Source organism: Astatotilapia calliptera, chromosome 7 (genome assembly GCF_900246225.1).
Source record: "Astatotilapia calliptera chromosome 7, fAstCal1.2, whole genome shotgun sequence".
NCBI lineage: Eukaryota > Metazoa > Chordata > Actinopteri > Cichliformes > Cichlidae > Astatotilapia > Astatotilapia calliptera.
The window spans coordinates 61,748,409-61,820,497 of record NC_039308.1 but is presented as its reverse complement, the minus strand read 5'-3'; the positions used below and the strand labels follow the sequence as shown (position 1 = coordinate 61,820,497).

Sequence of the window (72,089 nt, the reverse complement as noted above, 5' to 3'; positions counted from 1 at the left end):
AATTTGTCTCCAAATATGCATTAATCATAACATTAGCGGTTTTTCCCATGGTTAAAAAAAATAAATGGAGGGAAATAAAGTCTCTGATTTGTCAATCTGGAGAAATAGAGATGCCAGGATTTCAGCAGTTAGCAAAGCCGTGACAAATTTGCAATCTCTGGAGATTTGGTTTTATCCAAAAGAAGTTATTTTATGACTTCTTAAGTTTGTTATTATTGACTGCATCATCTAGAATCAAAGGAGAGGCATTTTACTAAGTTTTAACTATAGAAATAAGGCAACATGGGGAAAAAAAAGCATAATTTTATACCTTTGAGTCTGTATTGTTAACATCTGCTGTCTAATTTAAAACTAAAAAAAGGACTTGTGAACATTTTGTTCCTTCTTTGGAGTGTTTTTTAAGGATGGTATACATCACATCTTATTTTCCACTTGTCTCAATATATAATGATGAATGGCATTATTAAATTTGGAACCAAATACTTGGTATTTATACTGCGTAGTCCTGTTCACTCTACAGTTACCCCACAAAAGATGAATTTTCATGTCAGCACAGACGAGTTGAAGACAGGGAAGTAACAATCTCTTAACAAAAGAACAAGTGGAAAAAAGCAGCAACAAAATAGAACAATGCAGTGAAATTCCTTGAACACTGTTATGGTGCCATGCTGATATTTGTGCAGGAAATATTTGTATATAAAATTATAAAGACCACATGTTGTAATAGTGACATTAGGTAATGAGCAATCAAAGTCAGTGCTTATTTAATTGTTTCAATGACTGATCGGTAGACTACAAAGTGCACAACTACCAGTGTTGGAAGGAAAAAGTAATTAGTTATAGTTACTTCTTCAAAAAAGTAACTGAGTTACACTATTATAAAACTACCTAATTACTAGGAAAAGTAACTATTGTGTTACTTTAAAAAAAAAAGTTTAACCCTCTGGGGCCCAGGGTATAATTGGCTGTTTTTTTTTTCTCTATCATTGATTTTACCTCTGCATTTCACCTTTAAAAACTATTTATCTTGCCTTGTTTGGTATCATTCTTTTCAGCACAACCTCACACGTTTAAATTTGATGTTATTTTTTCATTTTGACATACTATATTAACACAATTCATATAAAATCAGACAAAAAAAACAGTAGAAAAAAAGTTACATTTTTTACTGTAACAACCACAAATATGTTTAACAAATCATTTTCATAACTTGAAATGCAAATATACACTGTAAATTTTAAAAACCTATGCAAAAGTTTTGCAAACAACAAAGTTATATGCAACTATTTACCTAAAGATGCAGCCAAGGCATTTTTTTATAACCATTTCAAACTATTTACAGAGCATTGAGGTGTTCTGCATCAAATAAGAAGTTTTACAAAGGATCTGTGCCACTCCAAAAAATTATTTATGTCCACTAAGACAGAGGAGCACATCACAAGCCTGATACCTGCAGGCCTGAATGCAAGAAGCGTATAACTCCTCCTGTTTTCCACCTGGAGACAGCGTTTACACTGCCTTTGGTGGCACTTAGACAGCCACTGTGACACTGAGTCGCTGCCTCATTGTTTTGACACACAAAACAAAACTATTGACTAGACTACACACTAACTACACAATCCAAACATGCCAAACGTCACAAATCTCTCACATCTCAAAACTCACTGTCTCTCTTGTCGACGTCACTCCTAAAACTTCACCCTCTTCCTAAACAACGGCACATGTTTCCATATAATTTTTTGATTGGTCGACATGGTACATTTTCCACCAATAGTAAAGGGGTGTTTTTTGTTTTCTTAAAATTGACTAAAGTATTTATGAAAAAACATTTTGTATATTTTTTTTATCATGACTCTGGTTTCACGTGACCTATCAACACAATTTAAAAACTGGTATATCTCAGTTCAGTTTAGTTAACTAAGCTCCATAAACACACCGGCGTGCTTATGGAGTGAACCCTAACCCAAAAGCAGACACGGGAGAAGTGAACTGATGCTCAAACAAAAAGCGAGCCATTTATTTCAGGCTGGTGTCCAAAAACAGAAAAACAAGGCAAGGTGGACAAGGGCATAACTAAACTAAAACCTAAACTGGGAAAGAACTAAACTAACTATGAAAACACTGACGAGAGACAAGAACATGAAACTGAACAGGAACATGCAAAACATAAACATGAAAAAGTCTAAACATGAGCATGCAAATGAAACTGAAACTTGGCAGTAGCAAAACAAAAGGAACAGCTAGAGACAGAGGACTTAAATACACAAGAGGGTAATGAGAGAAGTGGAAACACCTGGGGAGACACAGTTGACACAAATGATCATGACGCCAAAGGAAAAAGTAAAACAAAAAGAGAAACAAAACAGTTGCCGACATGTCTATTCCATCAGATTTGTAATCAAATTAAAGAGAAGCTTAAATGCAAAAAGATAAAATTGGTTCTGATTCTTTGATATATGTCTGCTGTTTATTGTCTTTAAGCTGCTTTGTTAAATGTCTCTTAGGTCTCTTTGCCAGTCAGTCCCCACTTTGTGTGGGATTAGCTTTGCTATTCAATATCAAGCCAATGCATGTTTGGTGGAACATGTTGAGAAACAGGCTAAAAATGCTTGTTTAAGTTCATCTGTCTGGGCCTGCAGAGCTCCCTCCCTTTGTCTCTGTCTAATTATATGAGATCTGCAAGCTGCCATTTGGTGGTATCGATTTGTGCTACCAGTTACACACAAGGCTCTGGCCCCTCTAGATAATGTCTGTGGAGTGTTTGCCCACACTGTGTAGTAATTATTGGCTTGCCAGCTCTGTTGTTCAGGATATGAATAAGTATCAACACTACAGGTAAGCCATTATCATCCATGATGTGTCTTTCTCCTGAGATTTTGCAACTCAGAGACAGAGCAGCAGAGAGAGAGAGACAAGTTTAGGAGCATGGCAAGCTCAAGGTGTTTATGTGTTTGGGAGAGACAGAGGCATATGAAAAGGCAGAGAGGGAGAAATCACAAAGTAATGTAGCATGTAATTCAGCCATATGTTAATATTCACCTGGGGGCAGAGGCAATACCAGAAGAACATATCTATGGAACTCTGATGCCATGATTTTCCATGGCAACAGGTGGAGCTAGAAATATTAATGCCTGTCATTGTGGACCATGACATTTATCTTAAAAACACATGAGAGGAGAGAGGAGTCAATAAGTTAACTCTATTACATTTTATTCAGCACGCTTGCCTCATTCATCATTTACCTGACTTGAATTTCCTTTAATGGATGATGATGATGATGATAAAGGAATCCTTCTGGAATCCTACCTTATATTATATTGATACTAATGTACTTTAAATGCACTTATACGGTTGTTACTTTTTCAGTTGTACGAGCTAAATGCAGGTGACAGCAACTGAATATGAAAATATGGCTCAAAAAGAGGGAGTGTTTACTCAGTCATAATAATTTTCATTTCCAGTTAGTGTTGATATGCTAGTTTACATGTAAAACTCTTTTTCAGCAGTCTTTAATGAGCAAATTTTTATCATCACATTATTTTCAACAACAAAAATTGTCGTGATGTGTGCTGTGGCAGGCAGGAGATTGGACCCAAAAGGACTCGCAGGACACAAAGGGATGAACTAAAAGAGGCAGCTTTTATTGCAGTGTGAAAAACTCAAATACAGAAAACAAAAACAAATAATAACTATAGCTAACAAACTAAGGACAAAAGGAACTGGAAAAAAAGAAACCAGAACTAGGAACTATGGAGACCAGGAACATGAAGGAAACGCACAGCACTGAGGAGATATGACGTGACAACGAGCAAGGGAAGACTGAGAACTAAAATACACAGGCAGAAACATGAGAGGACGGGGGATATGTGGAAACACAGCTGAGACAAATCAGACATAATGAGACAAAGGAAAGCAAAACTAGATACACTGACACTGGACAAGGACTATCAAAATAAAACAGGAAACACAGAGACCGAAACTCCGACTTAGGACACACAAGCTTAACACAGCAACTGGGGACAATTTGCAGTATCCACCACTCAGTGACAGAATTAACATTATGCACCAATTAAGGAAGAAATTTTCTCCCAATGTGACTGATCACTAAAAAAATGAAAAATTAAAGTTTGTTCCCTTATCTGCCTCTTTATGGAGATTTGTTTTTATTTCAATTCACCTAAAGGCACTTTATATTGTAGGGTAGAGACCATACAATAATAGAATAAGTGCATGTATTAGTGTAATTGACACTCTGAGAATTACTTTAATGTTTGCAGCGTTATTTTGCCCATAATACAAAGAATAATTGATGAATCCCAGATATTCCTACCACCACCATAGTATACGGGTGAAAGACATAGCATCTTAGATCTGTAGGTTCTCACTCATCCAGGTCATGGTAGTCTAAGGAGCTTGAAAAGAAGGCGATTGAACTTCTCTAAGTTGTTTATTTTTTGTTTTGTTTTGTTTTTTTAAGATGTTTCACCTCTTGTCCAATAGACTTGCCCTAACCCTAAAAAACACAGGATCATAATTTGTTTTTAACAGCGTTGCAAGTCTGCAATGTGGACACACTGAATCTGTGTTACGTTCTAGCAAGGGAAGGACCGCAGGGCTTCTGTTGCAAAGTGACTCAGCTTGTGACTTGGCAAGTGCAAGTACATGGCTTTGCTCTATAAAAAAGTCCTGCATGGTAGTCGTTGTGGCTCTGGGAAAACAGCTAGTATTAAACAAATCTGCTTTCTTAAGTGTGTGTGTACTTTGTTTGAGTGAATCCAGTGAGAGAAACAGAGCAAGCTATTTGTTTGACTCACCAATTGGCAAAGTAGAATATTGTGTTTATTAATGTGCCACATTTGAGGTTATATTTGAGCTGTGAAAATTACACCAGACTTGACTTTCTTGTCTTGATGGCCAAAATGTGCACTGTGAGACTTCGTCGTAGTAGTAAGACAACTATACTAAAAAAAAAACACTCATTCAAAGTTCCTAATAACAAATCTGAGACTTTTTCTTAATGTTTTTTTGTCTGTTTCTTTTTTGTTTGTTTTTAAGGGGCGATGCATTGGGTTGACCGGGGTCTTTGTTTGTAGTAATATTACTTTTATTATTATTATTTGTATATTTCTCTTTGCATGTTTGAGTTTCCTTTGAGGTGCTGCTGTTCCCTTCCACATTCTTTCTTTTTTTTTTTTTTAGATGGCTTCCATTTAATTAACCATAATTCCTGGGTTCATAATGCTGTCAATATGGTCTTCTGAAGTGTAAGTCCTTATTAAAGGTGCCTTTATTGACTAGCTAAAGTGATCTAACATCCACAGATACACCTATGGATCACATAACCACCACCAGTGTTGGTCAAGTTACTTGAAAAAAGTAATCAGTAACTAATTACTGATTACTCCCCCCAAAAAGTAATCCCGTTACTTTACTGATTACTTATTTTCAAAAGTAATTAATTACTTAGTTACTTAGTTACTTAGTTACTTTTTAAAAACACGATTTACAACCTGAAGAGGTGATAAAGCGATAGATCTTTCAGCCCAATTCTACTTTTTCTACATAATCCATCATACAAAATGTAATCAAATGGAAAAGTCTCTTTTTAAAACTTGTTTTATCAGTTTTAATCTTTTAACTTTATGCATCAAGCAAAACATTTAATTATATGCAACATTCTCTGACTTGAATAAATTAGTTTAACATTTAAACCTATTTTCTACACATTCCAGCACATAAAATAAAATATTTTTTGTGTTTTCACTCACTCTTTCAAACAGATGCAAGTAAAACACAGCAGAAAATAAATAAAGTCAAAGACTCAGCGGTCCTTTTGCTCTATTTTCACCTGTAAAGCAGGAGCAGGGTAGGCGGAGGGTTACCCTGGTGTAGGTGTGCTGCGGTCAGTTGAAGAATCCGCGCGAGTGTCTCTGTGAGTTTCCCATCACGTCGTAGCTACTCGGTGCTTGCTCGGAAGTTTAGGGGTTTTTTTCGCTGTAAAAAGAAGTTTTCTTCCCACGCACGATGGACGCTAATGTTTTTGTCACTTTTTATGGAATCAAACTCAAAGTAAGGTCAGTACTTCCACACTTTAAACGCTGCACGCTCATACTCTCTCCCGCACTCGATATATTATCCATTGTTGATCTGCACACAGCTGCTGTCACCAACGTCGCACTTGCTTACGTCACTGTCATGAGACATTCTCGCAAAAAAAATCACGGTTTTAGTAACGCAGTAACGCAGCGTTCCTACGGGAAAGTAACGGTAATCTAATTACCGATTTTGCAATAGTAATCCCTTACTTTACTCGTTACTTGAAAAAAGTAATCAGATTACAGTAACGCGTTACAAGTAACGCGTTACTGCCCATCTCTGACCACCACTATGGCCTTCATTTTAGATTAAGATCACGTGTACATGCTGCATGGTTGTGCTCTGGCAGAGGTGGGTCGAGTACCCAAAAATTGCACTCAAGTAAGAGTAGCATTACTTTAAAATATTATTACTCAAGTAAAAGTGAAAAATAGTTGTCAAAAAAGTTACTCAAGTAAGAGTAAAAAAGTACTTGGCGAAAAGCCTACTCAAGTAGTGAGTAACTGTTTGAAATGTCCGATTTATTTTATAAATAAATGCTATCAGACAAACAAAAATAAATAAATATACAAATTGTAGTATTTTCAAATAGAATATATGTAAAAACATCAAAAAATAAGGCACAAAAATCCTAATTTCCAGATTTCAGTTTTTCACAACAAAGCTTTTTTCAGCAATACCTACAGTAAATAATATAAATATATAAACAGTGCAAACAATATACAGCGACAAGATATGCTGTAAACTTTATATTCATTTTTGCTCCAAATGGCACAGCAGCCTCAGAGAAAACATTAGAACGAGGCAACTTCAACATACAAGGCAGCTCAGTTTACCATAAATTGTATAAGTGCGCATTTATTTCTGCATATTTAGCAAAAATGTGCCATTTCTTCACTCAGTGAAGTGATGGTTAAGCTTCAGCAGCAGTTTGCTGTCAAGGTTCTTGCTGTGAAGCTGTAACTGTTTAGCAGTTAACAGGAGTCCTGCATGACTGAGAAGTCCTTCACAAGCTCCAGATGCAGGAAGAGTTATACTGATTTTAATCGACAGCTTCCTGATGTGAGGAAAGCCATGCAATAGATCCACACCTCCAGTGAATGGACATGAAAGGTACCTCTCCAGCTCCCCTGCTTCTGGCTTTCCTGACCCCATGGATCCATCATCTTAGTCGGTTAGGCTGTTGTTTGCGCTGGCCTCATCCAGCTCTGAGTCTAGGTGATGTCTGATGAAGTTGAGACCTGTGGAAAGATGTATGGTTTTCAATAGAATTAGCTCTGGTCATTATAGTGCTGTACACTGGCAAACTGCAGATGTTTGGCAAGAAGATTTGATCACACTGGAGATGTTTTTTACTAACTCTTGTCCAAAAACAAAATCTTGTCATTCATATCCCACACAAACAGTTTGCAATTAATTCCGGACTGCTAGCCAATAGATCATCCTGTTTGGCTGTTACTCTGGGCATCACTGTGTTTCTCGTCTTTTCCCATAACGTGATATAGCTCTATTTTTCTTTTGCCTGGGTGGCAGCTCTACGCTTCCGTATCCGAGGCTTTTCAATGTGGCCTCACAAAATTATCACGACTACAACAACCATGAAAAGAGTTGGATGGACATTGCTGATCAATTGCACCTGTCTGGTCAATGTTTTTCATTAGTAATTTAGCAAAGTTGATGGTGGTGGTGTGTGTGTGTGCCTGTGTGAGTGAAAGACAGAGAGAGGGAGAGCGAGGGACAGATTTTGTATGATAAGCTTCATGTTATGGACACACAGTTTGAGCACTCAAGTCGCATCAGAGCACCAGGCCGTATAGTGTGAGACCCTGCATCGTGATCTATGAACTTCTAACCCCTGACATTCAATTGTACAGTTTGAGCAGGAGCTGAATAACGCGACTGAAAAAAAAATCGCAGTGTTTGTCCAGCTTAATGCAGACTGTTTAAACTAAACAAGCTGCTGTTTCACATAATAAATCATGTCTCAAGAGGGCACGCAGCATCCTACGGGACTGCACACACCCAGGACACCGGGTGTTTAAGCTGCTGCCGTCTGGCAGGAGGTTCAGGCTGCTGAGGTCCCGAACAAATAGACTCAAGGACAGCTTTTACAACAGGGCAATAGCCCTGATCAATGTAAATAGCTGACCTGACTGGATACCTCCCTGGACTTTTTAGGGGGAGGTAACAATGTTTAAAACGATAACAATAATATTTATATTTATAACAAGGTGCAATAATAATTAATGTGCAATAATAACAGTGTGCAATACACATACACTTATTCTTCTTTTTTATACTAAGTTAATATACTGTGTTGTGTTGTTTGTTACGTTGTGATGTGTCATATCGTGTCGTGTTGTGTTATATGTAGTGCCGACGTAGGACAGTTTTTCCAATTTCATTGTACTACTGTGCTATGTATGACTGTGCAATGACAATAAAGAGTTATCTTATCTTATCTTATCTTATCTTATGTCACCCGCAGTATTGCCTTCTGTTTTAACAGTTAAAGCAGTAGAGACGAGCTGTTTGCATGTGCGTGGGACTCTAGCGTCATTAACCAGGCTAGCTGTTAGCGAAACATTCTTTGTATCTGAGGCCAAGGGTGTTCATCCTCTTCAGCTCTAGTGTAGACAACTAGCTCTGCCATGTTTTCATATGTTTCTTCTTTCCGTGTGTCCGCTACTTTGAAACGCTTGGGCGGCCACAGTTTGGTAAAACAGTTACCGGAAACTCCACTGGCGGCATATTATCTAGTGTGTTAAACTTTTTTTTTTTTAAGTAACGAGTCGAATTTTGCAAATGTAGCGGAGTAAAAGTACAGTTTCTTCTTTACAAATGTACTCAAGTAAAAGTAAAAAGTAAAAGTAAATTTTTTTTCAAAAACTTACTCAAGTAAATGTAACTCTTTACTACCCACCTCTGTGCTCTGGACATGGTTGTATCTTTTTTATGATTAATTTTTCACTTTACACAGTGGAGTAACCAGGCCATCAATCTAAATGAAACGAAATAAGACCAGAAACATAAGCAAAATGAGACCCATATATCAATACATTTTTTTTTCTTCGTGATTTTCTGTTTTTGGCAACATTTCTAATTTTTCCATAGCTATTGGATTCATCTAATGCACCATTAGTTGAGCCCACTATAGTGAGGTTTGCATGATAGTAGATGTCCAGTTTTAGGCGACTGTGCCTCCAACCTTATGGCAATGTTGGAATAATCACATATGTAAAAAAAAAAATCAGAATAAAACTTTAAAGATGAAAGACTGTAATTTAGACTGCTATAAAGTTAAAGTCACTTGAAGCAACTCAAAGTTTGGATTTGCACTTCTGACTTTGCGTGGTCTATCCTCCATCCCACTTGTGAGTAATTTTTAATTTGTTTTGGCAGGGGGATCTACTATCCATCCCACTTTCTTCCTCTTCCAAGCAGAAATACAATATTTTAATATTGTTTTCTAGTCACATTGCAAGTGGCAGAGATCAAGTGACTGTTTGTGCCAACAGCTTTTTGTGGTATGGTGGAACAGAAGAGTAATACCTGCAAGCAATCTTTACATTTCATAAAGAACACTACAGTACATGCCCTTCACATTTTTTGGCAACAGCTGTTAGGTATTCACTCAAGTTCTTCATATTAATTGTCTATTTGCTGAAGTAGTCAGAATTGAAGGCATTCTTCCTTTGAAATGGAAGATTGTTTATTGTATAAATGCATAGATTGCATGTATTGCAGGAATCCTTGAATATGGAGAAAACTTCTGATTGGATATCACTGAGACGTCCTCCTTTACTTTACCCACAACCTGACATGAACATTTGTCTTGATAAAAGAACAACAAGCAGTACGTTTGAATTTTACCCAAATGTTTTTTTTTCCACAGAGAAAGTAATTGTACTTATTGTGTGTGTGTGTGTGTGTGTGTGTGTGTGTGTGTGTGTGTGTGTGTGTGTGTGTGTGTGTGTGTGTGTGTGTGTAGGTGAGTGAACCAAATACAATGCCTCAAGGTCTTTTCAAATTGAAAATGTAATGACCCCCAAAAACGTTGTCCTTCAGTGTGGTATAAAGTAACACTGGTTGAATATTTTTAACCATACTATAACATTTAAACCAGTCTAGGCTAGAGCTGATATAGATTTAACATATAGATTTAACAAACTTTATTTACATCATATTGCATATAACATATGATATTATCCACAAGGTTTTACAATTGCTACAAGTTTTTTTTTACCTGACAGCTGTTTTTGAACTGCTAATTTAAAACAAAAAAAAGGTATATTTCTGATCCAGACTTACTGGAATTGCTTAGAAGACATCATCTTACCCTTAGCTGATTTATTAGAGGGTTTAAAAAGGTTAAAAAGTAATCATGAAGTAGCCATTTAGTAACTAAGCCGAGTGCAGAGGTGGCAAATTATGTTCTGGTCATCCGCTGTTTAATGGTCAGAGTTTTTTATCCCGTGTCACATCTGGCTCCATATTCTATTCCTCTTCTTACTAATCACTTTAAAATATTGTTAGCCTGCCCATTAGGCATTAACACAAGCAGCTCTTTTGAATGCTATCATTTACCAGGCATTGATTCCCATTGTCTTACTTAACCAGGCTGTAAATGACCTTTCAAGGAGAAAGATGATTAAGGTGATCAAGAGGGAGCCTCATGGTGTTGAATTATTTTCAACCTCTCAAGGTTATACCTTATAGCAGCCAAATAAAGACTACCTAATAACACCTAATGTTGCATGTTTCCTTTCCACTTGTGCTTTTTTTAAGCTTACATTGGGATTTTGGCATGTAAGAAGTCAAAGGCATAGGATTGACTTTTAATGAGAGCCTTCTGAACAGTTTTCTCTGCATCCGTATGCTTTTTAGCTCCTTTCACATATACAATTATAGATTCTTTTGAGACAGATTTATTGATTGATTGAATCACCAACCAATGTGTAGTTTAGCCTTAATGTTATAATGATGATTTACACATTATTAAAGTCAAGTATGATTAATGGTTGGATTACTTACATCAGCTAGGTGTCAATGAGAGTCTTTACAGGGGGATTTTTACCTACTAAAGCTATTAAAATCATGTTACACAGACTACATGACATACTGGATAATGTTGATTGTATTCACCCATCACTGTTTACTGCAGATGTTACAAATGCAAATGCAGCTCACTAGCAATTCATAGTACCCCCCATGCCCTGTTTTTTCATACTTTTTTATATTGGCAATAATATATACAAACCTGGCAGGTCTTCATAGACCTATACTCAGTTTAATACATTTAATACATTTTGAAATCTATTAAAAATTAAAAAAAAAAAAAAGACTAAACGCAAGTATGTTAAAACTGCTATGGAAAGGTTCACACAATCTACACCTCAATCACTGCACTGAGTAAATGAATGAATCATTTTTCCAAAGTGAAACCACTGAAAAATGACATGGTCTTTATCTAACCTTAAATCTTGCTAAGTAAAAAAATGCAAACACAGATGTGCACTACTTATGTTTCTTTGGGGTTTAGTGGCCATTTACTGTTTTTTTCCCCTCTGTTTATCTGCCCTATGGCAGGCAGGTTGTGAATAGATGGCCCACTCGATCCCTTATGAGCCTGAGCAGAAATACAGCCACACAGAGGATTAGAGTGAGAGAGGATCGGCCGTCAGATCCAGATGCTGCAAATCTGCTCCCAGCCTCACATGTGAATAGGTATACCATTGTTTAGAACACTGCTTGTTTTGCAAGAACAGAGACATGGCCGTGGAGATAAATAAGCTGAAACTGAGGTTACACCAAATCTAAATCTGCTATGATACAGGATTACAAGGTTTATGTCATGCTTAAATCTTTATCCTCTGATTGTCACTCAAGATTTCCTCAGTAGCAAACTTACTAAGCCTTTAATGGTTGTGCATTAGCAGATAATTCTAACAGAAATATGGGAGCTGTGAAGAGATGTATAGCATGCTGATGATAACCAGAGATGGGCAGTAACGCATTACTGTAATCCGATTACTTTTTTCAAGTAACGAGTAAAGTAAGGGATTACTATTGCAAAAAAGGTAATTAGATTACTGTTACTTTCCCGTAAGCACGCTGCGTTACTAAAACCGTGATTTTTTTGCAAGAGTGTCTCATGACAATGATGTAAGCGAGTGAGACGTTCGTGACAACAGCTGTGTACAGATCAACAATGGATGATATAAGGAGTGCGGCAGAGAGTATGCCTGTGCAGTGTTTAAAGCGTGGAAGTACTGACCTTACTTTGAATTTGATTCTGTAAAAAGTGACAAAAACATTAGCGTCCGCTGCTCACTGCGTGGGAAGAAAACTTCTTTTTACAGCAAAAAAAATCCCCCTAAACTTCCAAGCAAGCACCGACAGTACACTGCCACGGGAATGTGAAACTCCCAGATCCTTCCACTAACCGCTACGACACACCTGCACCAGGGCAAACCTCCGCCTGCCCCACTCCTGCTATACAGGTGAAAATAGAGCAACAGGAGCGCTGACTCTTTGATTTTATTCATTTTCTGCTGTAAACACAAAAAACTATTTTATTTTATTTGCTGGAATATGCAGAAATTAGGTTTAAATGTTAAACAAATTTCTTCCAGTCAGAGAATGTTGCATATAATTTAATATTTGCTTGATGCGTAAAGTTAATGGATTAAAACTAATAAAACTAGTTTCAAAAATAGACTTTTTCATTTGATTACATTTTATATGATGGATTATGCAGAAAAAATAGAACTGGGCTGAAAGATCTATTGCTTTATTACCTATTCAGGTTGTAAATCATTTTTTAAAAAAAGTAACTAAGTAACTAAGTAACTAATTACTTTTGAAAATAAGTAATCAGTAAAGTAGCAGATTACTTTTCAGGGGAAGTAATCAGTAATTAGTTATTGATTACATTTTCAAGTAACTTGACCAACACTGATGATAACCTATTGTCATGTAACTGGTTTCATGGTTATGACTCAAATTGTGCTCGTTTTGGGTAATTTGATGAAGATTCTACATTGTACACTGTATTTTATTCCAAAGACACACTGTTGCACTAATGCAGCGATAGCTCTCTTACCATAATTACAACATGAAATGCCTTCAACACTCACATTAAGGTCTGTATGGAAAAATTATTGTTAATTTTTTTTCAGTGATCATCTTAATGTGACAGTCTACAGTGTCACTATTAACACTATTAACACTATCCGCTATTAAAAAAAAGTAATGTATGATTGTGCCAGAGGCACTTCACGTTTTGTGATGAGGGCATAAAAAATATTTATTCATCAGGGGATATCAAAATTATAATGGGTGATTGGGGAAACTGATGACTAATAAATTAAAGCTTAATTTCTGACATTAAAGTAGTGGGGATAGCTCAGGATTCAGCATGATAATCTGCCAAGTACAGTAAATAATATAGTTTTTATTTTAAGGATTTGAAAAACATTATTTGAAATAAATCAACACAACCAAACTTGCTAAAGAATGTGACTTTCAGATGCATAATTTGGATGGACTAAATCACATATCATCTATAACATAAATCTGTTTTTTTCCCTTATCACCTTTTTTTCCTTTCAAATTTTACACAGCATATTTCAGCTGCCTACATCATCTTTGCATCACTAAATTCTGATACTTAGCCATAATCCACAAAAGAAGTTACACACTGGCTAAAAGGAATACATAATTTCTTAATGCCCACGCATTCTGGCAACCAAACCTCACATAACCCTGAAAGTTTGTCAGACCATATTTGCTTGGGCTGTACTTTACTGCCCAAACAGTGGCAGAGAGTCAGTTGGCAATATGGTTGGAAACAACTCGTCTGCTGTCACTTATAAAATGGTCTCAAAGAGAAAACACTGAAAAAGTAAGAATGAATCTTTGATTTTGATAAGTTATTTGAGCCATAATCATGATGGGTATGGGGAGGTCAAAATGGCTAATTTTGTACATGAAAAATGATTTTGTTAATATTCACAAAAATGATGTTAGTTACTCATTTCCACTGTACATTATTTAAACTAAAAATAGAAGGTAGCTTAAGTTTACTTCTTTGCGAAAGGAGTTCATTGCTTATCAAAAAAACATATTGACTTCAATATATTCTGAACTTCTCAAACAAATTTTGGCACATGACAGTTTTATCCAGTATTTCAAAGGATGTAATATATGACTTTATTTTATTTTTTTTATGTAATTTTTGGCACTATAACATATGGCACTGCTTAAATTATTTATATAATATGTTGGTTAAAATCCCTTTCCTTTCTTTTCTTTGCAAGCCTCCCTGAAATCAAAGAGATAGTCTGAGGAAGCTCTGCGAAAACGTGTGCTGTCCTCACTGGAAGTATGGTTGAATAGATATGCAGTGTGCATGTAGTGTTTAGCATCTTTTAAAAGACAGAAGCGCTTAGAAATATTTAATAACTTTATGTAAAATGCTTTTTATTGGGATCTCATTACAGATTTCATTAACCTCAACTGACTCAGAATTTGTAGTGTCTCTGCAATGAGAATAAGGGCTCTCATTAATTTATTTAGCCATTCATTCATTCCATAAGTACTTCTGTTCAACCAATGTTCAAAGCACATCTTGAGCCATAATAGAGGCAGAAAGTTTAAATGGTTGTCTGCTGAAGTTCAAACCAAGGGCCAGAAAGTAAGAAATGTGACTTAAATCATGGTTGTAAGTCAGGCAGATGTTTCTTAAACTGCTGATCTACAGAGTGCTTCTTTCTTTCCAAAAAAAAAAAAGAGAGACAAAGAAAGCATGAAAGAAGGAATTGCTTCTTGCAAGGTAATAAAATGGACAGTGAGTGTATATAATTTGTGTGATAAATGTTCATGTTTTATCATTGTTAATATCAGTACACATGCTAACAGGTACCATTTGCACATGGCAACGCTCCAAGACATGATTTGTAATATATTGGTTATTTAATGATGAACTGATTTAATAACTAAGCCAGTTATTCAGTCCCTTCACTCTAGTATCACAGTTAGAACATTTTAGAGTTCATTATTTTAAACCATGGTTTTAATTTTTTTTGTTTTAATTCCAGATACATGAATGAATCAAAAACTGAGCAAAAACTGGTTAAAGATGGAAACTACAAATTCATTCTTCTAACATGAGCCTTATGGGCCAAAGGAAGCCACTGATAAGCGGTACAGTTAGAGATTAGTGAGGATCAAAGTGGACATTAAATAGGATGAGAAACACACTGATGCACTAATTATCAAGTCTGTGAAATATGATGAATTGCTTTGGATTTCAGAAACAACTTTACTGTGGCATTAGTAAAATATTTTCCATTGGCTCTACACGCTAACCCAATTCAAAACGATTTGTGACTGCAAAGGAGTAAATATGGATGTGGACAATTACACAAGTGATCAACTAGTGAAATATGCACAGGCCTGCAGTCTTGCCTTTCTGTCCTATCTCTCGCACACCTTAAAACATTATTTTATTGCTGCTGAGCCCTGCAGGAAATCACTTGTGATGTCTCGTACCCTCCAAAAACATCATGAATAATGAATGGAAGATCTCAAAATAAATAACACACATTATTAATGTATTCAGAGCCTCATTTAGAGGGGGCAGCTGTAGGTGCCACAGCACCCCTTTCTCACTAAATATGTGAGCATGTAGAATCACAAAGAACACTAAACAATGGGAAGGGTATTGTGCACTTCATCAAATCTGCAATGCAACTGAAAAATAACAAAACCAAATAATGGAGAAATGGGAATTTTAGAGCGAGGAGAAGTAGGGCGAACGTTGAGTGAAGAGTGTGTTGGAGTGGTCAAAAAACTCCTGGGCTTTCAATGGGCAGATGGCACACTCAACGTTTTAGGTCACACAAACACAATTTTCACCCACCATTTATTCTTTGTCTGTCCACAGAGGACAGATTTATAGTGCATGATCCTGTAAATATTCGCAAAAACGACAAGAATCTCACTGAAGATTTTTTTTGGGGGTTCTGAGTTGTACCCAGTTCTCATGACCAGTGATCATTCTAAATATGAAGGTTAGATCAGAAAAAGAAACTGAGGTTTGCTGTTTGTGCAACCGTGAAGTAGGTGGTCAAGAGGTGAATGAGGACGCAACTTAAAAAATTTAGTCAGTCAAATGATTTCTTGCTTTTGTTGCTAGAGCTGCAGAATTACACATGGCTACCAACCTCTGAGGGTGTTTTTAGTCATCTGGCCTCTGGTTGTGCAGCGTCTTTGGGTCCTCTGGGTTATTAGGAGAATTCTTGTTTCTTGTTCTGGTGCTTGTTTAGTTTAAATCTTGGAATTTGGGAGCAAAGTAAAAATTCTGGACTTTGTGTCAAGTTGTCCTTATGCACTTTTGGTGGTGAGGTACAGCACATTTTGTGCCTGGTCTGAAATTGTGTTTAGGTGGGCTATGGAATGAAGCCAACAGCTACAAAAATGCCAGGGCTCAGAGTGTCCCAGCAAAGCATTTTATTCTGATAAAATGTTGAAAAACTTTTGTCACCGGTCACTGGTTTTGATATTTTGGCTGCTGAGTGTATAATCTATATAAAATGATACAGCTGCCAACATATGCATAATGTTTGGGCAACATTATATTATAGTTACATATGTCTACATTTTGTCCAGCCTGAGAAAAAGTTCAGGATGTACAAACATTTTCTTTTGAGTGACTGAACGAGACACGAAGAAATACCCAACATGATTATAACATTATCTAATTGCATCCCAACACATGAATTATTCAGCTCCTGACAATGCAATATTGTCATGGAAAGGAAGAGATGTTTGTGTTAAGCTGCCACTGGCACTACTTTTTCCCTCTCTTCTTACAAAACAAAAACTTTTTTCCAAGGGCGTCATTGCAAAGCGATAATAAAAGGAAGAAAAATAAATAAAATAAAGGGCAATCATTTTGAAGCCTGCAACACCACTGTGTGTTTGTGTGTGTGTAATTCATATTGTTCTTGTTAGGCAATTATCATTTTTACAATGCCAATGGTGACCATTAGTCTGTAAGGGAGCATTCCTTGCCCTTGTCACTCTGAGAATGACTGGCCCCACATGTCTTACTCTGTACTAAAGCCACCTTCACCTCTTGCTTGATATGTGGTCTACCAGTGGTCAGCTTGAGAACAGCTGATTGGCTTGTCCAGCCATAGATATTCCAACTCAAGCAGCACTGGTGTCCTGCTGTATGATGAAACACTATAGCTAACTTTGACCACAGAGAATGTTCCTGCATACTTGTATTATAATAATAAAAAACGTTAGAAAGATCAAAAGGAGTGAAATGATATTCTCTACTTAAACAAAGAATTAATGGCAAATGCCTTTAGTTTTGTTTTTGCAATTCACATCAAATGTGCAAAAATTATATTTGCTAAATTATACTAAATTGATTGAATTTCCCACACCTTTCTGCTTTTAGACACTCGACATTTTCACGTGGTATCATTTTTAAAATTGAATGTGCCAAAGCAAAACTAAATAAATAAATTGTGTAACTGTGCAAATAGCTACAGTTCGTTGTGATGGTTTAGTTAAGAATATGTTAAATGGCGTGCTTGAATACTCAAGCGATTTTATACATTAAAAGGTTTAATTCATGCTCTGAGGCAAATATGTAGCAAGAAGATGTTACTGAAAAGGGGGGTTTACTTAATGATGTCTCCCTCAACTGGAAAGCAAAGAGGGCGGTGCTCTTTACTACCATATGCCAGACACACAGACAGGCAGGTCGACAGTTATGAAGACAGATGAATGATGCAACGCCTTCAGCACTGAGGGAAATGAGATCAGATGTTGACAGCTAGATCGACAGATCCCTGGTCTGGCATTCAAATGTTTTCTCACATCTCTTATTGCATGGTTCATGAATGGATACACTCTACAAGATAAGACATACTGTAACTGGCCTATCTGTAAATAAATGCTTTGCTTTTTTCCCTTTGCTCTATTATACATGCTGTATAATATACCTGAGTTTAGCATATGTGCAGTACAGCAGGTTGCCTAAGATAAACGCTTCACAAGCAATAATCTTCCTGAAGACCTGAAGTCTTTGGTGTCAGCCGCCATGTTAAAAAACTGCATCGTGTAGGCCTATTTCATAATTCATGTACAACTCAGCCAGCATTTATAAATAAGTTCTAAGGTGCTGAAGCCTGTGAGGGAATATAACACATATTAATCGACCTCCAGAATTGTCAAAGGTGTTTCTTCTCTTATCTTTCATTCTCATTTACTTTGTTTTATTTGCAGTATAGCATAGGCCCCTCTCTCCTGATGATTCTTACAGCATTTTAAAATACAAATAGACTTGATATAAATAACCCAATATAAACAAAATCTAGTCTGTCATGGGAGAGCAGTCCTATGCGACAATCTGCCCGAGGCCATCATCAGAATACCATACACCTAACAGCAGAAGCGAACCAGTAGGTGGCAGTGGCGTCCCATTTGCAAGATACACATGGGAGGAATCTGTCTGTCTCTGCACTTAAGCTAAATCACTCTCTCTCTTTCTTCCTCTCTGTCGCTTGCTTGCTTGCTCGCCTGCTGGATGTTTTCTGCCACGCACGCACACACTAATAAACAACTATTTGTGTTTGTTTCCCCCTTTTTTTAAACTGACCAGTGAATAAAAGGGGCGATGGTAAAGAATCGGTTAATGAATGCCAGTCTTCAGGACGACATGAACGCACACGGTGAAATTTTAGAAGCTGTAGAAGTTCAAAGAGAGCACCATGAAGACTGAAAGAGAGGGAAAACAATATCTCCTGCCCTCGCTGCTCCAGTCCTGCGGTTGACGGCAGAGTCGATCCACCAGCAGTGACTGGCGGAACAGTCTCAGTTGGAGAAAGCAGCTTGTCAGTGGGAGGTAACCTACATGATGCCCCCTCCTGAACTTATCAATTCATCGTCCGTCCGTGCTGCGCCCGGCGTTTTATTTTGGTACGAAAATGCTGAGCGCACTGAGGCACAGTAAAGCGCACCGATGGATACAGCCTGCTTGCACGTCTTGGAACGGGTTATTTTGTGAAGCAGCCTAAAACACACGGCAGTCTACAAGAGAGAGAGAGGAAGCCTGGACTTGGACAACCACCCATTTGTGGATAATAACCCTAAAAAAAATTAAACATTAAATAAAAAAAACCTTACCCCGGTGTGTGTCACATCAATGGAGAGGCGAGGGTCGAATATCCGAAATATACAGCGGGGGCGCAGAAGTGATGACAGCCTTTGATGAACCATAACTCCCGTCCAGACAAGGTGAGATCAAAGCTCCGTTCGGAAAACATGTAAGAATAGAGCTTTTGGTGTATAACGAAGGCTCTTCACACTTGGGAGCCGCTGCCTGAATTTGTGATGGGGTTTTAAAGGCTTCTGAAGGATACCGCCTGGAATTTTTTCTTCCGATGCTGCATCCCAGAATAACGAATTTCCCTCTTAAATATGGAGAACGGAGCAATCTGAAGAGAGAGATTATCTCTAATCGTGACAACTTTATCACTTCTCCAACCTACAGGATACCCTTTCAATCACTGTACTGCGGAACTTCTTTTTATCGGTAAAACCAGGAGGGGGAAGAGAAATAAGCATCTTGAAATCCGCACTGGGCTGTGCGGTGAAATTTAATCAGGGCTGATAGCTAAGAAGCAATAGGGACTTGATGAAAAGTTACATTTGACACGTAGGCGAGCAGTCGGGTTCTTAAAATAACCCCACCTTAACAGCTCAACGTGTGGATGATGGTCTACCGTAAGGTCTACATGAAAGGCTTTAAGAGCATATTATTGATATCAGAGAGAAAATAAAAAGTCGTCACTTGGAGAAAATCTTGGACCACAGTGGGCATCGCTTTGCCACGAGTTGTTTCAACAATGGCACTTGTGGGTGCCTTCTGAAATGTGCGTCTTGAAAAGGGAGGAAATATCGGATGCATTATCATCACTGTGAGAGTTAATTGCATTGCATCCGGACTAATGTTTGGATTACATACAAAGTCGTGTTGAGACGTGGAAGAAAATGAGTGTGAAAAGCAAAGGTAACAAAGGATTCTCCAAAACTGCCTGAGTATTGCGGATTTTTTTTTTTCGATGCAGTTTTTGCGGAGGCAGCGGAAGAAGAGCTGTTCTTCGCCGGCGGAGATCTTCCAGACCTTGGCATTTCTCTGTAAATAAGTAAGTTATTGTTTATAATGTACTGGGAGGGAAAGCATATTTCTAAATGTCTTACTATTCTCTATAGTATAACTATCCTATTCAGCCCTTTCGCTCTGTTGGATGTCAAAATGCGGAAGTTTATCTTCGCTGTTTGATGATTGATATGTACAAAATCAGCACGCAGCGCTCCCGAGGTTTTGCCATTTATATTACTTATACTGCGACCTCTAACGAAGAGATATTTAATTGTAGGGTGATTCAGAGCATCATGGAATGACGCGCGCTTTCGCATTGGTGTGCTTGTTTTAACTGCGCGTCTTCGAGTGCGCAGTATCAAGATTAGATGTCTTAAACTCTTAAAAGAAAAAGGGAGAGACCGATTTGAGCCTCTAAATTAAACAGGTAAAGAAGAATCTTTGTGAATGGAAGTGCACTTAAAGCATCTGATTTTGGTTTTTCACACTGTAACGTGACTAAACGGGGACACGCCACCTGCAATCCCTACACCCGCCTATCAATCCATCCAGTCTGTACTTCTGTGCGCTCAACCTACTTTCAGTATAGGAAAGTCTGCCATGTTTTAGCACGTGTTCTTGTACGCTACAGCAACCGCGAAAAATCCTTAACATGACCCAAAACATGTTCAAGTTAGATTTGAAAATCCAAGCTTTGGATGACCTAGCTGACGATTGATTAATGACCAAATATTGTGTTTTCTTCCTCTCCACCCTCCCCCTTCTTTTCTCGGGGTCACTTACACAAAAAGCACTTGTTCACCGCCCTCCGTGGTAGCCGGAGAGGGAGCTGTCCTTTCTCCTGGTGCTGAAATTAAAAGTGGCGGCAGTCACTCATCCTCTACTCAGCTGGAAAAGGCATAGATGTTATAGATAATGGCTCAAGAATCACAACCACTAAAAAGGCTGAAGAATATCCTTGACTGTGTGCAACTAAGCAACAGATGTGATATTGGCGAAGTTCATAGCATTTCATGTGGCACAACATGTTTTGTAAATCATTTTGTAATCTGACTCATTTTACCTGCTCCTCGAATTAAAGATTAAACATTTTATTAAAGTATCAACCCCAGCACATATACATACACCACACCCACAACTCATAAAATATGCAGATAAGTACATGAAGTGCCACTGGTTGTGTGTTATGTTGGTGGTGGGCTTAAAAATAGATGTTTGTCAAGAAGGTGACAAACCAGTGTTGGTGGTAAAAGCATAAATAGAGGTGGCTGTCACTCTTGAGACAAAGAATAAATTGCATCTCTCACCTGTGAAAGTGAGAAACATGGCAGACATTATTCACCCACTTGAAAGGAAAGCCCTCCATATGATGGAGTGGCATCACCTTGGGGAGACAAATTAGACTGCTGATTTTATGTTTTTGCCCTGTCAGAGGCTTATGCAAGATAAATCCCCCCTACATTTTCCCAAGTTTGCTGATGTTTGTTGGCAGCTGGTACAGAGTGATTCATAGTAATAAGCAGAGAGACTCTTCCTCCTCCCCATTTAACACTACTCAAACCTTTTTTTCATCCCCATGGAGATTTTCTTGGAGAGGGAAATGGGTTGTAGCTATGGGTTGTAAGGATCCAGCCAAAATAAGGAGCAAATGGGTTTGAAACTGACTGATTCACTGGGCCACTCTGGATTAGTGCTTGTTTATTTCACTACACTAGATGGACAACAACTGTATCTCCAGTGTGTCCCTATTAGTCCTTCTAAACAGTAGGAAATAGCCTTAGAGCAGGTGCAACTCAGGGACCAAGTGGGACTTTCCGCTGCTCACACAAATCCAGTCTTCGGCTGATGATGTTTCTACCATAGACATCTGTTTCATGTCCAATTTCTCTAGCCATTGTTGTCTGACTTATCTATTGAAAATCATTCCAAGCAGCCGCGTCAGAAAATTAATGAACTTGTCATCTGGGAAAGGGCACCATTGCAATAAGGTGCCAGGGTCTTGCAAAGCGACAGGCTGTATACCCATGTTCCCTCCCCACACTCCCTTTGTCATTTTTCCCCTCCTCAGCTTGTGACTCAGTTCAGATCAAGGCCAGCACTGTGTGCCTTATAATAAAATGTTCATTTTTCAAATCGGATTAATCTCTGTAAAGCCTGGCTTAGGACACCATTAGCATTCATTTCTTTCACTGCCGGGGACTTGTATCAATAATGGAACTACCCCTACATTTTTCATCTTCTCTGGGTATAAAATCTCTCAGGGGGTTTCATTCAGTGAGAAAGAGAACAGTTACAGTGATCCGTTATCTACTCCCTTTTGTATTGGAAACCAGCAGTGCAATGCTGGGGGTCTTGAGTGCTAGGCTAGATAGGAGCTGAAAGCCATAATGCTGGAGGTGAAAGGAGCCTTCATACGAAGATGATGTTGATAGATATGGTATAATTAATTATAATAATAATGGACTCAAGCTAAAACCATATACTTGCAGTAATAATTAATTGTGCTCTTAGCTTACGGTACATTTGGATTTTAGTATTGTGAATGTATTTTTATTAAACACCCCGTTGAGCATAACTATACATAGTGGCACAGGGTTTATGGCAATATTATATCCACATAGATATTATATTAGAGAAACTTGTAAGTGTGTGGAGCTCGAGAATAGGACAGAAGCAGCAAAAATATATTTTGAAGCTGTTGGAAGTGCATGTCTAAAATCCACAGTCATGGCTGATGACTGCAGATTTTAGACATGTGGGTGTGACATGTTGATTAATCATGCATAGCTGAAGAGGTAGGCGAGAAGAGAGTCACCTTAAAGGAAACATCTGAAAGATGCTTTCATAAGCCAGCGGTGGATTACTACTAATGTGATGGCTACTGACACAGTGTTGCAAATCTGCATCTTATGCAGCTATTGTGAGTGTGATAAAGAAGCTAACCTCAGTTTCTTCTTCTGGATGACGCATGTAATCTTTTGAAGAGAGTGCTGTGGTAAAATGTGGGAATTTGTCACAGTTTTGTCACTGTAAGTGCACTATATCAGTGGGTTCCTCATGTAGTTGTTACAGTACTCTACCACTGTGGAAGATCATCTGAACCTGAGATTTCTTTTTTATCAACTAGACACAAGCAAGCATCTTGGGCACAGCACAGCACACATGCACCATGAATGGTATCTGCAGCAGCCCTGCTCATTAGTCATCCTTTCCTGCATGTCTGTCTGAATGTTCTGTCCAAAAGAAAGAACAGCTGAGCAGGGGGACGGCCACAGCACATTCCACCATCCAATGGATTAATCAATTGGTGTTCCAGCTCAGCCCATCCAGCTCAGCCCATCCAGCTCAGCCCATCCATCTCAGCGAATAATCTGGGAGACATCATAAAAGTGCCATTCTATCATTCTAGAGGCCAGAGAGCATTGCTTCTTTTTTTCTGTCCCGGCTCCCACTCACATCGTGGGAACACTAGTAGACTGAATGAAATGTAGATAAGTGTACTCAGTGTGGCAACATTGTGCGGTGTTTGCTGGTGTTTTGAATCAACATAGATTCAAACATTTTTGCTACTGTGATTCATGGCTAATAAAGAATTCTTTCAACTACATCACAATTGCTCTGATTCGTTGCTTCCCTTGTAAAATTCAGCTAAGAGTACTGACCTGAATTCAGGATGCGTCATTACTCACCGCTTGCCTTACATCACCCACCTTACCAGTCATGATGATGGTGTCTTTTCGACTTAGTAATCCTCACCTTCCTCTTCACTGCCAGTTTCTCTTTTCTTGACCTCACTGGAATGTCACATGCTACTAAAATGAGAGTGACAGCACCCGAGGTAGGAATGATGTGATGACTCGGTTAATAATATCTTGCTTAATAAGTACAGGGCAAACACAGACACATTCTTTCCCTCTTTCTTTCGCTGTCACACACATGCATGTGCACATGCACAGATACACACACTTCCACAGCAAATTAATATGTATGCACCACAGAGGAGTCATTCTTCCTGTCTTCAGGGCAACTGGGCAGTGTCTGTTTAAAGTGATACTGGCCCTGGCCTCCACATTAATTCTTGCTCTTAAATTAAAAGGTTAAATGAGGTGGGAATGGGTGCCAGGCTATCTCTTTCTCCCTCATTTTACTTTTCTCCAGAATCTGCCTTATGGAGGTATGGATATCTAAGTATTGTTTAAAAAAAAAGACAAAAATTAAATTGACAGCAGGTTACAAAAGAAGACATTTCCCCTCAAGTGCTGTTTCCTCAATCTTTTGCTGTTGACAGTGGAATTTAAGAGTGAGCTTTGTGTGCTGGGGGCTTCATACCCTGTGCTCTAAACACTCAAAGTTAAAAACATTTGAACTGGAGATATGCCCTTCAAACAGGTTTTTAGTGGTCGCATAGCAACAGATCCATGACTAGCACATCCCAAGGCAGCTTCTAAGCTGTTAACTAAAACACAGGTTGTCAGTGGACACCAGCCTTCAGTGACAAAACTAAAATCTAAATTTGATACGGTCGGATGTTTTAAAATTAAACACCACAATTCTGTCTTTCTTCACTTTCTTAACAAGGTTTTGTAATATGCAGCCTGAATCCTGTTAGCATAATCAATCTGAAAGAGGATGATGAATGGTGGAAAAGCCATGTCTATATGGTTGCAAGTGTTTAGCTTTAAACATATACTGTTTTTGAGATTAAAAAATATATATTTATTTGACGGCTCTCTGCGGATAGGATGATTTTTTTGTCTGGATAGTGTTGTGTCCTTAGAAATAGCAAGCTTTATCTGCTGGGTAGATGCACAGATTTTGTATCTCACTCTCCAAGACAGCAAAAATAGCACTTAACTAGGGGCCCCTTATTTTTACCCTTATTGTAGTTTTTGGAGTCCCCAGGTGAAAGCATCAAAGCATAGGAAACCTGGAAAAAGAAAGCAATGACACAATAAAAGAAAAAAAAGATTCAGCTGTTGGAACATAAATGACTTATATGGAAGAGAAAAAAAATCTACAACAAAAAAGTACAACACGGTGCCCAAACAAGCAACAACATATTCTGGCCACTGAACATAAGCCTGTTGATTCACTGACTGATAAAAGGTTATATTTTTAACATTTAATAAGCTCTTTGAAGCATAAGCTGTTTGCACATGATTACATGCAAAATCTAAACTGGTTGATTTGTCCTCAATGGCCATGCATGTGAATTTTGATTATCAAATGGATTCTCTGTAGATTTTTGCTTAGCATATGTATGTGTGTGAAACCACATGCAGGTGCCTTTCAAAACTAGTGTCTTCTGCAGACCCAGGAGTGCAGAAAGAGTGCCTGGGATCTGGACATCTGGGTCTAGCTTTGCCGTCTGTCTCTCAGATCAGCTTTTTAACTCATAAGCTCAGTCGGGCTGGCAATCACATGGTAGCTCAACTGAGATCCGCAGCAGGAGTCTGGTCATCAGTCAAAGCCCCACAATACAACACAGCATGGTCACACACCAGTTAGTCGTCTCATTGTTAGACTTTCAAGTTATACAGACATTGCATCTTTGATCATTCAAAAACAAGCTATATATATAACATGTGTTGCTGACAACTCAAATTCAAATTCAAATTTTATTTGTCACGTACACAGTCATACACAGTACGATATGTAGTGAAATGCTTGGACAACTGCTCGTGACCTAAAGAAAACAAAAAAAGGAAAAGGCTATGAATAAGATAGGAAATAAATATGAAAAATTAAAAAGGGTAAATTTAACTAGGAAGGAATAAAATATAAATTAAGGTTAAAAATGAAATAACTGTACAACACAAATTAGAACGAAGGGTAAATTTAACTGGGAAGAATAAGATAAAGATAAATATATAAATTAAAGTTGAAAATAAAATAACTGTACAACAAAATACACAATACACAATATAGAACTATATAAGAATGTATGAAGAAATCTAAATATAAATAAATATATACACAATAACAGCAGCTGTACAAGTATTAACCGGAAATGAAGAATATAGTGACCAGTGTTGTGCAAAACCAAAGTCCAGAAAGTCCAGTGTGTGTGTAAGAACTGTATGTGTGGGTCAGTACTGTGTGGTGGTGTGATTGAGAGACCGTATCGCCTGCGGGAAGAAGCTCCTCCTCAGTCTCTCTGTGTTGGTCTTCAGGGAGCGGAATCGCTTTCCTGACCTCAACAGAGAGAACAGTCTGTTGTTGGGATGGCTGAGGTCCTTCACGATCTTCTGGTTGGGAAACGTTGTGATAGTCTTTGTCTCCACGGTATCATCCGCTAGTTGTCTTTGTCTTTGTCTTTGTCTCCACGGTATCAACTCTAGCACCTTTAAAGATACTCTTATACTCTTATCATGCGTTTTCATTCAGGTACATGTGCATGCACGCAGAATCGTGTTTTTATTTTTTAAATAAATGATATATTTTTGATTTGTGCATCAGTGTATCAGTGAGTCTCAGTATCTTTTTTTTGTTGCTTTTCTCTCACTACCCACTCACCCTGTTAGACTCTGACCTTAATGTGTCACTCATCCTAGCACCTGCATGTAGGCAAGGCTGCCCTACTATGATAGTTTTGATCTGACAAGAATTGACTTACACTTGATTTAATCCAAGTTGTCTCTATAGAGTCTGCTGTGGTACCAGTCTGTTTCGCCGCTTAGGTCAAGGCCTTGTGACAGCGGCTGTCAGTCCGCTCTGCAACTGCATGTGTGAAAAGAAATAAAAGCTGCCGAAAATGCTGGATGGAAATAAGAGAACTCATGCATGCCTGGCTAATGGCTCATCTCCCTCATAGACAACAATGGGGCTCAAGAGTTGCGAGTTCGCTTTGTAATTGGAAGGTTGCCGGTTCGAGCCCCGGCTCGAACAGTCTCGGTCGTTTTGTCTTTGGGCAAGACACTTCACCTGTTGCCAGTGTTGGGAAGGTTACTTTTAAAATGTATTCCATTACAGATTACAGAATACATGCCCCAAAATGTATTCTGTAACGTATTCCGTTACGTTACTCAATGAGAGTAACGTATTCTGAATACTTTGGATTACTTAATATATTATCATGCTTTTTACAACAACTACATGAATGTGCTATTGTTGTGATTTATTATGGTTACTGAAGGTCCACGGCTCCGAACCGTAGTAAAGGGACCTCTGGCTAATACGGTGGGTTCTGTGTCGGGCTCGTAGCCGAAAAATAGCTTTACTTTGTTGTCTGGGTCAACTTTTCTTGCGAGAGACAGAGAGAGGCGTTGAAAGGCTGCTCCAACTTAACTTATTGTTTTTGGAGGAAAATACGAACACGGTGTACAGTCGAGTCTTAATAGCTTACTTACAACTGGGCTCGTCAGGCACTCTTCTTGGCTGCAGTGGTTATTATTATATTTACATGCTTCCAGCTCCCGTTTTTGCTTGATGACAGCTCGTACTTTTCCTTTTTCTCCCTCCCTCGCTCACAGACACATAACGGGTATGGCAGTCCATTCTCCCTGCAGCACGGACTACACTGCCTATGATGCTACATTCTTTAGAGCTATACCTGTAGCATTCTGCCTATTAGCTTAGCACAACAACAACAAAAAGGCCTCTCTCACCCAGGAAACACGCAGAGAGAGAGCGTCACCCTGTAACCATGGCAACCGTAACGCTGCCACCTGGAACAACAGAACGTAGCTGTCAAACAAAACCGAAACAGTCCTGACCCGCCACAATATGAAACAGGAAAGTACCGCAGTGTAATCCATTTATTTCAACAAAGTAACTGTATTCTAAATATCACCTTTTTAAACGGTAACTGTAACGGAATACAGTTACTCATATTTTGTCATTTAAATACGTAACGGCGGTACATGTATTCCGTTACTCCCCAACACTGCCCGTTGCCTACTGGTGGTGGTCAGAGGGTCTGGTGGCACCAGTGTCCGGCAGCCTCGCCTCTGTCAGATGTGGATGTGTAAAGCGCAGTGTTGGGGAGTAACGGAATACATGTACCGCCGTTACATATTAAAATACAAAATATGAGTAACTGTATTCCGTTACAGTTACCGTTTAAAAAGGTGATATTTAGAATATAGTTACTTTGTTGAAATAAATGGATTACACTGCGGTACTTTCCTGTTTCATTTTGTCGCGGGTCAGGACTGTTTGGGTTTTGTTTGACAGCTACGTTCTGTTGTTCCAGGCGGCAGCGTTACGGTTGCCATGGTTACAGGGCGACGCTCTCTCTCTCTCTCTCTCTCTGCGACTGTGTGTTTCCTGGGTGAGAGAGCGCCTTTTCGTTGTTGATGTTGTTGTGCTAAGCTAACAGGCAGAATGCTACAAGCATAGCTCTAAAGAATGTAGCATCATGGGCAGTGTAGTCCATGTTGCAGGGAGAATGGACTGCCATACACGTTATGGGTCTGTGAGCGCGAGGAGGGAGAAAAAGGGGAGTGGAAAGGTACGAGTTGTCATCGAGCAAAAACGAGAGCTGGAAGCATGTAAATATAATAATAACCACTGCAGCCAAGAAGAGTGCCTGACGAGCCCAGTTGTAAGTAAGCTATTAAGACTCGACTGTACACCGTGTTCGTGTTTTCCTCCGAAAACAATAAGTTCCGTTGGAGCAGCCTTTCAACGCCTCTCTCTGTCTCTCGCAAGAAAAGTTGACCCAGACAACAAAGTAAAGCTATTTTTCGGCTACGAGCCAACAGGGACCCCGCCGTATTAGTCAGAGGTCCCTTTATTACAGTTCAGAGTCGCGGACCTTCAGTAATAGTAATAAATCACACAGCAATAGTACATTCACGTTGTTGTAAAAAGCATGATAATATATTAAGTAATCCAAAGTATTCAGAATACGTTACTGTCATTGAGTAACGTAACGGAATACGTTACAGAATACATTTTGGGGCATGTATTCTGTATTCTGTAATGGAATACATTTTAAAAGTAACCTTCCCAACACTGGTAAAGCGCTATACAAATACAGGCCATTTACCATTTACAAGTAGTATGTTTAATTCTAAACATATGAAATGAAACCCTTAAACATTCAAACTGTCAGTTTGTCAGGAATTAAGACTGGGAGACAATTATTTTCTTCCTGGTTACAACTCATCAATAAAGATAATTGGAGAGCTGTAAAAAACAAACAAACCAAAAAGCAACACATAACAACAACAAAGTTCTCTATGAATGACTCATGTTTATCTGTACATCAGGGTGTAATTCTAATGGATAAAAACACAAAATTAAACTGATTGGTCTAAGCAGTCATAGAGAGAAAAGCCAAAAGCAAAACTCCTTGCACAGAGTTTTTCTTTGAGCTGTTTTTAAAAAAAAGAAATGTTTGTTAAAGAGCCATTTGGCAGCTGCCAATCTGAAAAAAATATCTGCCAGTTTTAAATGCATCACGTGAGGTGGTTATAGACAGGTTGATAAATCACATTGCTACAGCGAAATCTGGAAATATTAGGGAATGTAATTTTCCTTTTGGGCACTCAGACTGAAAAATTGTACTTGTGTCCACATAACAGAAACTAAGACATAATTCCCAGCAGTAATACACCCAACTGTTTTGTGTCAGTGCTTGCAGATGGGAAGCCTATTAGGAATCACATAACAGAAGACAACAAAGTTCTTGTTAAGTGTTTGTCATATTTTTATTGCTACTGAATTGCCACTTAGCATAACTGCACAAAAGTGGGTTGGATCTCAGGAATTTTGTCTCAGATCTCTGTGAAATAGCTTAAGGAATATATTTCTTCCTTTAAACTTTAGATTTTTCTTTACACTTCTAAGCTACTAACTCCCACACTGGGCTGAATCATAAGTAATCTACTGTCAAACATCATCACGTTTTAATGGTGATACTCATTTTACAGCATACGATGTTGCATAATATGTGATATTATTTATAATGGAGGATTTTGTGTCATGTGGAACTCAGGTGTAATATTTCTAGTTTTCTAGTTTGTTTGAATATTATGAAACAGCTGTGACCTCCTCATCGAGTCGCGCTATCCATAGAAGAGTCTCTGATATTCCTTGTATGTGACTGTGGTTTGATCCTTCCCTGCTCCGAGTCTGTCGCAGTGATATAGTGATTATGTATAGTAACAGGGGAACGTTCCAGGCTCTATGTTGACTGCTAATTGGGCTCCAGTGTAACGACTGTGTCATATTAATGACCCAGATCCAGCTCATTGTAATATTCATTAGGTGTGAGGATTGCCTTTTCTCTCTGGGGCTGCATAGTACAGAGGTTTATGAGTGTGTGTCTGTTTGTGTGTGTAAACGATGGTGTTTGTATGTCTGTGTTGATGCAAGCGTGGGTGTTGGAAACAAAGGTCGATCACTGCGTACGGCTCTTCTTCACTTGATCCTTTTGTGTTTCTGGAAAGCACTATCCTTGCTTCACTGATTTGGGTTTCCTCCTTTGCAACTTTATTTTTAGGAAAAAGTGATAGGGATTCAAATCTCCACCTGACTTGCAAACAAATATTGAGCCACAAGTATGTCTCTTTGTGCAAAATTACTGAAAAAGATGATGGAAAAACAGACTTGAAATCAGGTGGACTATGCTAAACCATGCGTTTCAAAACAAAATCCAGAATAAACCTTTTTTTTTTAGCAGAGGCTCACAAAACCCTTCGGGAGACTTACTGTTTTTAGGACAGTGTGGACAGGTTAAAAGAATATTCTGTGCTTGATGAAACAGGTGGGACGCCTATGGTCACTGGCATGCAATCATTCCTCTTCCCCACCCCCACTGATATGGTCTGGATTTGCATAACACTAAGCATGCATGAGCATAAAAGCGAGTCAGTTTCTTTCTGTTTTCATTAGCTTCATCTCTACCTCTTTCTTTAATCTATAAAGGCCCTATCATGTCCAAGCCATCATATTGCATTTTTTTTTTTGCTCCAAGGCACAGTTCTGCTATTCCATTTCATTTTGCAATGCTTGAATTGGAATGTGGAGTTTTGTAGTTAAAAGAGGTCATATGAATGTTAGGTGCCCCTTACAGCGAAAAAGGTTAAAACCCTTCAGTAAGGAAGTGGAATAGAAACAAGCTCTTCCTATTGTACTCTGGATAAGATCACAGCAGACATGCCTGGTTGACTGCTATAACAGGACAAGGTCTTTTGAAGGACAAAGCAGTTCCGTAAATGCAGAATGTATAAGTCACGAACTGCTGTCTTGCTATTTCCTTATCACTGTCTGTACTGTGGACAATCAACCTCAAACTTCACAGCACCCTGCCCTACGTGACTCTCTCTTAATTTGAATTCTTTCTTTAGTTTCATTTCAGTGTTCATTTTTGAATGATGAACCTTAATGGCAAATTGTGTTTCCTTGTACTGACTAAAGTGATGCATAAAAACAGGGGGTGTTAAAAAGGCTTCTGTCTTCTAATGACAAATTAGGTTTTAATGAAGAATGAAAGTGGCTCTGTGGAGTCTCTGGCATAAAGTCAGAGCACAGTAACTTTTGTGCAGTGATGAGGTATTCATTATATCCAGTTAAGAATGGCAGCTATCAATCTGTAAATGAGCTGTATAAGTCACATCAATTATACTGCAAGTGTTGGAAGGACACCCATAAATGTCAAAAATGCAAATAGTCTTCAATGGATGGCTGGGCAAACAGGAGAAAGTCTTTTTTCAACCCAAAAAGCTCGGATACTCGATCCTCTCATTTAACGTGACAATGGAGGATTTCATCATGCTGAAGAAAACGAGATTCATTGACTTAGGGGAGATACAGTGTTCTCACTAGTGAAATAGGAGAACAAATCTTCATAACACTGTTCTGCCATTTTTGTACTCATTTGTAACAACATCAAAGGATCAGCTGCATTGTGATTACAGCCTCTGTGAAGTGGACCTTAATCCAAATTAACCGACGGAAAAATGCTGGAATATGGTAACAAGGACTATATTGTTTTGAATGCTTCAATAAGAAAGTTCTGCATAAACTTTTAGAATTAAATTAAGCATTTTTTATCCAGTGTTGTCAAGCGACTGTATGTCAGGAACATTTTAATTTCTTTCTTCATATCAAGTGTCTTGTTTTCACCCTTTTTAGTGCTACAGAGGTACAGTAACATGAAGTGGGACACTGGGTCTCTCCTTATGAATTCAATGTATAACAAAAATAAAATATAGTTTGATAACGACTGAAAACACATATCAGTATGTATATTTACTGGTAGATTTATTATTGCTAATTCCAAGTGGGCATTTGCTTGCTTGTTCATCGATGGCAAACAGTAGTGTGCAGCAGTGGAAACAGCTGTTTGGTAAAACCTCATCATCAGACCATTTTCTACTGCTTATCCGGGTCTGAATCACAGGGACACCCTAAGCAAGGAAGCCTAGACCTCACTCTCCCTAGCCACTTCCTCCAGCTCACCCGGGGTACACATAATCTCTCCACCGTGTCCTGAGAGAAAACTCATTTTAGCCACTTGTACCCATGGTCTTTTTCTTTCACTTGTGACCATAGGTGGGTAAATCGACAACTACAAACTACAACTGCAGAATGATAAAGAGTCCCCATTGATACAGGTGCTATACCAATCCATGTTTCAATATCATGCTTTCCTCTCCCCACACTCATAAAGGCCCCTATACTTAAACTCTTCCACTTGGGACAGCCACTCATCCCTGATCTGGGCTCAGACTTGGAGAGACTAATTTTGAAGTAATGCTTCCACTCCATGAACATATCCTCAGTGAAGTCAGAAGCACCCCACCCACACTGTAAACCGGGTGTGTCGAGTACCACTTTCACCTGATAGTTTGCCAGAATCACTTTGAGGCTGACTGAAAGTCTTGTTCCATCAAACCCCTCCCACATTTGAGTTTTTGCCTCACCTACTCCCAGAGCTACCTGCTAGTACCTGTCAGCTGCCTACGGAGTCCCACAAGCTAACCAAGCCCAGTGGGACTCCTTCTTTGGCTCGGTGGATCCCTTCCCCATCTGGATGATGGGGCTAAGACCTGGTACCTAGTGGTAAAGGTTTATAATAACCTTAACCTAAAAAACAAAACAAAAAAATACTACACATAATAACAGTTTCATTGATTGTTGAAATTTCAACCTTGCTTCTCAGATGACAGATTTTGACTAGATTTTGAGGATCTGAATTTTATAGATCCAGTGGAAATATTATCACATTTTCTTTTGAATTTACACTATAAATGACAAGTTCACTGGGAAGAACACTCCATAAGAGTGTTAGTGTCATTGTGGGAAATATGTAATTCCATATTTATATTATAAATTTAACCCATGAAGTTACAAAGGTTGAACACGTATATCTAATGGTATATTACAGTATATGAGGTCCATTATTATGGGAATGTTCAACCTGCACTCACACAAATAATTTAATTTAAAAAAATGTTGTTGCTTTTTTCTAATTGGTTAGAATTTGGCTTTAGGCACTAAAACTGCTTGACTGGATATAGGAAAATATGTTTACGTAGAACCCAATCAGTAGTGATTGAATGCATACTTTAATACAAATTGGTCAGTATATTGTACTTTGGCATAATGTCTGGATAAAATGTCCACAGGACAAAGCATTATCTATTTTATTTGACCGTAAAATATATCACACATTTAGTTTAATGCCTCACCTTGAAAATGGGTAACTGGCCAAGAAGACTGCTGTTCACTCCACATGTCATGTGTGCTGAGTGTGGTTGCTGTAGCTTTTGGTGTGTCAGACCTGCTTGTGAACTCAGACAGCAAGTTAATTCCACTCACCAGATGCCTGGCTAACTTGGTGTTGTGTTTGACATTGCTGTCCCTCCTTCTCTAGCTGTGTCTTTGGTTGTCATTCAATTTAGCAAGATCAGGCAAACCTTCTCTCCTTCTCTACCCAATCAAGGAAGTCACAGAAATAATGATGCTTCTGGATTATGCAGTAAATTTGCATTAAAATGACAGTTTAATTGCAATTTCTAAAAGAAATATACATAAGGCCATACATCTCACACATTAGTTGATATTATGTCTATGAAAACCCTAAAGATGTGGGAAAAGGAAATACAAATGGAAAAAAGAAAGAAAGAAAGCTTCAGAGAGTGTGTTAAAATGGAGAACTGCACTTTGATATACCACGGTAAAGCTCTTGCCTTTTCAGTGCAGCTAGGGTCCACAGTGATTTACCATGTTTCAAACTCAATGCCCAGAGCTGTTACAGGATTAAAGTCTTTATGAAATGTGGTGGACCACATATGCTTACATATGAAAGATTACTGAGTGTTTGAGAGGGGCATATCCTGGTTAGCATAAATATACAGTAATTGTCCTAATTAGAGAAGGTAAATAAAGAGGTGTCCCACAAAGACATTAAACTGCAGATATAAATATCAGGGAAACACATTATTAGGTTATAGTATATAGTTAGTATTCAACCGAGTTGCTGCTATAAGTAACAGCACACTGTATTTCGTATAAAATGGAAATAATACTGCAAGATTTGCAAGGCCTAATCCTACTAAGGCATCGTTATGTTATGCAGTAGTAGTAGCTTGGATTTACAGGAGGATCCCAGACTGATGTGTGAGGACAAAGAAAGTCACTGAAGGTCTATTTAAACCAGTCACCCTCTTTTAGAAAACCAGGTTACTTATAGTGAATTGTCAATTAAAGTATGCTTTAGGCAGTATTTCTATTACCCTGTAGTGAGGCTTCTCAGGCAGATAGCTGAGCATTGTCTCACTGTATGAACAAGAATGTGAACATGACAAACTTCTACTGAAATATGAAGTGAACAACCAATGAGAGCAGGTACATGTCTGTCTCTCAGTGAAAACATCAAAAAGAATCTGTGCTTTTGACTTCATATACTTGACAAACAGCCATGCGATGTATGATCGGTATAATTCAATTCAAAATGTCCCAGTATGTTTTTTTTTACTTTATAGATTTATTATTTTGGAATGTGCTTCTTTCATTTCGTCTAAGGGAATCTATTCATTTCCACTCTTGTTGAACTCTTCCAAACTCTCTTCTTCTATTGCCAGTCTAAATACCCTAAACACTAAGTGTTATATCTTCCCCTCTTATCGTCGCTATCCTGCTCCACATTTTCTCTTTCACTAATCTCATTGTGCTTTATGCAAAGGAGCTGGTTTTGAGAACTGTTTATCCACATTTTCCTCATTTCCTGGTGCCTGTGATGGCAGATCCAGTAACCTGTGTGCCTTCAATCACACAGCTATTCCAGGAGAGCAACAATACCCGAGCTGATTTCAGCTCTACTGTTCCCTTGGTAATGGGAAAGTTAAAGATGGTTGGTTGCTGGAGCATCGTGCAAACAAGGCAGACTTGTGGGGTGCACTGTTCCTCCATAAAGCAAGCACATCAGTGCTATTGTTAGCACTTAGCAGGAGATTAGCACTGATGGCTGTATGGGAGCTAGCAGGCTTGGCTGGTGTTCTGAGTCGGATGCTAACCCAGCCCACCCCTGCTGCTTTTGCCACCATGTCAAAATTAGTCTAAAAAGCTGCAGACATGATTTCTTGCCCTGATGGCAATGCAGTCAATCCATCTCCAGTGACTGTGATACCACCACTCTGGAGATCACTATCAGCATAATGAATAGTGCACCCAATCCCATCTAGTAGATGATAAAACTCCAGAATCAAAGATTTACTTGGCCATTGTTCACTGGTCTGATTTCTTTAAGTCTAACAAACTCACAGTACATCATCAAAAGACAACTCATAGGTGCCAAGCAAAAAGTGAAGTCTGCACTGTATTTTTGCAACTTGAACCTAGCTAAGTAAATGCCAAAGCCTGATTTCATTAACATTGCAATTATAGATGAGATTACTGAAACAGCAAATGGCATTCAGTCTGTATCTTTTATTCTGTGTACCTGTTTCCTAATACATATGAACACAGACTATTTTTCACTACCTATCTGACTGATTACAGTGCATGATTAATTAGCAGACAGATTGCTAAACGGTGGTGAACATGGTATGATGTGCAGAGGTAAAGAGTAGACTCTCCAAGGAATTCAGTAATGTCCTCTTTGCCCTGCTCACTCTCTCACTCTTTCCCTCTCATCCTTCTATCCCATCTATTTCTTCCTCTCCTTCTATATTAAGCTCTTCTGGGTTAATCATTCCTAGAGGACGACAGTACCACAGTGCTGCAAAAAGTGATACACAGCTGTGTGGAGTGGGGTCTTGTGCAACTACTTCCAGTGATTACAGACCCTTTCAGGGATAACTAGATATCTTACAGCCACACTGTGCTTAGCACTATACACTTCAAAAGACGTGATGGGTTTTAATGCTGTCTTTGCTTTGTCACAGAGCCAATTTAATTGACCTTATTTGTCATTTATTCTTATATTTGCCTGAACTTTTACTCTAGCATCACAAGAGGGTTTTCTAATCTCCATCTTATTATAGGGCATTTCTTCACCTCACCTAACACCCTTACACCCTATTCTGCTCATGGATCCGGTGGGAGGGCACGTGCTCTGATTCATTTGCTTGCATATGGAGGATACGTCCAGCTCTGATGGATGGCTTTGGCTCTTGTAATCCCTCAGCAGTTCACAGTTTACATAGAATTTGTTTTCAGTGTCCCAAAGGGCCACATCCTCAAATAAAGTGAAACAAATAAAAGCTCCACATGCATGCAGTGGTACAAAACATGCCGACAAGCAATTCCACGGCTATAACTAGATCTATGTACACACATACACACAATAGCTGTTTCTTTATTTAAAAAATTACATGTGCTTATAATCCATTATTCACTAATGCCTAGACATATGACTAAAAAAGTAAAAATAAAAGCTGCACAGAAAGGGGAAAAAAAAATATTTATGGTGATGTGAGATAATTAAAGTGTTCTAATGTCCTCACATAAAATCAGAGGTTGCCAGTAACCGTTTAGTCTGCTCCATGTCCAAATTAGTCTGCATGGTAACTCTCTTAATCAATGTGGTTGCAAACTGTGATGTGATGTGACTGCTAACATGAAGTCTCTCTCTCTTCTTTACGCACACACACATACATAAACACACACAGACACACATACACACACTCGGGGGTTCTCCAGCTAAAGTTAAATGTCTGCCAGCTGAGCGTGTCCCTCAGTTGGGCTTTTGTTCATTTCCAGCTGAAGCTCTGTAATTTGTCCGCCAGTAATTTGTCAGGAACGAAGGCCTAGGGATGCCAAGTTTGTCAGAAGTTATATAAAATATAAAAATACACAGCTGAGATTTTCAATTAATATTTTTTGCTTTTTAACATAGAGAGTGAGCCTGTGTGTGTGCAAGCATCTGCTCTTACAGGCTTCACTTCTAAACACTGTCTACTTTATGGGTGTATAGGTGTGTACGCTGTCTGTGTGCAATGATTTCTGTCATTTCTTTAGTTCATGCATTGCTAAATTGCCCTCCCAAGCATTATTGTCATAGTAAGATGTTTGTTGGGGTAATTTTGGGAAGGAACTGGGTTTAATTAATTCCACTGTAAAAACCTTGAACCACAGATCCACTGAGATTCTTATCCAGATGGCCATTTGTCATTCTAAGGTTTAGAAAACAAAAGCACTTTTGGGGATTATAGATAGACTGTGAGTTTGGTTTAATGTAAATATACACATCACATCTAGATCATGATTCTTAGCAGCAGCATAACCAAAATTAATCCTGTAGTAGCAAACGGCAGAAAAACTGGGAATTGAAATATTCTGTAGGGGAAAATGTGTTGTCAATTAACAATATTATGTTCATTGTTAACATACACACAAGTGATAAGTTAAGAGAAATTGACATTAAGTCCCTTAGTAAGGTGTGTGCTCCCAGAGTGCCTTGAATTTTGTACCTTATACTTGTATCTCATCATTCATTCCTCAAGCTTCCATAACTTTATTGGAAATATGGAACATCCCCCTTTAAAAAGATATTCCCTGATTTGGTATTTTGAAGATGATGGAGGAAAGTAACACTTCAGCCAATAACAGCCCCCACAGCAAATGCCCTGGAATGTGATTGACATCATTTTCATCAAACCATTTTGTGAGCTTTATAACCCCTTGGATGTGAGCATTCTCATCCTGGAAGAAAATACTCCCATCACAGAAATGTTTTATCGCTAGATGAACGTGATCGCTCAGAACAAAGTGATTGTTCTGAGCGATCGGTGATTTTCTGTGATCCTGTGAACGGGCCAGTAAAATACCCCCAGCTGTCAACAAGAATCACCGGATCCCCTCACTGTGAGGGTCAAGCATTCAGGTTCTCCATTAATTTGTTCCTCTTTTGTATTCATGGCTTGTTAGACAGTTGGGTTAATAACTGACAATAATTGAAAATGAAGTCTTTGTTTAAAATACTTGCTGATACGTTCATTCCCTATAATTAGTGTGAATGCTTGAAAAGCATTCACAGTATTGTTCTTCTAATCTTTATTATTCCATTTTATTATTATCTATTCCGTACGTTTTTTGAAAGCCTACTCCTTCAAAACCGTTCAACTTAGAAAAACCATTCAAACACCATTAGATTCCTATTCTTTTGGACATGATTGCTTGTATTTTTCTCATTTTTAACATTTATATTTTTAATTTTATTCAACTTTATTCAACAAAAATTTCCCATGTATTTCAATGGGGAGACCCTTCAAATTCTCATTCAACTTACTCATTTTTAAACTCTTACTACTTCAACATACGTTCACATAGAGCCACCATTCAAACTTTAAAACGAAGACAAGACATTCAACTATTCAACTTGTATTTATCTTTTCAATATCTATTATACTTTTTCTTCAGTTCCAGTTTAAGTTTCATGATGTTTTTTCACCCGTTTCAGAGTTTATAATGGGTGTGTATGGGACGGAATGTTGGGGCTAGAGTGAGGCAGCTCAACTGCTAGAGTGAGAGGAGCAAAAAAAATAATCTTAAAATCTTTTTTAAAACTGCTGCTGTGTCCGCAGCGTTTGCTCTACAGGTATGATTTTACCCTCAAAACGTAGCCATGGCTGTCCTCTTTCATCCAATGTGTTTACTATTGTACTAGGTGTTATGGTTCTTTCATAAATGTCACCAATGCACAGCCTCCTCCCTCCAACTCTTCCATAGACTCTAATGTTAAAATGGCTCAGAAGGTTCGTTTGAAAATCAGAAGAGCATGGTGTCTTTCCACTGTCACCACGTCCATATAATAAACTCCACAGGCATGAAAACTGAGAATTCAGTAGACTAGAAGCTGCTGTCGCTCACGGTGAAAGAATTTTGTCAATACGACTTTTACTTTTCATTTGGGAACGATTTGTTTCGGCCTGACTTTTCTGTTCATTTTAAGCAGCAAAAGTGAGGCGCATGTCTGTGTACGTGTGTATGGAGCCATTGGGTGCGGTCACTATAGCAACCAGGCTCACACCTGCCTGCTTAACGAGCTCTGCCTGCCACTGTACCAAGATTCATCTTAAGCACTTCTCTTTCAACTGCTGCTGTGTCCACAGTGTTACAGCCATCATTTTACCCTCAAATTGTCGCCATTATTGTTCTCTTTCCAACACCGTATCTTTCAAAGCTCAGGCATTTAAACTTTTTAAACTGTGTGTATCAAAGTGGAGGGATCACATTTGAGTCATTCAGTGATTCAAAGAATATGACCTTTTAATATTCATTCAGATGTTTTCTGACTCTAAATGTTCTTTTCTCATTTCTTAGGGTTTTCTAATTTACATTTAAAACATTTTCAGTTTTTTTCCAACTCCTTCTTCTGTGTAACCTTCAGCTTTTAGCAGTTCAGCACCTTTGTTTTCAGGTTAAATTCGTTTTTTTTTTTGTTTTTTTTTAATCTCATTCAATATTTTTAACTCAAAATTCAGCAATTAATTCATTTCAGTGCATACATTCAGATTCAAGCATTCACACTGCAGTTTCTTCAGAAAATGCACTTTCTAGTTCCTCTTGCTGTGATACGAGGATATATTTCAGTCATGTAATATGAAAAACAAAAGAAAAAAGAAAAACAGGCTAAAGATTGTTTGGTTCTGAATTTTGTGTACAGCATACTTTTTCAGTATCTACTGAAAGGGTTCACCTTGTCTTGTTTGCAGATCTGAAACAAACTGTATACGCTCTTGTTTTGATCCATGCTTTTTGATGCCAAATTGAATGCACAAGCCCTTGAAAGATTTCTACATCTGTAAAACCTCAGTGACCAAAATGCCTGAGACTCTGCAGGGTAAAAGGAAGGCATGTGGCAGGAGCCATGTACTTCTTCGGTTCATTTCATCTCTCTATGCTCTCTCTTTCTCTCATTCTGTATTTCTACAGGTCTCTGCCTGACTCAGAATAGCTCTACAAACCCAAGTACTGCTTCTTAGACAAGGAGCAGCAGTAGTATTGTGGGAGAGCATTCACACACTTGTTTTATTATTAAATCCTGGTTATGTAAACCATGAACAGACATCACTAACGCATAATGATTCACCACAGTTCAATTGTGTAACGGGCCTAATTCAAGGAATCATGAGCAATGTATGTGAGGGAGAATATGTAAGGAGGTGGCTGCGTCATTTGATTGATTTCTAGTTTTACTTCAACTGTTTCTGTCAGGACTTTGATCTTCATGTGTAATTAAGTGCCTAGAAGTGGTTGGTGGTTGAACTGTATCTGACGAACTCAAAATTGTGTCATACATTCTTTGGCAAAAAAAAGGTTTTCAGTTTGTATTATATAGCACTAGTTCTTAAGTACTGGCTATTACAATTAGTTTGTAAGAGCCAATCAAAATCTGGTTAATACTGTAAAGCAGTGGTTGATAATATCTCTTCAAAGCCAGATTATTTAACTTTTGATAGACAAATGTGCCAGTCTATTATTTTATAAACTGAAAAAGTTTGAATTCATCAAAACTAAAACTTCCTTTTGTAAAGAAGTGGTTTATAGCTAGACCTACCTATGTTAGCAAATCTGTAATAAAAATATTTCTGAATTACCACAGTGCTTTTATTTATTAATCTAATTTAATTTTTTGTATTATTTTAATTTTAATAAAGAGAATCTTAGTTTTATTTATTTTTACAAATGAGCTCGAGTCATTTATCAATCAAGTAAAAATGCCACAGGCAGTCATCCTGTTTAGCACGATGTTTGACTTATTCCTGTAATTAATAAATACTCTGTTGATGCATCTTGCAAATGGTTACCATATCAAAACAAGAAATAACCGATCAACCGGTTCCCAAAAGACAAAATGAACATTAAAATACAAGACTTTGAACACTACTTTTAACCTCAGGAAAATTAGCCTTTAGCATCCTAATCACAATTGAAGACCCACCTTTTGTGTATCTTACAGCCACTACTACTAGTAGATGACATTTATTTTGTTGCTACATTCTCAAATCAAGCATGACCTAGCCATTTGGGTTATAGCTCAGACCGTAGTTTAGTAAATCATAATGGCATACCTCCTCTGACAGACAATGGGTGGAATATTTATGAAAGAAAAAATATCAACTATTACAAAACCTGTAAGAACAAACTGCATGAACAAAAATGAAAGGTATTGGAACAGCCAATAACTCCCTGACACACAAATACACCGAGCTATACACAGCTGCCAGACACAACAGGATCAACTTTAGTTAAAATACATCTCAGTAAATATGCAACATACAAATTCAAGTTCAATTCAAGTTTATTTATATAAAGCAAAAGCACAACAGTTCCCCCAAGGCATTTTATACAGTAATATTCTACAAAAATATTAGAGAGAAAATCCCAGCAGTCAGACAATCCCCTATGAGCAAACATTAGGTGATGGTGGGAAGAATAAAATCCCTTTTGACAGGAAGATCCAGGCTCTGGAGAGAGAAGACAAAATTAAATGATATGCAGCAAGGAGTGAAAAAGGGTGAGAGACTTAGTGTATCATCTTAGTGTAGACGTTCCCTAGCAACTTAAACCTAAATACTGAGGGATGGTTCAGGGTCACCTGATCTAACCGTAACTATGAGCTTCATCAAAAAAACACTAATTTTAAGTATAATCTTTAAAGTATAGTCTCACTCTCTCTTAATAAATTACAATTATTAATCAAAAATGTTGATGATTACAAAGAGGTCTATTCATATGTATTCAATTATTTATTTATTTTTTGAAGAATGTAAGGGCAACCATTTGGCTAATCATTGTTTTGCCAAGTAGAAGTGCCTTATTTTGGAATAATTATGGACAAAGGTGAATGAAGCACCATTAAGATCGGCGGCAACATCTTCAGAGAAAACAACTTTTGTGCTGAAAATTCAACACTTCCTTCTGAAATCCTCCCTAAAATACTGGAAATAGGAAAGTTTGTCAACCAGTTGTAAAAAAGCATAGTTTTAAAAGAAATGGTGTAATCAAGTAGTTTTTGCCACTTTTTTGTCATATATTCTTAATAAATAATGTGTAATAGCCAAATGAAGACTTGTGTTCAGGGACATAATATACAAAGTTTGTGTTGAGGAACATAGTAAAAAAACAGTTCCAAAAAATTGTAAATTCATGTCCAGCAACAAAAATGAATAGATTTAAAGTTATGACAATATCACGAACTGTTGGGAGGCTGGGCTGAACCGACACAATGCACTAAAAGGATTTATCGAAAAACACATAATAAAAGATAAGACTTTTAACAGACATGACAACTGAGACAGTGGAATACTGGAGGAAGATGATCCTGAAGCTAAAAAAAAAAGACCAAGACCTCAAAACTAGGCATAGAATAGTAAACCATCTTCAAATAGTTATTATATCCTACAAAAAAACTGAGTCTGAGCATTGCTAGAACACAAGGAGACTGCAACAGGATGGTTCCCGTTGTAGTCTCCTTTTAAACTTAACCTGCAAAACATATGAATCAAAACCAACTCAGATACACATCAACATTAAATGTCAAATATCAGGGACAGCACACAGTCCTTGGGCCATGACAATATCATCATTTTAATGGTTTTTCAGATTTGAATAGACAGCTTTATTTTACCTTTCAAGTCATATTATATCTATTCATTAAAAAATAATATGAAAATAACCCTTACTGATTCTCAGGCATTTTGGTCCTTACTGAAAAAATAACTGGAATGAAATGGCTCCTCTCATCTTATCTGTTGACGTGCAACACTGATGGCCTATTTTATCCTTTCATCTTACTCTTACCTTAATTCTCTTGCTCTTATTTGGTTGATGTCCTTGATATCCTCAAGGGCTCCATAGTGATGAAGCCAAATTACTTTAATAATGGAGTATCTAGATTAATAATCTAAAATCCCGCATCATTACCTTGATATTTGGTGCACAAGCCTGTTATTTAGCAGCCATTTTGAAATGAATTATACTTAATTAAATACTTTTTAAAAAAATCAGAATATGACTGGTGAACGTTCATTTTCTTTTTTCTGATGACTTGACAAGCTGCCATTTTTAGATTATTAAATTAGATTATTCCTGATATTTTACCACAGCAAAGAATCCGCTTAAATATAAATGAAAAGCTGACTTTCCATCGAGGTCATATGTTGATGGTACACAATCAACAATGCTCACTTAAAAAGATAAAGATAAAACATTGGCAGGTCTTGCTGTGCAGTGCCATCTGACCTGGCACCCCTCCCAAAACTGAAATAGAGGGGAATCACAGCTGCTGTCTCGCACGTTCTCTCCACTCTCTGTGTCTTGCTCCCCCACAGACACACATTACCCCATCCATCCAAGCCACGTTGTGGAAAGCACCATTTTAGTTATGTTTAATTTGTTTTCCTCTGCATTCCCAGCGTTCCTGAATGAATTATCATAGTGATCTCATGTCTTGACACAGTAGGTAAGAAGATTAAGTCATGTATATAATATAAGTAGAAGATTATTTAAAAAAAATAATGCCATGGGGTTTTCAGTGTAACATTTTAATATTATTATTATTATTATTATTATTATTATTATTATTATTATTATTATTATTATTATTATACCTATTATTTCATACATTTTAATGTAACTTACCTGTTAATTACATATGACTTCTTTCATGAATAGTGTGAACAATTAAAGGTTGTCTGGAGCAACATGGACATAGAATATCATCCGGCCAGTTCATTGGTCACACCTTGCTAGTACCGGGTTGCACCTGCTTTTGCCTACAGAACTCTCTTTTTTTATGTTATTTTTATGCTGTCAGACCCTCCCATCATAATCTCAGAGCTGATATTGAAACTGATCAGTCCGAAACTTTGCTTTCCAATTTTGGTGAGCCAGAGTGAATTGTAGCCTCAGTTTCTTTTTGCAGCTGACAGGAGTGGCACCCAATCTTTGGACACTGTAGTCCATCTGCTTCAAGGGTTGATGTGTTGTATGCAAGGCATGCAAAGATGCTCTCCTGCTTACTGTAGAAGCAAAGAGTGGTTATTTGAGAGTGCTTCCTATCAGCTCAAAGCAGTTTGGCTATTCTCCTCTGACCTTTGGAATTAACAAGGTATTTTTACCCAGAGGACTGCTGATTACTGGATATTTTAGCTTTTTTGGCCCATTCTCTGTAAACCCTAGAGATAGTTTTATTAGAAAGTTTCAGCAGATCAGCAATTTCTGAAATACTCAGCCCGCTGGCACTCAAAGTCACTTAAATCATCTTTATTCCCTGTTTTGATGCAGGGTTTAGACTTTAGCAGGTTTTCTTGACCTTGTCTACACACCAAAATGACTTGTTGTCATGTTAATAGCTGGTTATATTTTTGAATTAATGGAAAGACAGTATATGATGGACTAGCAGTGATATGTGACCAAGCGGGTTTGATTATAAAATAAGACTCATTTTGCAGAATTTACATCCCTGAGAAGATCCAAACAGTGGCTCTAAGCCAGAACGTGTGTAGTGTAGGAGCACACAGTTATGTGGAGTGTAGTGAGCAATGACCCATGCTGAGGTTCTGCTTCGATAATTAAAGTTCATTGCTTTTCCATTGCGCTTTTTTTATTTATAGTGTAATTTAATTTGGCATACGGGGACAAAAAATAAAGTGCACTTTAGAGTCTAATTGATGCTCGTTTCTTCTTAGTCTTGCCTTCTCAGCATTCTTCCTCCTCGACCAATGAAGTTAACTAGGCAGAGGATGGAGTGCAGGGGAGAGTTACAGGAGAAGGAGGAAGTCATAGAGAAGGCTAGACGAGGAAAGAAATAAGAAAATAAGAAGGTTAACAGGTGGGGGTGGGTGGTTGGGGGGTGCAAATTTGATTTCTTCTACACCCATTGTTAGCTTGTGGCTTTGAGAGGCAGTGAAAGCAGAGTCCATTTTCTTGTTACAGTCGTGAGGGAGATTAGCAGAGACTGGGCTTGTTTCTATTTGAGGAATAATGAACAGTCTCTCTTTCTATACAAGCCCCACTCTTGCAGCAGGTCCCTTATTCATCTCCCCCGTCCCTCACACCCGTCGTCTCTCTCTCCATAGAAATGTAGAAGCATTTGATGGTTCGTCATTCCTCATCATGTTTTCATCCAGCTTATGAAATCTGACAGTAGATGGGGATTGTGTTGTGCCACGACAGAGAGAAAAGCATCACACGGAAATAGCAAACTCCTGGGGTCACACACCAGTGCCAGGTGAGAATTCCTACAGGGGAGCGTCACTGCTAAGGAGCACTTTGCTGTAGCAACAATGTCAACTTAATTATGTAGTTGCTCAAAACTTGCACTGTATAAAGGCTGAAACCTTCCCTGGATGATAGAAAGGGGAAGGGGTTGTCTCAAATCACTCTCAAAGTATAAGCTGCCATGCATACTTTCTGCTGCACTTGTATTTTTAGCATCCTGACTTCTTGCAGCTATGGAGAACCTCCCAAATGACCTGAATATGAGATCGCATTTGACACCTTTGTTCATTAAGAGAAATTGGGAACAAAAAAGCATCTTTTCATTGCCTCCCATGGTAACACCAGAATGTCTGGAACGGGTCATGGAGAGGTAGCTTTATGATGCTTATGTAACCGCAGTTCTCTGCCTCCCAATAATTCACTCTGGTCCTGGTGGAGTAAAGGTGTCAGCCATTCACACTACTAGTTCATCCAAACAGAAATTGAATGATGAAAGGAGAATATCAAGGGGGATGGAGGAGGACAAGTGGCTCTTTTAATGACTGTGGTGTGTGATGGGAATGCTGTTAATGAGGAGGGCTGGGATAAGAAGCTATGCTTCCCACGTAGAGGGAGACAAACCTGGGAGGAGCCTTAAGAACAACTCAGCTCAGCTTTCTTGGTGCTTCTAGAGCAAAGCAAAGCCAAGCAAAGCTCTGCAGACCACAGGCGTGTGGGATGAATAGAGTTTGACTGTGAGGCAGGAAAAGATGGCATTGAGAATGAGCAATTTCCCTTTTTCTTCTTCTCTTCCCCCTTCTCCCAGAGAGACAGTGGCAGCTCTCTGGTGAAGATCAGAAAGGTGGGAGATGGAAAGTGAGCAGGAGTGGGAGAAAGAGGGAGAAGAGAGAGACTGTAGCCCTGGGAGGGTATATCTCCAGTCAGTAATTCCACTGGGGGGTCTCCCCTCTGCTCTTCAGCTTCCATCTCCAGATGAAACATAAATAACCTCAGACGGCCTCCCTCTCTGCTGAGAGAGAGAGAGAGAGGGTTCCCAAGAACTGTGTTCACTTTCCATACAGTTATCGCCCTGTCACCCCTCTTTAACTCAGTCTTTTTTTTTCACACACACTACCAGACATGCATGTCAGTGATTTCAGTCTAACATAGTTTTACATGACCACAGCATAGGTATGGAAAACTTTGATAAAATATTTACAATAAGACATCAAAACACACACATGGACATGGCATGATGTACCAAGTCACCCAATCTGTGGACACACAGTAAGAAACCATAGTTATTTTTATTTTTTAGTCTTAGTCTTAGTTTAGGAATTATGTTACATTATGGTTGTATGTTGTGTATGCAAATACAGTAACTACAATGATTTTTGTGTTGGCTTTGTGCACTTCCAAAAGATGGAGGAATCACAACACACTCCAGCTGTGTTGGAAAACCTCTTCTGGAGACCTAACATGCTGTTCATACCATGTCGATTCTTTGTGGGCAGAAACAGTTCCCCATTACAAATCAATGCAATAATGCACCAGATGTTAAATAATCTCACTTATAAGTTTGTTCATCACCCAAAAGTAACTTGTATTACTAACAAAGTGACCACATTTAATTTTTGCCTTCATTTCTTGCCACTTAAGCACTCTCTCAAGTATTACATGCATAATAAAACTCCACAATCCAGTTTCATGGCATGTGTTAAGGTGCAACTCTAATTCTGAAAATGCTGTGGCACTATGTAAAATTGTTAATACAAATAGAATGCAATGATTTGCAAGGGTCCTAAACCTATACTTTGATCATAATTTTTGAATTTTCTCCAAATTCTCTGACTCTCTTGACAATGTTAGCGAACATTATTCTGGAAGTGTTCCACAATATGTAGACACACAGATTTTTTTTATTTTGTTTTTGTTCTTTGCAGACTGCTGAACTTCTTCCCATCTATATTTCTGCAAAACTGCCTTTTAAAGACATTCTTTTCATATTACGTTATGTTACTGACCTGTAATATAAGTAATTAGCAGCATGTCAGTAACATAACCAATTATAACCTAATTGGTTATAACATTTTTCTCCAGGCGTTTCTTTTCTTTACCATTTACTTACATAGTATGATGCGGATTTTGTAAATAATATTTTGTGGTAAATTTCATTTACATATTGTATGGACACTTATATTGCATATACATACATTTACAACATAATACCATATTCTGGTGATTCATGCACTCACTTTACTTGGCTTCAGGAAGACACAAATTAAGTCATATTCTAATCTATAGATCCTCACTTCTTCTCTTATTCCTCTTTCACCGCCTCCGTCTACAATGAAAATGTTCAACATCATAATCTGGCACTCATATTACATCCTTTCTTTGATACTATGTCAGCATTTCCTTTCTTAACTGTATTATCAACTTCAACTCTTGATACCTGTAATGAATGCTCTGCTTGGTGTAGATATTGTACTGTAAATCCGCTTAGCATGCCTAGCGCTGAGCCCACCAGGGAAGGGTAGCTACACTTCTGCATCCTCACTCTGTTGCATGGGTTATAGCTGTAGTCTAATATCAAGTCTTTTGTGTGAAAATGTGTCCACGTGGATTTTCAGACAGGTGGGTGAAAAATTGTCTTAGTATGTGGAAACAGAGATGCATGCATTTATAGATTGTTATACTAACCTGTGGACCGGAATCTGGGATCTTTCTTACATGGCTGAAAAGTCAAGGGAAATACAAAATTCTGCACATGGACACATACCAAAGCCTTCACACTTCTCTAGAGAAGTCCACAACACCACGCAGCTTTAAAGTACTTGATGATGAAAACAGTAGCTTAATGTAAAGGTTGTTTTGAGAGTAACATAACAGAAAATATCATTGGGGTGGTTAAATTAAATGGACTTGTCTCCCTGGAAACAACAATATATTTAACAAAATACAGTGCAATATGCCTCACAGATTATGGTTTCTTGTTAGGAGAAATATGCATAAAAAGCTGCAAGGTCAGTAAAAAACTATGCTAACTAATTGGTGATGGAGTCTGATTATTTGAAATTAATATTTCCTGTGTGGAGGTAGAAATGGTTGTCTCACCGCAGCAGAAAACACCAGCTAAACAACTTCAATGTGTGCAATCATAGTCAGATCAGTCAATAAAAGAGACCCAAGAACAGAACTCATACTCTAGGGACCTTGATCATATAAACAAGATTACATTAGACAAGTCAGTGCCTTTGGAAATTTAAAACTCAGAGTTTCATATCTTCAGTGTAACGAAAATGATAGAGCAAGCAGGATCATTCTATCATAAAATAGCTTAATTAGACTGTACCGATAAGTCTGTTTTTCTACCAAATGAGACACCAATTGAAGTCCACTTTTTAATTTCTGAAAAAGAACAGATGGAGGAAATTACTCCAACTTGTCAGTTTGCCACGGAGCATGTTATTCACTTCAACAACTGCTCAAGTTTAGTTCTCAAAAAGTATGGTGTACATTTCACATGCGGTGAATTACCATCACATGTGCCACGAGTAAAGTTTGCTTTCAGGGTTTTCTGCCAAGTAGACTCACTAAGATGTGATTTATGTTGCTGAAAATTTGGATTTTAACATTGACTCTTTTCTGGCACGATGCCCGTAGGAGCAGTGGTTACGCTGTCACAGCAAGAGAATTCCTGGTTTAAACCCACTGACTGGAAATATACTGAAACAAACATGTCCATTAACCTGCTTGGGCCTTTTTGTGTGGCGTTTGCATGTTCTCTCTGGGTACTCTGGCTTCTTCCCACAGACATGCATGCTAGGCTGATTGGTGATGCTAAATTGCCCAGGTGTTCATGTGAGCACGAACGGTTGTCTCTATGTGTTAGATGTGCAATAAACTGGTGCACACCACCTTTCCCCCTATGACAGCTCGGACGGGCTCCGGCATACCTTTACCCTTAGCTGGACAAGCAGTTTAAGACAATGGGTGGATATTATTCTTCCCTACACCTAACCAGAGTTTTGTTGACTAAACCTATTCAAACTGTAAGAGAAAACTGAATCGAATATAAAAGAATTGAAAGCTTTCTTTTAGAAAGCCTTTCTGGTGCAAAGTCATGAAAGCAAACTTCTCTCAACAGCCATCACACCACAAAATGAAATAAATAATAAGAATTCTACTGCTCTCCACTCTTCTCTTTCCCCATGTGTCTCTCACCCTCTTTGCTCATATATCACTCATTTGCCCAAAGTAATCCACATACCACTTTGCCTTTTCTTCTTAATTTGTATTCACCTTTTCTCCTGCTCGAAGGTTTTCATTTCTCTGTCTTACCTTGCATTTTATTCCTTGGCTGCACTTTTTACCTTGATTGCTTCACTCTGTTCTTTTAAGAGTAATCTTGTCCTCTTTTTATTCTCTTTCACTTTTGCTCTCTTTTTTTTTTTTGTTAATTAAGAGGGACCGCGCACAGATTCAATTTCAGTGTCAGATCAAATAGATTTGCATTGCATATGCTGTTTTGCTTACTGTTCTGTGCCTCCTCTGTTAATCAAGACGTCATCTGTTCTCATGCCTTTTTCTCCGGCTTTCACCAGAATTTCAAGTTAGACATTTTAAGGAAGAAACACCATATTGATAACTTATTTCTCTCTCTCTCCGAGGGGCGAGTCATGTTTCCTCTTTCATCTTCCATTCATCTCCTCGTACTACTTTTTCCCTCTGTTTTTCATCACCTTTTTTTTTCATAAGTGTTGGTATTGTGTCCTTATTTGCCTGTCTCTAAATACTTGTCACATTTTTTAATTCTTAATGTCTTTGTTCTCTAAGTATAACCATCTCCATGTAGTCATTCAGTTCCTAATTACTGGGTCTACATGAAAACAGATCATAGTGTCTTTGAAGGCACTAACTTTTTTGATGGGGCCAAACCAATTACCTCTCACATCATGAACAACTGACAGCTGCTTTCTGTATTGGTGAAAATCTAAGATAAGGCAACGAGTGTGAATCCATTCCGCAAGCAGATCAGGAGAAAACAAAATTCTGTTGTTGTTTTTTTATTTTTTAAAATTATTTAACGACTGATCTGAGTAAAACCAAGAGTCATAACTGTTCCTTCTATCATTTCCCTCCGTCTTGTTGTTTTAGCTACTCTATTATCCTCTATAGTGCAATCTGTCAGCCTTTCTTCTTCTCAGAACATATCTCATCCCTCCCCTCGTGTTTGAAATCTCTTTGGACTCCAAATGCTAATTTAGTCAGGCACTTAATCAGACATATTAATTCCATATCTCCCCTGATTGCACTAATTCCACTCTGCAACGAGTTCCTGTGCGGCATCCTCGGTTCAGCAGCATTTCAAACTGTTGTGCTAACCAAGGTCTGTAAAAGTGTTTCTTTTAAACAGCAAATTATAATGCTTTTACAGTGAATCTTTTGTAGGGATAATATGTTGAGGACAATGCTACATGCTGTAGTCTGTGATGTATCCCATTTTTCTCTTAGCCTTCAGCCCTGCAGGGCTTCCAATTCTATTGGACTTGAAAATAGCTATGTTTTGCATCACTCTAAAACACTACAGATGAAACTATTCTGTTACAATAGACAGACCTCATCCTGCACCGGTTTCTGAATTGCAGATAAGAAGATCTGGCAGTATGACATCATACCATCAGACACCATATTTCAAGCAAGTCTGGTTGTCAGTAGGCGTGATGATCAACTGTACTAGCACATACAGGCATTCAAACATACACAGGCACGCACACACACACTGACACACACACACATGGAGAAAAAAATCAGAATTTTCCAGAAAAGCCTGTAAGCCCTTATATTGTCTACCAACAAACTGTGCACATAGCTGAGGCATGTATTAATTAATAACATAGATTTGGTCACATTCTAATTTAATTAAGTCCCAGATCATGTAATTGAGAGAATTATGAAATGGCTTTCTTTGTTCCAGATAATTGTATTCTATCTAAATGCCTACTTTTAAGTCTGTTAATTTGTTTTATCTCGTCATCATTATCTTCCTCATTCTGTTGTTTTTAGTAGAAAATATAGCTTGGAATCCATGTGTGCTTGTACAACACATCAAAGCAAAGTTGAGAGATTTCATGGATCTTTTAAAGCTCTTGATATAATCATACCGCTTTTAGTAGTAAAATACAATATAAAAGAGGAACAGTATGCACACATTTGCTCTAACATGTCTATAGACATTAAATTTTTAACAAAGGTGTTTATTGTGTATACAACGTGTTTCTTTCTTTTTTTCCTTTTTTTCTCTTAGTGTCACTTACTGGTTGGTGAGAGCCTTCTACTAGACACACATGGATTTACCATTAGATAATGACAAATGGAAGGCTCAGCTGAGCTGATTTCAGCACTTACTGCTCCTTTGGGAGATGCATTTACCACACTGCAAACCACACGGGCCAGCCCCACCAAAGACCTTAATTGAACGAGTGGATGTGTAGTCAGTTGAATCATCCTGACATGCCTTTCTGGTCTTTTCTAGTGGGTAATGTAGTGTGACCTGCTGGTCAAAATATGCTGAGATCCTGGACAGAAAACAGTGAAGTAAGACTTTGTTAGGCTACATGGCTTGTTTTCTTTTTTTTTAAGGCTGAGTATGGGTTTAATCTGGTACAAATAAGTGTTGTTCCTTTTAATTTAACTACAACACCTTAGTGCTGCTTGTCTGTATTAGACTACATTTTTATCTTGTTTTTTTTTTCTTATTAGCTATTTTTTATTTGCAAACTGTCACTATCCTTACCTGTTTAGACCATTTTTTAAAATAACACACTGCATAACGATGTTTAGAAAATAACAATGTATAATTTTGATAACATTGGGGATACATTTTCAAGGCTTGGCATTTATTCTATTATTCTAGATCATCCATGGGTTGCTATTTCTTACCTTGTAGTTAAATTACAAAATATAGCATACTGACTGAAGAAACACATCATACTTTCTTATCCTACAAATGTCCAAACACCATCAAAGTCGCAGCTGTCTCTGACAGACCAGACTTTTTTCTTAATTAGAAAAAAACACATACGTCTTTTAAAATACAGGATCGAAACATGCTTTTTAAAAATGTAATAATGTAGATCTTTGTCAGAGGAAGAGGAAAGTCAGAAGGCGTTTTCTGTGCTCTCTTTGGAGGATAGAAGGTGGGGGTGGAAGGGTGGTTACAATATTGATGTTGTTGATAATAACAACAGTGATAATGATTATAGCACATAGTCCATATCCATCATCTCTATCATCTACTTTGTCGACATAATTGGTCATTTTTAGCAAAGTTTAAGACAGATAGCACTGAATACTTCTCCCTCAACTAATTGTGTTACAATATTTATTGATAAACTTACTTATTCCAGTAAGGGATCTTGTCATTGCTTACCAATTTTAAACACGTATGTGTTATTTACAGCTATAGACTTGGATTGAGGTATACTTTTATTATTGATGATAAATGATATTCTATTTATATTCCTACATATCATCAAGATTCATGACATGTTCATGAGTGCTAAACTATTCAGGTTCCTTTTTTCTTCCGTGAGCTACACTGTTGTGCAAAGTCACCTCTCCCCTCCTTTCGATGAGTTTATTTTGAGTCAACTACATCTGCTATAAATAGACCAACTCACCAAAGATCACCAAATCTGTGCCAATTGCCAGTTGTCAAAAAGCTCTGGGGCTAGTGGGGGAAATTATTATTATTATTGCTGTTATAATTATTAAATGTATTCAATTGTATTAAACTGTATATAACTCATTGATGTCCATTCTATTCCGCTCTAGTCTTTTCAGTTTAACTTTGCATTAAATATGAGAAAGACATATCTATGTTTGCAGTGTTTTGTGGCTATTAACTGGTATGTCTTTGGATTCAATGTAACCGTAATACAGAGACCATACTTACTGGCAATTTTGTGTAAATGAGAAATCTTTAATCAGGAATGGCTGTTATGATTGCCTGTTACTGTAGTAACAACCCACTTGATCAAACATACACTTATTTAGATTCAGGGTTCCTGCACTATACTAATGGATGCCATGCAGGATGGAGAGCTTTATCTCCATTTGCTTTTGTCCCCCATAATTTATTCAACAGGGTCTGTCCTCTGTGTGTCCGTGTTTGTGTGTTCAGGCTCTGAGTGTTTTTGTGTGTGCTGTGTGCATATGTGTTTTGCAGTGTGTTTGTGAAGTTTTATGGCTTTGACTGTCCCGTCGTCCCTGAGGAATGAGCTCTTCCGACATACAGTAGCATACTATAAAGTCCCTCTTGTTAGATGGAGGGTCTCAGAGGTACTAAAATATCAGCATCAGCAGAGAGTGCTGAGGAAGTAGTTGAAAGGAAAACTAACAAGATGACTCAATGATTATTTAGAAACAGTAAAGAGAATTTTGAATTAGGTGTACTCTATCCTGGGGGTTTAAAAAAATTGCATTTTTGGTAGCTGAGTAGATGCATCATGATCTTTCCAAAAATGTGCATTATTCATAGACTCTATTCCATGGAGCCCGGGGAATGGAGTGGACAGAAACTGTATTGCTACAAATCTATTTTAAAGGTTGCTTACATTTATCCTCTTTTATTTGCAGGTCCAGCATTTTGGTGGATTGAAAGCTAATATGTGGATGATTAAAACCCCTTGGATCTTGACTGAGCTGGCAGGTAAGACTTAGGCAGAGCTTGGCTCAACCTTGGTGATTTTCTTTCCTGGTCAAAGAGATATGCATGGTTTGTCTGATGCTTTCAGAGAAAAAGATGCACACATAGAAATGTGTAAAAAATTATTTGTTTTGCTTGTCATGCATATTTCATTGATATGAAATAATGTATAATTTCACACCTATGTCTAAACCGCTAAACCCATTGAAAACAAGGACATTATCAAGAAAACATCTTTTTGGTTCAGAGAAAATTCTGATAATTTGCCTGGTTTTTTTTTTTTTGGTTTTTTTTTAAATCAAAGAACACTTTTGATAAATTTTTCAAGGTTTGGCATCAGAACACATCTAAATGTGTGGAATTAGGTCCAGTTAACACATTGGCAAATAAACTGGTCAGTTAATAACCTCATTGATGGAGATGGACAGAGAGAAACTTGATACTCCTGTAGACTTTACCCCATCACAGTGAAATGAGAAATGACTTGATTTTAGGCTGTGGATATAGTTGAAAAAGGAGCTAGAACTATTGAAGTGTAAAACTAAAAAGAAGCTTATGACTCTCAGTAGTTATTCTATGCTGGTGCCTATGTTCACAAAAAGTCTATTTTCACTAGACGTTTTACCTTTGTGTCAGGCGTTTTTTTTTTTTTTTTTTTCCTTTTTTCTTTTTGTATCTAAGAGCGTTGTTGGACTGCACACAGATATATGCCTCTGGAGTGAACAGCTCAACTCATGCATGTAACTTCTACTACATGTCTGTTCTACATTTGGTGTGAACTGCTGTCGCAGTGTCAGAAAGCTTTTACTGGCAAACACTATTCCTCTAGGCTGATGATACTGTTTCCCTGCATTGGCAATATGTTGTCATAATTTAATACGTCTATTATCCCTGTCACAATAAATCATCCTGGAGTTGTTGGGTTTTTTTTGACCAATGCAACCATGAACCCGGCGCTGACTCTTTGGCATCTTTGAAACTTTGAAACCCTAGTGATGTCTTAAAAGCTCACTAATAAAAGTGCTGTCTGTCAGACCTTTTTAAAAGCTACATGGCATTCAACTTATTTGATATGACTTGCATGAATAGTTGCTTTTGTGATTCACTTACTTCAAAGCTTCTTTTCATGTGGTATTTCTCTTATTTTCTCTTATTTTATCCACCCTTTATATCCATCCCTGTGGGGTAGGAGATTGAAAGTCTTCATGGAAATGATATTGAATTTGTGCAATGGAATCAATTGACATGTTTTTATTTCCTCTAAAATGCACCCTTTGCCTTTGGTGCCAAGTATCAGAAAAACAGCAGGTTACATACATGTTCCCAAACGTGTGCAGTCACAAGTGATTTTGTGTTATTGAATGAAAAATATTGTAATTAGTCTCATTACAGAACAAGTGCAAATGTACAATATGCCTTTCCAAAGAAGCCCTCTGTGTTTTCAGAATCTGTCTCTGGTGTCATTTAATTAGCAAACAACCCGATGGATCGCAACAAATTAGGATAAAGGCAGCTTAATTTTAAAAGTGCATGCTTTTATATTACTCCAGAAAGTGAGGATGTTGTCACTTTGTGAATATTTACAAAACCACATGTGAGGAAAAGGTTGAAAGCTACTTAAAGTAAAAAAAAAAATCATGAATTGTTCTTTTGAATTTACTTTCAAACCATTAGAGGTTCTTCCTCAGTGTAACTATTCTAAAAACAGTTTAATCTGTGCCACATTGCCTTTATTTGACATCTGTACCTTCTAGCTAAGCTTCTTTTAGCTGATTCTTTGCCTAACTGACCTTCAGACTAGCTGATGTTAAAAAGGTAGTGACACATCAATCAAGGGGACATTACAAGACTGTGCCCTTGGACATGTTAACACTGAAATGATATTAAAGTAAGTCACATGTTCAGGAGTGTGTGTGTGTGTGTGTTCAAGCATTTTAGACTGCCTACAACACTTTTTATTTTGTCAGTGGATAATCATACATAATGATCTTAGTCCAACTGGATTATAAGTGTGTAACGATTAATCCGAAAGCTCAATAGATTAATTCTCAAATTCCGGTCTTATTTGAATATATTTTCTGACATTGCAGCTTCTAGCACTGTCTTCTGTTTTTAGATACCATCAGTGTGCTCCCGCTTATCTCTCATGTTCTCTCCATCCCAAACTCAATTACAGGGAGACCATACTGCCTGCATCACCAGGTTCACAGCCTCAGTACGACCTCTCCACAGCTCGGACAGACTCAAAGTGATGCATGCTCACCCTGACCTCAACCAGACACTAGAGTGACAGCAGTATACAGACTGACTCCTTCATTCGACATCCTTGAAAACTAGTTAGCAGCTATTTTCTGCCCACAGCCTCTCTGAAATGTTCACAGGGTGACAAATGATTTTATCAATATCTCTTGTCACCCGTGAGCCCCTACTGCCGACACAGCCCTTACTGTGAAACAAGAAAGCTGTCACCCAGTTTGTGAAAATCTGCAAATGCTAAGAGCACACATTAAAGACCCACAGTTGCACACGTACACAGCTTGTGTGTGAAAATATGCAGAGGTTTTTTATGTTTTAATTTGAGTCAAAATGTGCACATCTTTACTTGAGTGTGCATTAGTTATGAGTGAGTGCAATAGTTGTGTATGTATGCGTTTTCAATGCCAGCAGACCTAAATGAGGCCCTTGGCACTTGTAGCCAATGAGGCTAGAAAATGAGTGTGTTTCATTCATCAGGAAACAGTCCAAGGGTCATCCTCTGACAGAGAGGGATGCTGGTGCCTTTGCATTTGCTCTGCATTTATGTTAAGCTGACCCACACCTGCATGTCCAACTATGATGTAATAATGCCACATCACACACCACGCTTTGGTGTTGAGTGGACTTTAAGAAGTACCTGACCTCTAAAAAGTCACAAGTGGGGAATGTTTACCTTACAATAACGTTTGCCTTTAACAATGTAAAAGGGGAGAAAATGTAATGCTTTCCATGATGTGAAGCTTATTTCCAAGAGTCCACAGCTCCTGGCTGTGAACACAGCTGCAGCTACTCTGCCTGACTGATCCATGTGAAGATGGGGCGGGATACAGTTGTTGTTATTATGACTTCACCTGCGTCTGTGGTTAAATCCATTTTAATATGAATATGTCCAGGTGTCCTACTAGTTGAACCTGGACTGAATCTATCAGCTATATATTACCAACACACCACTGGTGTTTTGATACAGAGCCAGCAGAACAATGACTGCACCCACACGACCGCATGAAGTCAATATTTATGTGTTACAACAAGAATCCAATAACCAAAGCACGGCCATGGCCACAGCCAGAATCACAGTGGGAGCTGTATCATTGCAAGGCTGCAATTTTTGACTTAAGCGAGGCAACCGTCTGTTTCTTCAGCACCAATTTTTGCAAGACCCGATGAACCAAATTCTACAGTTGGCTTTTTCAATGCAGCAATAAAGACCTTTGTCTGAACATTAGACAGACACAACATTCAAAATTGTCTAGAAAAGAAAAAAAAAACATCTTCTGTGACCTTTTTAATAGTTTTTGTAAGATACAAACTGACAGATAAGCTGTTACTTTAGATAGAATCAGACAGAAGAATGTCTGAACTCTGTGGTACATTATCCATCTTTAATCGCAAAAAAAAAAAAAAAAGTTCCCTCAGATGTTCAATTTTCATTGTGCACAATCTCATAAAGAATGTGGAAAATTTGAAGCTGAAGTATGCAACTAACGTGAGACAGCCTATTATGTGAAACCAACAGTGCATGTACAATTGTCTTTTCAACAGAAGACATCTTTTGCCTAGTAGTTAAACTGTGGAAATGAACAATATTAGCATATTTATAGACCCAGGTTTTTTTTAGTAAAGAAAGAAGTAAGTTTTTGACAAGTTAACTTATATGTCTTAAGAAATGTCTGGAAGGGATCCCATTTATTAACATCTGAGGTCCCCAGTTGCCTATATACTTAAAATGTCAAAATGTCACTTCTTTTTCTCTGCTGTCAAATCTTGGAAAAGAGAAGTCTTTACTCTCCATCTTTCTCTCTTGTTCTATATATGTGTGTGTGTGTGTGTGTGTGTCTGTGACACTCAAAATACTGTTGAGGTAATGTTAATATTCATATGATCACACATACAGCTCTCCTCAGACGGGCAGCAACCTCTTTGCCCTCTCCATTTCTATTTAAACATGTTTTGGTGTCGTCAGAAAGAAAAATCATGGAAACATGTACATTTTTAATGTAAATTCTTTGTTATATCAAACTATTTCTAAAGTCTTTCTCAATGCACATGTGGTTTTATGATAAGAACTGCATAGTGTGTTTAAAAAGGTTTGCTCGTGGTTAAGGTTAAAATTTTATAATTGCAATACATAAGCATTATTTTTGGTCTTAGTAATAGTCTTAGTATGATGGAATTATCTTTTTTAGCGTATCTTAGATCATTTTCATATGTATGTTTTCATTTTTAAGTATTTTAAGTATTTTTAAGCATTTTAACATTAACATTATTTGTGTACTGAACACATTTGATAAGCTTATTTATAAGAGCATGCTGGGTTACTCAGTTTTTGTTACATGCATCAGATTCATTTCACCATCTTGTTATAGATGACACAGACAAGCTGTGAGTGAAAGAATGTAAGGCTGTGGGCATGGGAGCAGCTGCCAGTTTGTCTCACTTGGCTAGTTAGCACCAATTCAAAGTATTTGGCTTGTCTGTTTCACTTGAGTGGTTAAAAGAAAGACACTGAAAAAGAGCTGCAGTGTGACCATTTTCTTGTTTTTTGTTTTGTTTTTTTTTTGTTTTTTGGGGGGGGAGCCAGCATCCCTCAACATTACATTTTAAAGTAGCTTAAAGTGCCCTTAACTGCAGAAATACAAGGCACAGTAATAGTGCATATGAAATCATAAATGTCGCTATATACATGTAGCATATATCAGTATTATAAATTAAAATCCATCCTGTTATACACTCTATAGTCCAACAGCTCGCACAATGTAGGATAAAATAATTATGCATGTAACCTACTGGCATTTAAAAAGCCCTTTTCTTGCCTTACTGACACACAAAGTACTTTAGACCACGAGTCACATTGTTAAAAAGCATTCATACAGCACTTCAAGTACTTTATCTGTTTCACATCTCTGGCCAATTTGTAATCTTCAGTTAACCTAACATGTTCACTGTGGGAGAAACCCAGAGTACCCATAACCAGCGCAGGCACAAGGTGCACATGCCAGCTTGGCAAAGAAATGCCCAGCTAAGATTCAAACCAGAAACCTTGCTGTTGGCAGGCAATGGTGTTAGCCACCCCTATGCCATCCTAATAATTCTAAATATTCCAGATATTGCTGTTATTTAACTGAAATTAAATCTAAATTTGGTTAAGGTTACGTTATTTATATCCATATGTAAATTTGCTTTACAGAAAAATGATAGCATTTGGCATCCCTTCACAAACACACACACACACCTATTGAAACCTTTTGTAATTAAACAAAATGAATCAAATCAAAAACAATTCTTATGGAGTTCAGTGACAGCATCAGGGACAAAGCTGCCCTGTCTTTACCCCAGTTAGGCTCTAATATAATGTGTGTGATTAAATGTGATGAAAGACCACTGGGAAAATGTGACTCTATATCAAAACTATGATCACATGATGAAAATATAAAGACATCTAATCGGTTTATTGTGCTGGCTCGAGAGAAGGAAAAAAGAAGGCTTGTGATGCATGTGGTGGGTATCCCTCCCACACTGGAATCCTTAAAGGATTCTGATTTATATTTGGAGCTGTTGCTGGCATTATCAAGAAGTGGCCTGATTTGATTTATATCTCATTAATCCCTCCTTCTCTTTTTCTCTCTTGCACTTTCTCCTTTCTCTCTTTCTCTAGCATACATACCAACATTCCTCTCTCACAGATGCCTCACACTCTGCAATCTTTCATCATCTTTTCTCTTCCATGCAATGTGAAAGCTAAAGCTTCTGTCAGTCACTCTTTACAGAAAAGTTCACAATCAGCAAGCACTCGAGCATTAACTGAGTGTAGAAAGCGTCAGAGGAGTCCACTCTATTTTCCCCACCTTTCAAAGGAATTAATGCATTTGTAAGGAATGAATACAGGAAGTTCATGCTGTCCATAATAAGAAAGCAGAATAAAATAACTCAGTGGCTTGTGCCAACTAGTCACAGACTTATTTTGGGGGGCTTTAGCCCCACTTGAATTTCCTGCAGTGTAACTAAATAATTCAGCCTTTTCTACCCAATTTATAATGTAAAAATATGACAGACTTCAGAATTACAGTAGTCATAAGAAGGGCTAGACTTAAGACCATGTGGAAACTACCACTACCACTACGAATGTCCCATCCTATCTATTGGAGACATGTTTTTTAAATAAACAAAATATACCATTTTACAGATGGCAGTTAATCTAAAATACTGACCCTGATTTTTATACCCCTTTTTCTCTTGTCATAATTATTTTTATTTAAACATTTTTATATATTTTTTCTCTGATCTTTGAGGACATTGTGCATTTTTATTTGTTAATTTATTACATAACTTCATTCATTATCTGTATATTAAATAAATTTGTTACAGTTCATGTATATGTAGTGATGGCAGGGCCTGTGAGCAATACAGTAAAGAACTGGTTGTTCTAGTCTTGAAGATTTTCCTTTATGCCCTTGTGCTCCAAACAGGCCCATTAACTCCACCTCAGCATCATTTAATTACACTGACCTGATTTTTGCAGGCTCTTTTCTTCTTTTTTCTTTTTTTTATTCCAGTGATGTCCATCATTTTGACGACTATAAATATACTAATGGTATCTCAGCTTACATTGGCCATTGCCCTATTGTGACAGTATGGTACACCAGGTTATGACCCATGAATAGAACGTGCAATAACGCTGTGAGAAAAGCTGTATTTTGGTCATTTAACATCTCTTGCCTTGTGATAGAAAAAACAGTTCTACAGCAGAGGAGTGGGATGTTAGTAATGTTACACACCATGCAGATCACTAATCCTTGATGGGATTAGAGGAATACCTCTTGGCATGTGCATAAAAGTCCCAACACGTCATTGGCTGTCTAGCACACTTAAAACTGATTGAGTCAGGGAGGACTCCAAAACATGCGCAAATAGAAATGTATGAAGCGGCATGGAGAGGCCCAAGAGGCTGATGTATCTCCATCCCTCTGATGAGGGCTGAATTTAAAGTGCTTGTGAAGTTAGCAGTTAGGAGTTAGTCCTGCAAAGGCTCTGTTGATCCTGCACTGTAGGCTTTTGTGCAATTGAATCACACAGGCAGGTAGACAAACATTATTTGCACATCTGGACTGCTTTACTGTCAGAGTATGGATGGCAAGCATCATTTGTCAAATCAGGTCTCATGATTGCTTATACTACTTGTAACAGAGGTACCATCACTGTCTGCCTTAGACAAAGGTTTCTGCTCAATGATGCAGTTCCTCCAAGCGAGCACAGGACTAGAATGGAGCAAGTAGACTGCAGAGGGAGTGCCAGTCTGAGAGCATGGAAGCAAGCATTAGACTCGGGGTGAAAGTCCAGTGGGAAATAAGCGGTCTAGTAACCACTCCACAGGTGGATGCTGCAAAAACTTTTTCATCTTTCATTATTGGCTGCTTGATGAGGCAATAATTTGGAGCAAATACTGCAGAAGCAGCCCTAAGAAGAGCCTGTGTGGACAACAGGGGCACAAAAGAAAATATTCACAACTCCACATAACAGTTTCTGTAAAAGCAAGAAATGAATTCACAAATATTGCAGGTCTGGCTGTTTAATTGTCTCCACTTCTGTTAAGCAGGGTCGCGCTTCAGTATGTCTGCAAGACAAAGAGACAGCTGGCAGTTCATAATCTGTTAGGACAAAAGTTGAAAATGCTTTCTTTTCTTAATCCTATTTTCCTTATCTCTTTTCATCTAATTCCATCACAGCACTATGTAAATCCAATTTTGCTGCTTTCATTGTCAGTGTGCAGATATATTGTTTTGCTCTGTAAATCAACTTGATCTTTTCTACTGCCACAGTTTGGATTCTGTTCTGCTGATTCATTGTTTATCTTTTTATCAAGGTTTGATCTGTTGAAAAGGAGGATGAGTAAATAGCGGAGATACAGGGAGTGAGGAAGTTTTCAGAAGTCTTAACTGAAGCATGTTTTTAGTAGGTCATTATATTCATTCATGGCATTGAAAAGACATTGTTTTCACCTAAAAAGATGTGTATAATAAAGATGTGTATACAAAAATTCAGCTTCATATATTAATATTTTCTTCTTGCAGTGTCAATAGAACATCCAAGCATAAATCTTGTATTAAACCATGTGCTGCACTAAACCCTGTTGTTTTGTGCAAGGTTTTAATTTCGAACAAATTAAAACTGCAACAGTGGAATGTGATTTTCAGCCTGGTGTGTGAGCTCTGTCACATTTGCTCAGTCCCCCTGTATGAAAACAAATTCTTTTTCCACCCCCAGGCTTTGGCTGCTTGGAATTTAAATTTTGCAATTGAAGAATTAATGGAGTCAGTAATCAAGCAATTAATCAGTAGTTACAGTAATAGCCTCCCCATTCTTAAGTGAAGAGCTTTCTATTGGAGATTAGGCTGTGTGTTGAACACACTGTATGCCTACAGAAACTATGAATATTGCATCCCAACAACACTGCAATGTTACTGCATGTCTTCATTCGCAGTGCTTTTCCAATTAACACAACAAGAGAAAATCTTCTGGGTTTTTTTTTTACAAGGAAATTGTGCTTTTCCTTCTAAATAGACAAATTGTCTTGCATAAAACATTTTTGAACACTGTAATTTGTTAATATTCTTTCTAAATTTTGATGTTGACTCAGTGACAACTAACAGAGCTGTTCATTTGTGATTAGTTTCTTTAAATATAAAAGATATTTTACTTAATTAATATATAACACATCTCAAGATAACTCTTATCTCAGAGAGCTCTTTCTGTTATTGTTGAAAGATTGAACCTTGTTGTGTGAAAGACATTGTGTTCCGTTACAAAAATGTTTCACATTTCCTGAGCTATTCATAGCCGAACAACACATATTCCACAGTGGTTCAGTATTTATCGCTGACATTTCACTGGAGGTTGAAAATCTAACAGTATAGTTTACATCTTTTTCTTCATGTTCACATTGATTTTCTGAACATGCTCCAGTTTCCTCCCACATTCAAAAACATTCAGGTCAGGTAGATTAGAGGCTCTATAAATGTTTCCCTTTATCTGTGCTAGCTCTGTGACTCACTTCCGACCTGCCCAGAGTGGTTCCCTGTTTTTCACTTAGATAGTAGTGAGGAAAAAAATGACAATAAAAAAAAACATATACTAATGAACTGTATAATAAGCAAAGCAATGAGAAAGTTGTATGACTCAACATAATAAGAGTGTTGTAATTATTGTATTTGAATTCGTTTTTGAACAATGGTGTTGCAATGTAGTCATTAATAATAAGCCGGTAAAGTCCAGAGATGTTATACTGAACATGAAATTAATCAATATGTCAGCGATGTGTCTTTCAGTGGGTTTATTATTCCACAGAATGGATATGATTATGTTTAACACTAAAACACACACATACATTGATTATAGAAAACCAACAGGGTTTTTTTTATTTTTGTGTGACAGACACACTTGGCTGAGATATTTGACAATGAAGGACATCAGAGCATCAGTGGCATTTATGGCATTTAACTGTACTGATCTTTCACTTATTAAGTAGCTGAATACCCATATTGTATAAAACATGTAAGAAAAAATGTATGAAGTGCTTAGTAAAAAAGAAAAAATATTTTGAATGGTCTAATGGTTTAAGGTAAAATGTCTCAGACTTTAAAAGCCAACTTGGGCCCTGGGAATACTCAAGTTCCTTGAGTAAAGTTTATTAAAAAAAAGAAAAAAAAATGTAAAGTGTATATTCAGCAGAAAGCAAATAAAGAGAGGCCACTGTTGTAGTGTTGACCTCACTGCTAGTCTACATTTCAGCTGCTTAATGTTCCTGCCTTAACTCACAGTGCTTTTCCAGTTAACATGAAAAGAGAAAATCTTAACCTTAATCTTTTTAAGGAAGTTGTAAATTTAAACAGAGCTTTTAATTTGTGATTTATAAAAAAAAATAAAGAAAATAAACCCAAATGGAGAGGCCACTGTTGTAGTGTTGAACTCATTGCACGTTCTCTAAATCGATATACACACACATATTATATGTGTATATATATCTATATATAGATATATATAGATATAGATATATATAGATATATATATACACATATAATATGTGTATATATATCTATATATATATATATATATCTATATATATATATATATATATATATATATAGATATATATATATATATAGATATATATACACATATTATATGTGTATATATATCTATATATATATATACACATATAATATGTGTATATATATATAGATATATATACACATATTATATGTGTATATATATCTATATATAGATATATATAGATATATATATATATAGATATATATTTTCACTTGCTTTCATGCTTTTTGTTTGCTGATTTGTGAGTTGTAATCAGAGGTTTCTAGATATCTTGACTCGATTGAAGGACTAGTGGGTGTTGAGCTTATTATTATTTATGCTCCTCCACACTGAAATATAAATCACAACGCAGCAGTCATGGCTGCTTTTTTTTTCACTTTTTTTCACTCGTTCCCTTCTTCTGCAAACAAACAGCACAGAAATCATTTGTTTTTTCAGGAATTTGGATTATGTGACTGAGATACAAGGACATTGTGCCTGAAAACGCATTTCTATATAAGTTCCCAGTTTGTGTGTGGATGTGGTTAATGGTTGCCACAAGACAGTATACCTTTTTTTAAGGCTATCCTTGTGCTAATAATTCGAAATGGCATGGGATAAACTTTAGTATGCATTAGACTTGTTCACACACTTACCTAATGGGTGTCTTCTCTTTTCTCTTTCTCATTTCATTCCAGTGGGCCAAAATCCTCTTTTAAGAGAGTGAAAGACCAGTCAATGAATTATGAATGTTAAACAAGATGACCTCCTCTCAGCAGCAGCAGATGATGCGAGGTCCTAGGTGGAACCGGGCCTTGTCCGACCCTTTGTTTGTTCTGCTCCTGGCCCTCCAGCTGCTGGTGGTCGCAGGACTGGTTCGCGCTCAGACGTGTCCCTCTGTCTGTTCGTGCAGTAACCAGTTCAGCAAAGTCATCTGCACCCGCAGAGGCTTGCGGGATGTTCCTGATGGCATCTCTACCAACACACGCTACCTGAATCTGCAAGAAAATCTTATTCAAGTCATAAAAGTGGACAGCTTCAAACACCTAAGACATCTAGAGATACTACAGCTGAGCAAAAACCACATACGCAAAATTGAGCTTGGGGCCTTCAATGGACTGGCCAGCCTCAATACCTTGGAGCTATTTGATAACCGCCTCACCACCATCCCAAACGGGGCTTTTGAGTACTTGTCCAAACTAAAAGAGCTTTGGCTAAGGAATAACCCCATAGAGAGCATTACCTCCTATGCTTTCAACAGAGTGCCCTCATTACGAAGGCTGGACCTTGGGGAGCTCAAACGGCTCAACTACATATCTGATGGGGCCTTTGAAGGGCTGAGCAATCTGCGCTACTTAAATCTGGGAATGTGCAATCTGAAGGAAATTCCCAATCTTATTCCCCTAGTGAAGCTGGATGAACTGGAAATGTCAGGAAATCAGCTATCTGTCATCCGGCCTGGTTCATTTAAAGGGCTTATACACTTACAAAAGCTGTGGATGATGCATGCCCAGATCCAGACCATAGAAAGGAATGCTTTTGATGACCTGCAATCACTTGTGGAACTCAATCTGGCCCACAATAACCTTACCCTCTTGCCCCATGATCTATTCACTCCTCTACATCACCTGGAGAGAGTGCACTTACACCACAACCCTTGGAATTGTAACTGTGACATCCTCTGGCTAAGCTGGTGGCTTAAGGAGATGGTACCTGCAAACACCAGCTGCTGTGCCCGCTGCAGTTCACCTCCTCACCATAAGGGACGCTACATTGGTGAGCTGGACCAGAATTACTTTCACTGTTATGCTCCTGTTATTGTGGAGCCTCCCACAGACCTAAATGTAACAGAGGGAAGTGCTGCAGAGTTGAAATGCAGAGCCAGCTCTTTAACCTCAGTGAGCTGGATTACACCCAATGGTTCCATCATGACACACGGTGCATACAAGGTCAGAATCTCTGTGCTGAATGATGGCACACTGAACTTTACCAACGTTACCATGCAGGACACAGGTACATATACGTGCATGGTGAGTAATTCTGCAGGTAACACAACAGCGTCTGCCACACTCAATGTTTCCTCTACGGAAAGCAGTTTCAGCTACTTTACTACAGTGACAGTGGAGACAATAGAAACCCCGCATAATGAAGGCTTCACCACTACTGTCCAACAGAAGGTTGGCCCCACACCCTCTGCTGGTACATGGGAGTCTATCTCACCAACCTCTACAACAACCACCACCGTCCGAACCGCACTCTCCACACGTGCCACAGAGAAGACTTATACAATTCCCGTCACAGAGGTGGGTGGTGAGGGATTGCAGAATGGCTTGGATGAGGTAATGAAGACAACCAAGATCATCATTGGCTGCTTTGTTGCAATCACACTCATGGCAGCTGTCATGCTTATTATCTTCTATAAGATGCGCAAACAACACCACCAGCAGAATCACCATGCACCCACACGCACTATTGAGATCATCAATGTGGACGAGGATTGTGTAACTGGAGGCCCAGGCATGGAGGGCCACCTTACTCTGCCTCCTCTTGAGCACGAGCACCTCAACCACTATAACACCTATAAGACTGCATACAACCATGCCTCCACAATCAATTCTATACACAGCTCAGCGCACGAACCTTTGCTAATCCGGGCCAGCTCAAAAGACAATGTACAAGAGACCCAAATCTAATACTTTTGTGAGACATTTTAAAACTGATGAAATTACTTACAGGCATTATTGACAGAACATTACTGACCTTTGGTTGCGAGGACTGCGGCTGACGCTCGGAATAACAGACTTGTGTTTGGCAAATCAGCGACTAGCAATGTTAATTCAGTGACTTTCGGAATTAGAGTATGTCTACTGTTTCAAAAAGTGTCTTTACAAAGCAGAAGTTATTTATTTAAGAAAAAAATGTTGTGGTTAAATCACGAAAACTGTATTCTGCAATTATTTTTTCAACACTTAATTCATGTGGGTTTTTTTCTTCTTTTTTCCTCGCATATCACAAAATTGGTTTACTAATATACTTTCAACTTCTTTCAAAGATGTGTCAAAAAACATGAAACAAAGTATTGTTCCTTTATTGTTCTTTTTTTGGTATAGCTGCCGATTTTCGATCAGATGACACAGTAACCTCATTTTCCCCATTTATCAAGGAATCCTAGAGCACATTAGTGATTTTCTCAGCTGTGGATTAATTGATGAAATCTTTTGTGACCATCTCTAACTGAGATGAATTAAACACTTGTTCATCATTTTGGAGTGAGTGACAGAACTGTCAGTGATGGAATCTGATCATTATTCACCGTTTAATTATCTGTCACATACATTAGCCACTCTGCGCTGTCATCAATAGGCTGAGGACCTGAAAAGAGGGAAATGCATCCATTTCTGCTACTGTAAAAGTTGAAGCTCACTGCTAGAAGGACAGTTTTGTTAAATTAAATACTGTTGATCTATATGTCTTTGTGTTTCTATTGTATATGTAAAATTTAAAATGATCCCTGATCTCAAATTTGTCTTGACAAATCGCATTATTATAGAAAGCATATAATAAATTGCATTAAGAACCATTGAAATTCTGAAGGTCATGCTACAGAAGCAGCATTAACACGTACTTTAGAAAGAACATAATTATGACTGGAGAGGATGGGAATAATGCTTGTACAGATGTACATGACCTCAAATTCTGGCAAACACCCACTGCCTCAGAATATTTCCAGTGTATCATGGCTTCACCTTTACCTTGCAGTGCTGTGTAGTGTTGCATATGAAGATGATTGCTTTGAAGCCCCATTTTCATGCTGGGACCCCTTACCTCATCTGCAGTACTGCAGGAGTGCTGTCAGAAGTAGACTGATGAGCGGAAGAAAGAGCTTAAACCCTTTATACAGCTGTCTGAGCACATTGCCTGTCATCTTTGTGCCATATTTCCACATGGGCAGTGCCTGGCAGTCCCAGATTCACACCCTGCTCCCGCCAACCACAGAACTTGTCCCTGAGTGGCAAGGCTTAGCTGCAAGAGGCTTATGGGGTGAATGTGTGGGATCGGGCATCAACCAGATGTTTGGGTTGCACCTGACTCTCTCCATCGTTAGTGACAACACAATTTACATTTTAATTGATGTGCCTGTGGGCTTTGGATGGGCACAGCTCTGCTGCCATCCATACCCTGGAAAGCATTTCAAAGTCCCAAATGTAATGAATGGTGCCAAGCACCATAAATGCAGTGGTTATGCAGACATTTGAGATGGCACAGGTTTATTTTTAGCAAGTTAACTGTGGTTTTTATTCAACAGAAAAATTTGCAAAAAAAAAGTTAGGCCACTCAAATTCTTAATTCGGTTTGGGTTTTTTTTGTTTTTTGTTTTTTACACTTGCAGTAATGCAATCCAGAAAGAAATGCCTTTATTAAAGATGATGTCATGTGCTTTCTGTGGATTCACCACGCATATTATTTAAGTCAAAGCTGGTACTCCACTGAGAATTTGAAACATTGTCCTCTATTAGTTCAAAACATGTCTGGAAAAAAATACATGAAAACAGTCCACTGCTGTGGTCACTTTTAGATGAATGGTGGCAATAGGTGTTTTAAGTTCTGAAAGCTATTCAGAATAATGATTTAAGAAGTGAAAGATTTTCTGTGGGCTTTTCTTCAAAATCATTTACATATTTTACAGAAAATATAGCAAAAAACACAGTTTTCCTGTCAAGATAACAAGCAGCAATGTCTATAGGTCTGCACGTTACACCACCTGTTTCACAAACACATGGGCTACCACAGGTAACAATCAAACAAAAAGATCCCACTGTCTACTATACAAGTTTGTATACTATACAAGCCTCATTCAAAACTTCCACAAAGCCAAGCAAAATAAACCAATTTTTACAGAAGTTTTAAAAGAATTCACTCTCATTCAAGTGGTTATGTGTCACTATGAATAAAGGCAAATTAACAAAACGGCTTTAACCGGACATAAGTGCAAACCTTTTACAGCCAATACAGATTTTAGCTTAAATTGAAAAAAAGAATAAAATGCTGCACCCCTTAGCTTAATGCATAGAGTATGGAGATTAAATGAGATACAGTGTTAGTTTGCCTCAGAACAATATGATCTATGCTTGATTCACACCGAGTTTTTATTACCTGGGATACCTGATATATGTATTACAGTTGCACAGATTATATATTTTAATTAATTCATAATCTGTAGTGTAAAAAAACACACACACACACACACTCCAGCACTCCACACAAACTCACACACACCCTATAATGCAGAGTATATTTAAGAATATTAATTCTATTAAAGTCATTTTATTTTCACAGCTTTTTTTCTCTGCCAGATAAGGAATTATGGAGGTTTAAGATGAGCGCCATTTGAGATGCAAGTGGTTATTGCATGTAGTGTTTCAAGGTGTTTTGATAACCAAGACGTTCTGAATGACGTTCTGAAATCAGAAGTTCTGATGTGCTGTGTACAGCACAGACGTGGGGAATACTGTAGATTCCTAAATAAAATGAGGTCACCGGGTAATATTAGTCCAGATTTAATGAATGATTCCCCTTAATTTTTTTTCAACAACTGGACAGGATTCACCCCATAATTGCCCTTATGTGGAGACTGGCACATTTGTAAACCATATTGTGCGTGTGTGTGTGTGTGTGTGTGTGTGTGTGTGTGTGTGTGTGTGTGTCATTCTCTGTTTCAGTTCATACTGGCAGGCAGGGGATCACGATTCTCCTCCGTTTATGTTGAGAGTGTAACCATCTTTCCCTTCTGTCTTTAGTTGGAGGTAAACTGTCTGAAAATTTCAATGGTAACTTTGTTGCATTTTAGTCAAGCTGTCTCATGTGTGTAAGATATCTAAAATATTTTTGTCAATATTCCTTTTTTTCACATCCTTTTCTTTTTCTGAGAAGGAATGCTGTTCTAGTGGTAGATTTATATAAAATACATTTTGAGAATAAAATATAACAAAAACAAAAATTTTTAAATTTTGATTTTACATGTGCCAACAATCTGTTCAAAAATTGAAAAAAAAAAAAAGATAAATATGTTGTAAAAGAATAAGAGATCGATTTTCATGTAAGCATTCTTTCATGACCTTTAAAAGATACGGAGATCGATTATAGAGACCAGTTTGTAGTTCATACACAAAATATGGTTCAAATAAACTATTGTTGTTTTTCTGTATTGTCTGATCCTTGTTTTCAACCTCTGAATTTATTACAGATATCATAGTTGATGTGAATATTTACCTTTTTTCGTCATCAGAAAAAAAAAATTATGCATACATAGTTGTCCAGGAAAAACTCACAGGGCTAAATATACAAAATCATATATAAAATTTCTCACATCCTGTCAGTAATGTCTGAGGGAAAAAAGGAATTTCAAAGACAAAGCAAACAAACTTTTGGTAAATATCAGTGTTCTTTAGTCCTAGTTAGTTCTCAGCCATGGTACTAGCTTGCATGCTACATAAACAGGATTGATAATTAAATTTATATAATTTATTTGGCACTGGATTACTTAGTAGCTTAACATTACAAACTAAACAAATGGAGAACTAATAAAACCATATTAGTGAAAAAATATCTTATCTAAAGCAAAGCACAAGGCAAACATGATTGTATTTTTCTAATTAAATTCTCCATTATCTGCATCCACGGGACATTGTTCCAGTTGATAATCAGCCAAATAAAGTCAGATTCTGAATCTTGATATGACTGATGGAAAGTCATATGAGGAAGTGAAAACTAATAGTCATAAATTGTTAACAAATGAAATAGCTACAACATCAAGCTGGGGCTTTCGAGCAGTTTTGCTGAGAACAAGAACATCCAATGTTATTTAAAAAAAAAAAAATAAATAAATAAAATAAATGCATCAGACTCTTGCTTGCTATTTTTGGATAGATGAAGATGCCGCTGATTGATTACAGTGAAGGACCTGGGCTAGATTCAACCCCAAACTTTCATGGTAAGGATCAGGCCCAACTGAAATGTGTGGCCGTAAAAACAAACGATAACTTAGAGGAATGTTTTTTGATTCTAAGATATAAATAGCACAATAGATTCCAGCCAGGTATGAGTAAAGGAACCACAAATTGGCAGTCAAAAAAGCAGACAAAAAAATGG

General features: G+C 37.8%; 1 protein-coding gene across 2 annotated transcripts; it reads left to right on the top strand.

The window, feature by feature from the left end:
* The first annotated feature begins 18,729 nt into the window (after positions 1-18,729).
* LOC113027021 (leucine-rich repeat-containing protein 4C-like) lies at positions 18,730-68,408 on the top strand. Of its 2 annotated transcripts, XM_026176398.1 has the most exons (4): positions 18,730-19,416; positions 20,250-20,327; positions 54,530-54,602; positions 65,639-68,408. In XM_026176398.1, the coding sequence occupies exon 4, from the start codon at positions 65,690-65,692 to the stop codon at positions 67,631-67,633; it is 1,944 nt and encodes a 647-aa protein (XP_026032183.1). In that variant the 5' UTR covers positions 18,730-19,416; positions 20,250-20,327; positions 54,530-54,602; positions 65,639-65,689; the 3' UTR covers positions 67,634-68,408. The 2 variants fall into 2 exon arrangements, with proteins under 2 accessions (XP_026032183.1, XP_026032184.1); XM_026176399.1 differs by lacking the exon at positions 20,250-20,327.
* The last annotated feature ends 3,681 nt before the right edge of the window (positions 68,409-72,089 follow it).

Excerpts from the sequence above, each read along its gene's own strand:
- LOC113027021 (XM_026176399.1), top strand. The coding sequence starts at position 65,690 with ATGTTAAACAAGATGACCTCCTCTCAGCAGCAGCAGATGATGCGAGGT.